We start from the raw sequence: 72,089 nt of genomic DNA, 5'->3' as shown, positions 1-72,089 counted from the left end.
ATAAATTAAATTGCGGGCGAAATCGCGACGCCGGGGAGGGCGATTGAACGAATGAAACTGGCATCATATCGGGTAAACGAAGGAATGAAGAATAATCAGTGCAGGTGTCTTATTTATTGAGATCGGCGATGGCGCCCTGCTAATTACTCGGTCTCAATCAAACACGGGCCTCGCTTGACGATGTAATCTGTTATTGTAGCACTACTGTCGCCCGTCAACACAGCACTCGGGCGCCGGCTGGAAATCATTACTCAAGCTATATTTGAAATGCTGGGAGCATACAAACCTGGATACCAGATAAAGAAATTCCAACGCAGGGAGATATTCAAAAGTGCTGACATCGGGTGTCATTCAAATGCATCTCACGTGATTGTACAACAAACTGGCCCTCCCTATTTTTGCATGTGCAGAGGGAGATGGAGAATACACAGCGATGCTCAAAAAAAAAAAAAAAAGAAAGAGGCAGACAACTGAAGAGTGTGAGGGAGAGCTTCAATACTGCAATGGGAATGCAACACCCTGGTGCTGCAGTGGCTGCTGGGAAATATTAAATCGGACCAAATAGAGGACTTGAACCGGCTGCTGCTGTTGCACATCTACTTCACTGGGACGGTGGGAATCGAACATACTCCCTTCAATGATATGCAATCAGAAGAAATACAAATTTCATCCATACAATGAGTTCAATTTTTGCACTTTACAGAGAATAATACATTGAGTGCTTTTTCTCTTTTTTTGTCACATACAAAAACACTATATGTAAAGAAACTGGAGGGTTTTATTCTCTTGTTGTCAGCATTTTAATGCTATGTAGGTCATGATGGCACACTATCAGAATACTGAGAGACTGCAAGCCTTATTAAAGAAACATCAATCTGAAAATTCACCAACAGCGCACTGGTTTCGCTACTTCCAGGGGTGAGACTAGGAGAGTCTGCCCTGTGGCGATTGGCTGAGACCAACTTCTGGATGCACACCGCTCTCCATAGGAAGTCAAAGATTGCTGACCTGTATACCATTACACTGCCTCCGAGGCGCCAGTTTTACACTCTTCAATGGTCTGATATTCAATATTTTCTTCCTCCTCACCCTGCTGACAGTAAAAAGACAGAACACGTCGCCCGAGCGGCTCCCCGCGTCCTTCCACATCATCGGTCCTCGTCACCCGGCCGGACCTGCGGCTTTCAGCGCTACAGAGGTCGCGTCAACAGAATTGTTGAGGCCGTCAAGCGGCTCCATTGACGAGCGGAGCTGACGCCCAACTCCCCACTGGGCTGTCCAGGGGCCACAAAAGACTCGACCTGAAGCCCTTGTCGGGTTGAGGCTGTTCTGGGAAACCTCCTCCGGGGCTCATATTGCTTTGTGCAATGATCGAAAAAGTGCAACAAAAAAAAATCCGCCCCTTAAGAATCCTGGCAGGTTAAGGCCCCATAAAGGGCAGAAAAGGCATGTTTTTAACTTGGAAAAGACTAAAACTACTCGTGCTAATGTGAGCTGGATGGTACGTAATGATGGCTTATTGAGCAAATCTGTTTGCACGTTGTAGTTAGTGACAGGAGGTCTTTGCTTTGTAATTTGCTTGAAATATGTAACATTTCCCGACTTTGAATATAATGGCTGTGTTTCACAAACGCGGAATCTATAAACGGCGCAGGTATTCACTCAGGGCAATTTTCGCAAGCAGAGAGCACAATGCATTTCGATTTTGTTCTCCCTATGACTGAACTAAGCACATTTCTGTTTGGCTTCTCCCCGCCAGGCTCAGCCCGGCGCACACGGGGAGCGTTGTACTGTTACAATGTCAGGGCCCGCTCCTCAATCTTGCCACTTGGTCTTGACCCAGAAAGTCCAACCAGAGCATGCTGGGCCATGAATGCTAATCTGTAGGTCACAACAGTGTGAAGCGGAGCTGCTCCCAGAGCTGGACCAGCAGGACGGCATCCTGTGGCTAATCGCAGGTGGCTTTAATCTCGGGGCCGACTTTGGCCGGAGAACAGCAGTAAATGTTCAAAAGCAGAAAACCAAGAGCCGTCATGCTTGGACCCTTCGCTTTCCTCAAACGAGGAGCCCGTACGCAGCTAAACAAAGGCCCCCCCGCCATGAATGGCGAGGCTGTTTTTGCACGTCGAATTCTACGGCGCAGAACGCCAACGCCATCGCACACATGCGCACAGTGAGAAGCGGGAATCAGTGTGTGTTATGCACAACACATTAGCCCATGCAGAGAGTCGACAATAGCCATGAGGCGGGTACAGCAGTTGTTCCCTCGGGGACGCTGCTTTCTCCTTTCCAATCAAAATGCGATGGCAGGTATCACACTAAACTATGGGCAAATATTCAGGTTGGAAAATACTATGTAAATCCATCTTTAAGTTAATCGAAAAGCTTATTTATATTCTTAGCTGTGAGTAAAGCTCTTTTCGGCATCCATACTTTTTAATTGAATATGAATTGGGCGAAAGAATACAAATCTGTTGTACAAAGAGATTTCAAAGCGCAATCCTGACTTCAGAGACAGCGTCAGGCAACAAAAACCGTTGGTGTCCACCATGTCTTTTTTCCTCTTATTCTCCCGTTCAGCAATGTACAACGTAGTTAAGGACCACAGTGGTAATGCATCAAGCGCTGTCACCAAATATCCCTACTCTAAGCACATTTCAAGAGCATGCAATGCCCCTTCTCCCAAATCCCAAGGGTGACTTTCAGCGATAATTTGGCAACATGCAGTAAAAACTTTGCCGCAAGTGTCACATCACGGCGACAAAGCCAAATAATCCCCTGACTTAAGGTCATTAATAGCAAATATGCGAGCCTGTCCGCCAACGAAGGTCTCGCCATCCTGAAGTGTGCGTTTCTTTCCGAGTAAAACCACCAACTTCACGACCCTAAACGCATCGTGGCACGCTTTACTTTCACGCCAGCGATCCATCACGGTGTCCGGCTCGTCTCACGGGAGCGAAGGGAAAATGCACAGAGAGAGAAAACAGGTGAAATAGAGTGCAGCAGACAATATAGCCAGGCAGGACCGTGTGCTAATAGTAACAGATTAGAGGGCAGCAATTATGTAAAGTAAATTTGACATGGAACCCATCCGTCGAGCCCAGGGAACTGTGGGTAGTTTGTCAGGCTGCATTAACCTTCACGTGTTTGCTCTGATGTGTTGAAACAGGCGACTCGGCCACGGTGGTCGCCATATCCAATGGTATAATTCATAAGGTCATCCTCTGAGCCCGTGTCGGCGTCAACAAGTAATAAGGTGAGATATTATAGGGGCAAATCTGTGCATGGACTCCCCCCCTCTCCATCCCCTCAGATATGAGGGGATTTTTTTTTTACAGAGGCAGAGAAGTCGTCTTGATTGGCCCCAAACGATCTATAAAACTGTTTGGAGCCAGTATTCAAGCCGGCATTATCCCTAAAGGAGGCAGTTCTCATCACACGGGATATTAAATTCTCCCCAGGAATAATGAAAGGAGAAATTACTTAAGGACAGGGACATGGAGTGACAGTGTTGTGGCACACAGATCTTCCAATAATATTCCTGAAGTCATTTTTTTTTTTGCTAAGCTCCAAACAAGCTCGAGAATCTCCGGCTGAGTCTCGACCGCGTCAGAAATGGTCGTCACCTGCTTTGATCAGAGGGATTAGCGGCATCACGGCCCAGTGTGTCCGTGCACAACTCCAGCCGAGTTATTACGGCCTTTTCCACTGTGGGGATGTGCAAAATGAGACGAGAGCCTCGTGCTCGCAAGAGTACAATCGCCTCACTCCAGGTGTGCTTCGGAAAAGTGTAAACGCGACGCTGTGCATTTATTAGGGCTCTGTGACGGTCTCCAGAACATCGGTGGCATAGATTGCGATGTCTGATTCAGCGAAGTCACTTTAAATGATTATCCGTGCCTTGGAAAGGAAAAAAGAAGGAGCAAAGATGAAGCTGTACCCACGCTCTGAAGCACTACTCCCAAACTACATGTTTAATATCACCCGATGAGCGCCCAGTAATGCCTTTACCGGCCGGCACGGGGAGCGGACCCTGGTTTGGAGACGCTTTTTTAGCTCTTACGTGGCCCCTCGACACAGCCGAAGGATAAAGATTAGGGGAGCATCGATCACTTCAAAACAAATTTTACACAATAGCACTTGCCCGCTTTCCCTCTAACGAATCCCAAGCGCCATTTTGTCAGAGGTGATGGCAGCACGCGTGTTGTGATTGGCCTCAAAACCGCTGCAGTTCCTCAACAGCACTCAGGACCCCGGCCATGAATCAATTCAGCAGGACAGATCAACTCAGATGCACTCGTGCTTCTGAGGTATCGCGTGGCACTCGGCCGTGCGGGCGTTTTTTCGCGGGATCGCGTGTAGCATGATCCGTGGCACGGTGAAAAGCGGATCAAAGCTTCTTTCTCTACCGTGCTCGGAAAAGAGGGAGGGTGCGAACCCGGCGAAACGGCTTGGTTTCATTGACGGCACGTCCACAGCGAGACCCTTTTAAATCCTACTAGGACTGAAACACAAAATCAAACGACACATTGAACGTTGGTTGTCACAGGCAACAGACCCCCGCCCCCTCTCCCCACCTGTCTCCCAATGCAGAGAGTATAACCCGAAAGTTGGGGCTTCTGCAGGTGCACGTCTCACCCGAGAGGCTCCGGGTCCCCGTGGCAAACACAACCTTCCTGCAGGCCTCTTTCAAAATGTGTTCAAAGGCTCTGATGAAATTTTCTCCACCTCCTCTGCACCTGAGGCCGACACCACAGAGTGGGTACAGTTTAGCGCGTGTGTGTGTGTGTGTGTGTGTGTAAGCACTTTGACACTTAAATGATTGGTGGATTGAGCGAGGTCTCTGCAGGTGATTTACACCCCGGAGAGGCTTTCAGGTTTGTTTAGTTATTATTTTATATATAAATATAGCATTTCATGAGGAGTCACATTTTGGAGCAGACCCCCCACCTCCTCCCCCTTCTCCCCCAACGGTGTCAGCTCCCGGTCAGAGGTCTGGAGCAGGACACCTGGGGGGGGGGGGGGGGGGTGATGGAGACTGGGAGGAAGATTGTGTTCTGATGGGAGAAAAAGATATCGACTTGAGTGCAACCTGCAGCAACACAATATTCACTCCCTCCCGTGTGCCATTTTTAACATGACATTTAAAAAAGACCCAAGACCTGCAAAACCCTCGGAAGCACACCATTAAAACAAATGACGCTCTCCAAAGCGCAGTGGGTGACTTTTACCAACTGCATCTTTCCGACTGTTGAACTTTAGGTTATGATGTATTTTTTGCCCAAATTGGACCGGTTCGGAGACGCATACATCTTGCTCAACACCTGCACTCATTAAAGCGGCATTTTTTTTGGTTTAAAATCCACGAGGGTGCGGGTAAAAGTAGGGTCTAATTCATTGCATCAAGGTACTGATGGGGAACCAGGGGGATTGGAGCCCGGCAGCTTTCTGCTTCCACGTCTTGCTAAAGGGGACGCGGGGTATTATTGCAACAGAGCGTGCAGAGCGAATTAAGACACCTTCAGTGAACCGTGGATTCACGTAGTTTCAATTAAATCACGTGACATGCGATTCAGAGCAAAGAGCATCAAATAAATAAAACACTAAAAAAGCACACCGACCTGCATGGAGCGTCCGAGGAGGCGGCGGCGGCACATAAACTTCCAGCGGCGCGCTTTAGTCCAAACTTGCGGGGCAAGCGGAGTACGTCGCGGTGCTTTCCTTCCGCGTGTAATTCGGCACTATATATACGGTTGGGGAAGATTCTTCCTCCTCCTCCTCCTTCTTCTTCTTCTTCTTCTTCTTCTTCCTCCTTCAAATTCCCGCAGCGGTAAGAACCATCCTCGGCTCCGGTTTACACGTCGATGCGGACCGCGCGAGCCAGCAGCAGAAGCCGTGCGGCGGGGTGTCGCGCGCTGCGTCGCGCGGCGTCAGGAGCAGCGGAGGGGAAGAAGGAGAGCTTCGGCTGCCAGCTCTCCGCGGGAAACGTGCCTCTCCGCTCGGAGACCGTTCAGCTCAGCCAATACTTCCAACAATGTCGTTGTTTTTTTTTTCTCTCTCTCTCCCGCTCTCTCTCTCTCTCACTCTCTCTCTCTCTCTCCAGGAGGTAACAGTTTCCTGTCGCCCAGCAGCGGTGCAGGATGTCTTCTTTTTTTTAATTATGAATTCTTTTTTTTTTTTTTTTAAAGAAAACTCACTCGGAAAGGAAACGGAGGCTCACCAGCCGCTCAGCTGCTCTTTTGCCCGATATGCACTTCTCAGCTGATAAACTGCGCATCCCGTCGCTTTCTTCAGCGCCGCCTCTGGTCTGCCTGTCAGCGCCGGTGTGGAGGTGCAGGCCGTTAACATGAGAGTAGGTGTGTGTGTGTGTGTGTGTGAGGAGGGAGGGCGGTGGGGGGGGGGGGGGGGGGGGTCAATTATGACCTCCCGTCCGTCGGTGGGCAACACGCAAACACCTGCACGTCTGAAAAAAAAAAAAGTAGTTCCACTATTTGACGAGAAAAACACTTTTATAGAAGGACCAATTTATGACTCCATCGGTTTGGTGACGCACACCAAATCAAGTTTGCAGTCAATCACAGGCTGAAAGGACATCTTCTTGCATTCAATATGAAACAGAGGTGTTTTTACTCCGAGCTACAGCCTTCTCTACCCATACCTGCTCTGCCCTCCTCTCTTCTGTACCAGGAAGCTGCTCATTAAGCTTACCTATGGCCACACTCTGCCTAATAATTGGCTAACGCTCAAACCTCCAGTTTCTCACCTTCAGTCTGACAAAAGGAAGGAGAGAGGGAGGGAGAGGGAGAAAAGGGGGGGGCTGATGTAAATAAATGTGTTATTTCTCACAGAAGACTAGCAGCTGAGGTTTATCCGAGCTGTTAATTAAACTGTTAGATAAACAAGAAGGCCTAAACGACTTGTTCAAATTAAAATGTTGCATTCTCGGCTCGCTGTCGAGTAAAGCTTGATTCATATTGTTTGTCTCCATCCACCATCTGTAGTGGAATTGATCCGTTGCAGCAGCGTTGGGCATTAAATACGCTCCGTTTGACTTCCATCAACCCGAACCCTTAAGAAATGTTATTCTGATGCATATCATTTTCAGATTTTGTCCCTATGACGTTCACATTAACATGCAACGGCGCGCCTGGAGGGGTGGCGATAGGTTGATTTCACATACGGAGTTTGAATTATTCTGTGTTTTGTGGGTGTGAAAACGTTCCAGTTAGAGAGATAAGTACACTTGCCTCGCGGCCATTTTACGTCTCCGGTCTCTAACCAGAACCACATTAGCTTTGTGATTGAAGCAAACATAGGAGACCCTATCTCTCATAAGGCTTCAATGGCATGCATTTAGAGGATCGACAGCGGAAAGCAGAGTTTCATTAATTACAAAAGCAACAGTCCACTAATCCCACTAGAAAGGCATTTTGAGGCAGTCGTTTTGGCTTCTGAGGGAGAGAGAAGAGAGAAAGACTAACAATACCCATGGTAGATCACAGACCTTCAAGCTATGGTCTGCAGGCCTCACAGCTCAATAGGGGGGCCAACTGCAGCAGCTCTGACTGGGCACTTTTTCTTTTTTTTTTAATCCCCTCCCTGAATTTAGCCCACGCCCGACCACATGCCGTGATGAAGTTATCACTGAGGACAGCTTCTCTCCAAGCAGAATCGGCCCTGGCCTTCGGTGCCCGGCTCTCCTATTATACTCGGTGCACATCAAAAACTTCAACCTCCATCAAATGGCATTATCTACATGAAAGGAAACTGCCCAACAATATATCTACAACTCTGTCATTCAATCTTTAGTCAAGGACGTGCAAAAAAAAAAAAAAAAAAAAATGAGGGGAAAGAGAGAGAGGACATAAAAAAGGAGGAGAATTTGTGTAAAGGCTGCTGAAGCCAATACTCCTCCCTCTTTTCTCTATACTTCAAATCAAACTACTTTTTTTCTCCCCTCCTCTGTAATATTCTTGGGGGCTTTTCAGAGACACTGTAAGTGGAAGTTAGTTACTAAGCAACATATTCACACATTTTATCCAAATGAAGGTTCTTTAACATTCGGTACACCAGAGGGTTTTTTGATGGATTAACGGTCCTTCACTTCCTTGAACCGAAGAAAATAGCCTATTCTGTTTAGAAGAAAAAGGAAGAGGAAAAAAATATGCCCGCGACAAACTCATCGTCTTTGCATCCTTGATACAAATGTTCTTTTTCTCTCAGACCTTCGGCAATGCTTTGGTTTCTCTCAGTCACGCTGTGAGCGTGTCCACGCAGTCAACTGTGCCCTCTATTGGAGGCCAGTCACTTTCAACATGCAAGACTCAAAGCCCGGCGCCCGGTGTGATGGCCGCGCGCAACGGTAAACAACGGTGTGTTTTGAACGATGAAAAGAACATTAAAGGAATTCGAAACCAGCATTTGAGTGAGATGGAGATTTAAGGATTCAAACCCCCCTCTTCCCTCCTCCTCCCAAAAAAAAAAGACACTTTGTATCAAAGAAATGGCCCACAGACACGTTATAGATTGATGATAAAGTTTCCAAACAGAATACCGTTTTATCGGTATGAACATGCAGCGCTTGATTCCTGCATCCTGTAGCGCGGCGTCTACTTATTTTGTGTTTTTTGACTTTCGGGTATAGATTGAAGTCAGGAACAGTCACTAAATCCAATGCAGCCTATTGCCTCCTAGTGTGGCTGAACACATGAACACAAGAAACATGAACCAGAAACTTCACCGCTGAAGCCCAAGAGCATAGCATACATTAAAGAAGAAAAGCCCGTATCTCTCCTCAGCTATATGTTTTACACGTGTTCAGTATCAGCAGAGAAAAACAGATGGGCCACGCCGCGGGGACACAGAGACCTGTGGACATTATATATATATACTTTTTTTTATTTTTAAAAAAAGCAACATTGACAAATTATGCATACACATCCTTACTCTTCCTGTGCCTGCAGGAATTTGTCCCCCAGGGGTCAGACAGCGAGTCTGATGCGCTCGACGCTGTCTCTCGTCTTGTTTGATGTCTGTTAAAAAGCACCAGCGACAATAGATGCACGCTCGGCATATGTGCAGCGCATTGTATTCACACTGTAAAGGCTATTGCCTTTTGTTAGTCTGGCATTGTGTTGGGCAAACTAAACGGACATGTATAAAGGGATTGGACAGAACTTCTCTTTTCATGTGGAAATGAATCTCTTCCAAAGGGACAAAACAGCTTTCACCCTCGGTTATACAGGGAGGATTTTAGGAGAGCACCTTTTTTTTTCTTTTTCTTCGCCTTCCCATTTACATTTGAGGGAAAGGCGAACATTTAATGCCCGAAAAGAAAGTTGGAGCCACTTTTTATTTCTATTCATGTTTTTACAGAATGAGAACATTTGAAGAGAAAACGGAAGCTTTAACTTTTGCTCAGCAGTCAGATGTATTCGGAGGACGGGAATCTTTCACTGTCGTCTCCAGTAAAGGAGGACAGAGATGGATGCCTCTCTGCCGAGCTTTCAAATCTCAGAGGACACTTTGAAATGAGGTGGGAGGGCCTTGGGTTTTCTTCATAGGCTATTCTCTGAACATTTCTATTGATTGTAGCGGGTCGCTATAGCACCACCAAGACGAAAGAGGAGAGCTGGAAAAACGGAGAAACCAGACAGATAGAAAGCAATTTTCAGGCCATTAGAAAGGTAATTAAATAAGTGAATCAACATTTTTACCTTGGATTATTTCAATAGTTTGGGATTAACGTGAACATATGTACGTATGTAAAAAAAAACAAAAAAAAAAGCTTTTTACACTCAATCACACCTTCGCTCACACAAAAAAACATTTTTTAATACAGTAAACTCTTTAAAAATTCCAACAGGACATGAGATGAGTTCAGATTGTTCAATGTGTGGCTAAAAAAAGGACCTAATAGATTTTAGAAATGTCAAGCAGGCTCGCTGTGGTTCAGAATGTTTCAGGCGGACGGACAGCCTCAAAGGGAAGAGGCGTCTCGCTGCGGGAGACCTTGAGCACCGCATTCAGTTCATTTGAAAAGGTTAAGCAATAAGCACAGGGGGCAGCTTCCAGAGATAAAACACACTTCTTCTGACCACGGGTTCACTGACAGAGACTCGGTGGCACAGAGGAAAAGTTTGCCTTCAGGGCTTTCTGCCAGAAACACCTTTAAGTTATGGCAACACACCTTGGTTAGGTTTAAGAAAAGATCAGGCTTTTGGTTAAAATAAACCCTTTTCTGGCAGAAAGCCCTGAAGGCAATCTTTTCCTGTGTGCTGTTTTATTCAGTCATAACCAGACCATCTGGCAAGCGTCTCTCAAATAGAAACATGAAAGTTGCAAAAATGTGAAGATAACGAAGTGGAGTCGGTGCTCGCAGTGAAGCAATCAATGTGTTTTGACCATGTTCGCTAATAGAGCCACAGACATTAAGGTGTGTCGAGTAAATACAGCTACCAGTAAAACTAAATGCAACTCTGGAGAAAATAGTACCCAAAACATGTATCCTTAATGATATTTTGTATCACCAGTGAGATCTGAACCTAAATGTTTTTCTTGAGTAAATGCAATAATTTACTGTTGGGAGAAAAAAAAAGGCAAAGATTTGATTTGTTTTTCTGCTTAATCGCACCAACTGTACATTACATTACTCAGAAATGGCATTTGTTGATCTAGACTGGCTCATTGCTTTGTGCATATAAAGGGGTTTAAAACTATTTGTGCAGGACTCCAACAGTTATATATATTTATTTATAGTATAGTAACCTCCATATTTTTAGACTTCACTTCTCTTTTGTCTCGCCGTGCCCTGCAATCAGTCATCAACGCTTAAAAGTATATTAGAGCGAGCAGCCGCAGGCACGCATGAAAAGAAAAACCTTGAGCTTTGATGAAGAAGAGTTTCGCTTTATATACAATGACACTAGAACACACTAAAGGGAGAGAAAATGAGAGACCAGCATGTCATGAAATCAATAACTTTTGACTGGCTTCCTACGGGTCACCAGTTCACTGGATTGTGTTTAAAGCTTGAGGTGGATAACGTTGGTCATCCGGTCTCAGGACTGAAGTGTTTACCCGGTCAGCTGTCTCAAACATCCGCTGCTGTCAGCTTGTGAGCAACACAGACGTTGATAAGTAGAGCGAAAGACACCGAGCAGGTGCTGTTGTCTGTCAAGGAAGCCATTGCTATTCGCCGCGTCGCGCTATAATCACTGGCGCTCAGGTAATGAAGTTTGACTTCCTGTGTCTGTCCAGGCAGAGTGGCTATATCACTGTCTGCGCTAAACAGCCAATTATCTTTTTCAATTTATTTGCGACAAACTTGTGTTTCCCGCTGTAAAGGGTTTGCAATACAAACACACTGAAATGGGAATGTGAGACGAGGCCTCACCAGCCACTGGAGCCATGAAGAACACAGTATGAATGCACTCACTGGCATGATGGTGACACGTGCACCTATGTCTAGGCCCATATATGGAGCATTATTAGCTTACTGCAGATACATTCAACATGGCAGCTTGGTCAGTGGCTGCACAAGACAAGCGACAACGTGTAAATCTCTGGTGTCTGTCTTGCATGAGCAGGACTGCCTCTAGTGGCCGTAGTGGTTATGACGGCTGAAAAGGAGAAAGTCAGGCGACGTGGAGCATCATCTGTTTGTCAAACGAACACGCGACTCTCAACCAGCAGACCGCTGTACGTGTCTCGAGTGGAACCAGAAGTCAGCGTTATGCACTTTAATTCAATTACTTTGTGTGTGTGTGTTTTATTCATAATGTTAACCATGTGTTTGTCTGTCAGACTACCTGCAAAGGGTCCCGAGTTGTAATTGATTGGTTGACTATGGAAGTGTATTCTGTGTCTTAGTCACACTCATAATACAAAAGATCTGCATCTACAGTTGTTATGTTACGCGTTAAAGTTTGAAATATTCATAATATAAGTTGGGTTTCTTTTTTCTGGCATCCGCCTCAAAAGTCCGGTATTATTCCGGCTATAATACGCAAATCAATACATTTATGAATAAATAGCGAAATTGAGAAATGCTGAAATGAAAACATAAGTCAATGACAATTAAAGAGTCCTGTGTTTTACACTTGTCTTGAAGTTATTGGTGTTCTCTCATCAATCATGTAACGTGATGATGCAGGAACATTGCACATTGATGGATACACGGGGCTTTCACTGCACAAGAGACCGTATTGATGGACAGTAGAATGAAGCCTCACTATTTCCCACATTAAAATATAAACCCACTTTTGTTCCAGACAAGCCTGGAGCGATAGTCTCACACCAAAGTTAACACTGCATGTAGTTGCCACATGTATTTTTTCGCTTCCTACACAAAAACTCCCTTTCCAACTTTCGATATATTGATGTCGGGTCAGTCTCATGCCTTGGTAAACATTGTGTTCTGCTTTTTCCTGCACCGCATGTGAGATCCTGCATGTCCTTCTGTGCACTGTGTGTGTGTGTGTGTGTGTGTGTGTGTGTGTGTGTGCCGAGTATACTTCCACTCTCGCATTGTCGAATTGTACCTGAGGCTGTGTCAAGCCCATCTTAGCTGAGTCCAAGTCAATTTCAAGACTAAAGACCAACACCCGAGTCCTATTCAATACTGAAATAGGCAATAAGTTGTGCGCATGTCTTTTGGATTGCAACATATTGCTTGAAGTCAAACTGGAATTAAATATTACATTTTGGCATTTCTGCCTTCTATACAGCTGTTGGACGAAGGGGCTTGGACAAGTTGATAAGACTTTTTTTTGGATGTATTTGAACATCAAACTCGTTTTACTTTTCCTTAAAATATAAAATCACAGGTGGTGACTTGATTGTAAACCAGTAGACGTACCTAAACATGAACTTCCACCAGTGAGGGCTTTTTTTCTATTCAATATTGTTATTATGATAACAGATACCAGCTGGTTTTTATTTAAAACAATTCATTTTCTCCTTTTAATGATTTGAATTCACACATTACGAGTATCATTTTCAGACTGATAAACAATGAATTTCATGTTCAGGAAAAAACAATAATGTGGTCGGTAAGCTTAATATATTAGATATTACACAACACTGGAATATTTTTCAGGAATGCATACTGATATTATAATACTATGGGTTCCCAAAACACTTGGGGACTGCACGTTTGCTTCCATTTCCATCAAATCAACTTCTCTCTAACTGATATGAAATTGGTTTATGAATTGGAATGACACCATCCACGGTGTTGCGTTTTGTACCGACATCCCGTTTCGATCGGGGGGGCGATATGAGCACACATATCAGCGCTGAGAGTTTGTAGTGTACTATTTACGATGCCATTCGAGTCGTAGACACACCCCTGATGTCCCGCGTTAGGGAGGCAAGGAGCCGTCCAAATAATTGCACATATAAGAGATGTGCAGAATTTCTTGCCGTCTAATTTTTCAATTCTATTTCCTTTTTTTTTTTAATTGGCTCAAAGCTTAAAAAACACACTCCCCCAGAAAAGACACCTCTGCTTTGTTTTCCATCTGGATAGAAACAACTTCCCTTTGTTACATTTGTTATGGTGTTGACCATGTGGATGAAACCTCAAAATGCTGCGGAGAGCTTCCACCGTGTTGAAAGAACGTCAAGCCTGAGCGGCTGTAGCTCAGGGGGATGAGTGCTCGTCCTGTAACCACAAGGAGGTAGCATGTGAACTATGGCTGCCATAGTTCACATGCTACCTCCTTGTGGTTACACGTGTCTGCAAGTTCACATGTCAAAGTGTCCTTGAGCGAGACGCTGAACCCCTTAGCTGCTCCCGGAGCGCCTCACAGGGCAGCACACGGCTCCTTAATGAAGGACGGGTCAAATGCAGAGAATAATTTCCCCAAAGAGATTAATAAAGGGTACATTATTTTATTAAAAGCTTGCTTATAAATATTACTCTTTTCGTTTTTAAATTGAGATAACTTTTTGTCACGGTCCGTCTCCTCATGTTCGAGACTGCCTGAAAATCAGCACTAGGGGTTCTTGTCCCACTGGACCAAAAAAAAAACAGCTAACATTTTGTCTTTTGTGGGAAAGGTTTCTTGAGACAAATGGCTCTGCAGCAGTCCTGGATATGTATGGGCTCCAGCTCCCATCAGCAGTGATGGAAACATCACAGCCACACAACAGATTCAACAGAGTTAGTATAGTAGACGTGACGATTTTTCACTGCCTTCCACGGGGCTTTCTCCAATTTACTATAACTTTGCTTTTTGGCGTGTTCTCGACGTCACCGGAGACACAGTGAGAAAATAAAATATACTCATCTGCTGACAGAGGGAAAGGGAGTCCATGCACTCTTTCTAGCGGGTTGTATTTTCCACGTTGTGGCTCAGTGGTAGAGCCGGGTCGTCCTTCAGTCGCTCGTCCACGTCGATGTGTCCTTGTAACCCTGAATTGCTCCTGCAAGCTGTGCCTGTGGCGTGAATGTTAGTTAGTCCTGATGGGCAGGTGGCTCATTGTATGAATGATGGCATGTTGTGTTAAAGTGTATTGAGTGGTCGGAGGACTTTGAGCATGACATACCATTTACCGTGAAAATAACCCTGCATTTATGTGGAGAAAGGGTATGTGGTTTCATTTTGTAACAAGCTTCTTTGGACACTCTCCTTGACTGAGACAACGCTGCGTCCTCTTGAGCAAGACTTAGCCTGCACACTTTTCAGAAATCCTCAGTAATCCTGATATTTATTAGCCATAAGTTTTACCTTTACTCACCTGTAGTGTCTTGCCAAATCTTTAAATTGAACATCTTTAAAGGCCGTCTGATTTCAAAAGAGCGTTTTTTCCTCAGACTCTGAGCCAGGCCTCTACACTTCAGTAACACTTTACACCAAACAGTTTGGAGGGATTTCATCATTCATAGCCTGAAATATATTGATAATTTATTCAGAGAAAACATGATATATATATATATATATATTTATATATATATATATATATATATATATATATATATATAGCTATTTCAAGAAACTCAAGGGTCATGTATTGTCATCATGCAACACAGGGATGCACAATGAAATGCAGATGTAATGACCGCACAGTAACCAGTCAAGCGCAGCTTGACCCGAGATGCCACGATGGAGCCATGTCTCTGAAGATGTGGACACTGTGGTCACGAACCTCCCGTTCCTGGGTTGGCCATGATGGATTTTTCCTGCGTCCGAACAACAGAGAGCCACGAGTAGGCCTTGTGGTGGAGCGGCCCTCAGGTCCTATATATTTATATATATATAGCCGGGTTCGCTTAGCTTACATCTCAGCTCTCCTCCCTCGGGCACTTGACTCTGCTTTCAGTGGCGTGTGGTCCGGCAGGTCTGGCTGGGCGATCGGCCGTGGGCGGTGATCGTCTCGATGTCCGCTTGCACTTTATCTGATCCCCACGCTTCTTTTTCAGATGTTGATGGATGCATTCTATCATATTATGCCATAAGTGCCGCAGAATTAAACACAAAATGACAACAAACTGAAACAAAACTGAAGTGAAGCCTACACTGTGGACACCATGTTGTGATTTATAGCGAATCTCCCTCTTTTCAGCACCCACCGTGTTGCTGGCGGGACAACAGGTGAGCACCAGCACGCCGCTCCAAGCAGTTTTATTGGTTTGCCGTCTGATAAAAACACAGCTTCTCTGCTGGAGTTGTTTCCAGTCTCCGGGTGTTGGAGCTGGCTTGCGGGTACTTAACATGATATCAAGGATTTTGACAAAGGTGCCTGCTCTGCACGGAATATTTTAACATTCAACACATCCTCCAGCGGCGCCGAGTCAAACTAAATCAGTCGTTTCATTAAGTCCTTTGTATGCTGCTGTACGGCGTGAGAGAAATCAAGGTGGGATGAAAACGGCACAAACAAGACCACCGTGTAAAATAAAACCCTGCTTTGCCGAAACTGGGGCTGCACTGCCAGATTCCTTCCAAGTAAAAAGTGATTTGGATGTAATGTAAGCTAAGTACACCATTACGCTCTTCCTGGCTGGTTATTGCACTTAGTGCAAGAAGCAATAACATTCACTCCGAGAGGACTTGGTTAAACGTAGGCAACTTTTGTGTGCTAAAAGTGCCAGGGTAAGAAAACAGCACTGCGTTTATCAAAGCCTGAGTGAACGCTACTGTACTCCAACACAGAGCTAATGAAGAGATATGTCCTCCATTACGAGGCCATATTCCTGCTGCAGCGATTAGAAAACTCTCCAGAGGGCTTCTATCACAGGCTTTCATTGAGTCTGGACCTTTGCAAATCTTCATATCCTGCACAATTTTCATAAATTGAAGTCTAATGAGCGCGGTTGACATAACTATGATTTATTGTCTCAAGAGGGTTACCAATTTCACCGCTGCACTGCAAATTATGAATGTCAAGGGTTTAATCATATTCACATATATATTCTCAACGAGGGGAATGTGATGCGTCACGTGAGTGAAAAGGGTTTAAATGTCTCTGGCTTTTTGTTGTAGGTGTGTTATGATAATACCTGCGAACACGCGCAGTGCTAACAAGCTCCCCGAGGTGGCCCGACAGTGTTGGAGGTGAGCGCAGAGCGATGTCTTTCCAGGGATCTCTTTGGGACACACTTCAGTGTGTTGTGGCTTGCTGCTATATTATGATTGCTCCATTTTCAAAAAGGCACAATTACCATAACGCCATTGTAAATGCTACGCGAGTAATCTGTTTGCGAAGCATGGGTGTTTTAATTCCGTGAATGAGATGACATTTATTTCTTTATGGTGTAGGTTGGACAGTTTATATAATTAACGGCTAAGCGGGGAGATGCGGTCCCCACTTTTGTTGTGTGAAAAAAGCCCCGAGGCCGCTCTCACGCCGCACTTCCAGTTCACAAATAACCCTGAGACATAATTGCGTTTCCTCCGTGACTTACTAAAGCTCTTTTGATTCTGGATTGGCAGCAGTGAGTTTACGGGAGTGATTGGAAGATTCCTTTTTTAGTGTTTTAATGTTACAAGCTGAAACCAACACGGAGCCCTTCGTTGATAGCGCTTCATCTCCACAACGCTGTGAACGGTCAATTTTTCAATTAGCCTCCCCTCTCTCTTTAGGAACTATCAAGGGGTGGATGGAGAAGGAGAGGGGGCGGGGAGGGGGGGGGGGGGGTCGTCGTTGTTGAGCTCTTCATCGCGATGGATGGCGTACAACGGGCCTACAGGGCTCGGCCATTGTGAGGGGGAAAAAGGCGCGCATTGATAACGGCCCGCGGAACTATTGACATGATAACATTTCAGGCTGCCGGGCCGCGGTGGCAGCGAGCTGCAATAAATTGAGATGAATGATCAGTCGATGACAATTTCCATAATCGTTATACCTTCCGTAATTCATCAAGGTAATGATACCCGTGTCCCTAATGTCACATTTATTCCATTTTGTGCACAGCGGCAGGCGCAGAGTGCCCCCCACCCCCCCACCCCCACCCCTCCACCTCTCCTCCACCTCACTCCCGTTCCAAAAGGATTGATTAAACACCAACTGCTTTTTCGCTCCTGCTTGTGAGTGGAAGAGCAATGTGTTATTTGACCAAAAATAACAATGAAGGGGATGGGAAATGCAATCTAATTCCGGTCATTCAACTTCCTCTCTCTCCTCCAGTGACAGGAAAACAGGAGGCCATTAGAGTTCAGAGCTGGCGTCGTTTGCAAACCAGAGGGAGAGGAAAAGATCTGCGCTTCCCGGCTCTCTGCGACACACACCAGATTCATCATTGCTACGTTTCTGGTATCTTTTTTTCTCCCCCCCCCCCCCCTTCCCGTCTTCATCTCCCTCCCTTTCCTTCACTCATTAATGACATCGTTTCCCCTTTGACAATTATTCGTCATTATTCGGCAGCGTGAACGAGCGCTGTGATTACATTACAGACGCGGCCATTCGAGATTAATTTCCCGTGTTGCATGTCGCCGCAGACATGCGCTAGCACACCTCGGCGAAAACAACGACCTCATTCACAGAGGTGGCATCTGATTTAAAAGTTGAGAAACTCCACCACGACAATACTCCTAACTGTTTGAGTTTCTCATTGAGCAGACAGGCGACTGCAACACGTCAGTCCGCCAGTAACAGGGAGGGAGTCGCTTTCATCCAAATGGCTCTCCGAGACAGTACGAGTGTGAGCGTGGATAATAAACTCAGCAGCACCGCTGCTCAGTTCTCATTAAGGCTGCGTAGACTACAGCCATGTGGAAATCATCAAGGCTGACACAATGAAGTCACCGAATGGCAACGAGGAAGATTCCTCTGGTTGGTCCTGGCATTATGAGTCTAATTGAAATGCATGACTTAATCTGGAATTAATTGAGCTGCCGTGAGATGTAAACATCTTACCCGTTTTTCACGACTTGTGTCGATCTGTACGGGGTCGTGATTTAGCGACGAGAACAAGCAGGGAAGCGGAAGAGGGCGGTTTGTAGCGTGTTTGCAGCTTACTCTGACTTATTTGGAGGCCGACGTCTCCGTGCAGCTCGGTGGAGAGACAGTATATATCTGTTCATAGCAACAGGTTGACTGCTTAGTGAGACATAAAACATAATTACATCTTTTAAATCTGTGATTAAAAGTAGTTGGTGCTAAACAGTTAATTGTATTGAACATCTGTTTGAAACGACTGTGCATTACTTTCCCGTACTGTGTCATTGAGCATCGCCCAATGTGGGATTTTTGAGGCCGATACTGATTTAAAAAGAGAGTTTAAAAAGAAAAAAGAAACAGGCAAACAAAATCTTCTTTAGTCGTGTTATTACAGAATTTCATTAATGTATCAGAAACCTGTTTAATTCAAAATATTTATCATTTTTCTTACAAATATTGCGATACTGATTGTAGCCCAACCTGTAATGATTGTACTGACGTTGTTAATTGCGTTAAAAAAAAATATGGTAATGATATATCGGCCGCCATTTTTCGTTCTTTTTTTATCTTACAAATACATGATGTGACAAACATTTTTGATAAGAATTTCTTCATTAAATACTTCTAATGAGCCGAACATTTGACACCTTTACGTAAACTTGTGAGTGCTCTCTGGTGGACAAACAAAGCAACAACATCACTCGTCATTAAATGAAATCAATCGTTCTCATTTCCATTTTATTGGCCGATTTATATGCATGTATCTGCAAGCAGCTAGCCCCGCCTGGTTCAAAACAGCGGAGCAGATTCATCAGTCAGTGTTAAATATTCATATCAGACATGTTCCCTAAAAAATATTGTGACATTATTTCCAGTCTGAGTTCCCAGGAGCACGTGGAGTGCTTCGACTCAAATAACGCCTTGAATTAGGAATGACCAATGTCTGGCTCGGGCTTGTTTTATACTTCTGTGTATTTATCATCTGCGTCGCGGTTGTGCAGCAATATGTGTGGATCACACACACCACCAGCGCAATTCATCTCCTGAAGATGCAACTCCACATCAAAGCCCACGTAGAGCATTCAAAAAAAAAGAAAAAAAAATGACTGACTGGCTGCCTCTTCAGTAAGATTATTATATTTCATTTTTATTTTTCATCTCTGGCAGACTCTTACTTTGACCGATCGCTTATTCTCTCCTGCGTCTCTGTTTGTATATACTGTGAATCCTCCGTCACTTCCACTGGCTCTCCTTCCAGCAATCTCCTGGAAGCTCGTGGAGACATTTTTGTTTGTTTGTCGTTGCTGCGGCTTCTCCTTCTTGGTATAAATTCAACCCACATATACCTTCATTATCACCACCTCCTGTATCACATCAATTTCCGCAGCCGATGTGTATATATTCCCGACACACCTGAAAAATGCAGGCGGCCCACGGAGGTGTTAAATTATTCTGAACCCTTACATATAAAAGCCTGTTTTTACATGTTTTGTTTGACTTTGCACATGCTATCTCCAGTGATGCAAGCGTGAGTGGGCGTGAGACTCCGGCTTTCACGCGCAGGCATGATTGACATGGTATTGATCCATCTCTCAGACCAACCTTCGATACAACGCGGGCGTCTCGGGGATGGCGAGACAGACGTGGTGGTGATGGACGCGGTTTGAGAGCAAGGCAGCGGACGCAGGGCGCGGGAGCCAATTGAGATCAGCGGCTGAATCAACAGTCCCATTAAAAAAATGTTAAAAATACTGGCGCATCTGCAACTTAAGTTTACTCGTCGGACAAAAAAATAATTATCTTAACGTCTTTTCAAAGATGAGAAGAACTTCCACAGCGGCTTGGTTGAGGACTACAGAGGGCACGAGCAGCGGGGAGTGGATATAATTGAGCCGAAATTGGTCTCCCATGGCAATGCTACTTTGTTCAGTCTAATGCTGTGCCGTGATTGGACGATCGGCTCTCTCATTCCTACTCTTGAAAAGAGGCTCATCTCTTAGGTTGCCTACCATCGAATCTTTGATAGAAGACATAATTATTGCCTTCAGGGATAACAAGAACATTTTTCTTTTTTTTCTTCTTCTTTTTTTTTTTAAATCGACGAGACACAGAGCAGATCATAATGCTTTGAATGTCATCTGATGTAGCCATGTCGACAACACTTTCTTTGCCTGTCTACATGCTGAACTGCTTGAACGTCGGCGTTATGTTTAGAGCGCACACACACACACACACACACACACGTACACGTACACGTACACACACACGTACAGGAAGACATCCTGCATGTTTAAGCTGAAAACGTGGAGGCCTTGTGCTTCTGTTCAGTGATTTGCGGTACACTGAAGCAGCGCTAATGTTCTTATGGGAGGCAGAAAATCAAACTTGTTTATATTTTCTGACCGGAACCAGTGTTTGAATAGAGTAATCGATTTCTCATGCATCTCTTTTGGATCAATATTTACATGTGGGAGAGAAGAGGGAAAAAAAAAAAAGAAAGAAGAGAAAGCTTGCAGGGGTTCCACTGGTGTCTCCTAAGATGCAGAGGCTTTTCAAGGAGAGGGAGATGAGCCTTCTAAATAAAGGTCTTGATTTCTTTGTGGTTTTCTTGTATTAAAGTAATGGCGTAGGCTCGGCCAACAAATGTGACTGTTAAATCCTGAGATAAGCTCCTCGGCAGCGTCTCAACATGCTACATCCTGGCGTTCACGAACGCCGACATGATTTTGACTGAACTGTTTCCAATGCAATGAAAACATGATCAAATTCCAAGGCCACCAGCTATTTCCAGCCATTGTAGTAATGTTATATGTAGCCTAAGTGACATATGCGCCAGTGTTCAGGTTAAATAGTACAACCACCGCTACAATACCTTCTATAATCTGTCTTTGAAAGATGAATAAACCCCCTATAGAAAGGGTCACACTCTATTAGTCCGGTATGATGACATCACTGAGTTATTTATGTTCATGTCACACATGAGGTGTCTCAATATGTGAAAGCGATCGTTTTGGTCTTTCGTGCAGCGGAATCGAGCGCTTGAAGTTGTGTTGAACTCGTATATATTTTAGTGATGGAGAGCGAACTTTGCATCAGATCTGACTCCTCGGCTAAGTTAATATCTGGTCACACAGCATCAACCAGATGTATTGTTGCTATGGTTACCTGCGAGCGAATAGACCTTGCCCCCTGATTTAGACCTGAAGTCGGTGATGAAGCTTTGTTTCAGGTATTCATGCGATTTTAATGCCCACCTGCCGCCAATCAGGAAAACGTGATATTAGGTGAACCCCGCTTAACCCAGAATTATTGAATCTGTGCAGCCGCACACCCTCTGGTCAGATAACTGTGTCTATCAGACAATAATACTGATGACACATTTAATCTCTGCTTTTCTCAAAAGAATCACTCACTTCGAGAGGGAGAACTCGTCAGCAGGATTCTCTCCGGCCATCTTTATTGACCTTAATTAGTGAGCTCCTTTCTTTTAAACACCCATGATCCTGCAACTCTAATACGTATAAGAGCAGATGGATGACTTTATAATACAATAGGGCTGCACAATGAATCCAAATTTGATTGAAATCACATAATGGCCTACTGCAATATGAAATGAAAATGAGAATAAGGATGCACATAATATCTCAGTCAAATATCATCACAGTTAGATATTTTTTGGCCAGAGACATTAGTAGCAAATCATAATCATATTACAGGAAGTTAAGAGGCAAGTTAAGGACTTTTCAGTCATGAGATGCCAATATTTGCAATGTACTGTACTATGAGTTTTTGGATCAAACTCCGGTGACACAAATGTCCAGATAGATGGATAAACATATACTTTATTAATCCCTGAGGGGGAATGTGTTGTCATAGGAGCGCCTAACACTTCACAGACACCACATGGAATAATCTAAACACACAAAATAAAATATAATATAAGAACAGGGACGACAGACATATACAAAATAAAACTTTGGACTTCTGCTAAATGAGCTGCCACTGAGCGGCCAGGATGCAGTGGCACAGAGGCGCACGTGTTTTATGTCGGTGCTCCGGGTGACGCGGTTGCTCTTCTTGCACTCGGAGGAGCAGGTGGTAAAAAACAGTCAGATTTAAAAAACGCGCTGGGGAGTCTGTCGATGGACCGACTGACGTCTCTCATGATGAATTCATGCCGGTGACGAGGCTGAGTGACTCTCGGGGCGTGGGTTAATTTGTCAGGAGGCCTACTGAGCTATGAGTGGTGGCACAATGACAAAGCACAATGTCACCGCTTTCGTGGTGGGAGAGAGAGAGGGAGAGAGGGAGAGAGCGAGAGAGAGAGAAAGAAAGAGAGAGAAAAAGAAATAGGCCATGAAATGGCTGAGTCTTCTGGACCGGCATACATGATACCAGAGATATGCCGCTCTCACAAAGCCACGTCTTCAACCAGCGGGGGTCCAGGTTCATGTAAATCTATTTTCAGCTACACTCATTGTAGCCTCTGATCGATGACCAGGGTTGTGTGTGTCTGCGTGTGTGCCGGTTGTGCGTCTGTGTGTTTCATCAGGGAAGCAAATATTCCTGCTCGGAGGGCTGCTGTTTGCTTAGTCCTACATTTTTTAGTTTTACAGCCATATTGACAATGGAGGACATTTACTGTAGTGCAGCGTTTAAAGACAAACTCACTTCTTCATTGCTCGTGCATGACAATCCACTGACTGTGAACAAAAAAGACGGCCCAGGAATCGTTTCGTGGGCTTCGTGGAGCAGAAAACACGGGATTCAGATTCATGGCTGGCTCATTAAAATATCCCGGCCCCCACATCTGAGTAGCTCTACCTTGGCCCAAACCCAATGTCCCCCCTAAGGCCTTAAGCCCTGAACCACCTGGGACTTCACGAGCGTGGGCTGGTGTATGTTGAGAGCGAGCTGCTGTAAAGGCTTGAATCAGTATAAATGCGAATGGGACAGCGCATATCACGCTACCGACCCAGACAAAGATGTACAATTGTGTTTCCTACCGCGTGAGTTGAGTCTTCCTGGCTCTTGCCTCATCAGACAAGGTAATTGTCATATAATATATTTACTTGTTTTTGTCAAAACACACCCTATAAACCCAATAAAAATAAATGGTTGATGAATAAAACAGGTGTGTAATTTAGCCTGTACTTACATTCCTCTGATTTTATGTGTGTTTTTATGTGCCGTCGTAAATCCTTTGTGTTAATGTTTCCGTGTAAACTTAATATTCCAGGCTGAAACCTTTGTTTGCCTTTTTTTCTTCTTCTTTTTTGCCTCTGGGTTTTACGCCGGTGACCCTGTGTTTAATGATGTAACACTATGAATTGTGGGTAATTCCTGCAGAAAGGCGGCCTTACGGACAGCGTGCACAAAGAGTTTAATACCTGACACACAGACAGACTTTGCAGGAAGCTGCCTTGAAGTTTGTGAACATGTGAGTGTGGAGATTAAGGCGCAGCTAAAGTGCACCATATTTATCTCGCTAGCCAATCAGAGAAGACTCGGCTTTCTCGGAAGGCGGACTTGAATTTGTGCTCCATGTCCCCTCTCAATACATGACATCTTTAATTGAGTATTTCTATTTTCTGCAACTTTAATTCGAATCCCTTAATTTTCAAAAGAGACAAGTAGCCTTACAGATTTTCATAGAAATATATTATGGTAGAAAGTATTACATAGTTATTGATTGAGGTACCACACTGTATAAACAGTATAAAGTATCATTACACAAGGGAAGGGTCATTTTGGCAATCGAGTCCTCGCTTGTGATAATGAAGTCACTTTGCTCCGACCGATTCTGTGCTGAACCTTTCAATGCCTGACTTTCACTTTCATATAGTGATATAACCAATGCGCTCACACATATTCAATTAAGCGTGTACATTTACACTCCAACTGGTGGATATTTCGTTCAATGTACTTCACCTGGGTGGTAATAAAAAGAGCTGGAGGGATCAAACCCACATTAACCCGGGTGAAAGACATTAACTGTGTGCAATCAGCTCTTCCCTCTCCGCTTCAAGCAAAGACAAGCGAAAAGAAAAAAAATACTTTATCTTGCCTATTTTTATTTTCAACACCATTTCCCCCCCCCTCTTCCCCCATTTAGTTGCTTGGCAACCACAAGTGCATCGCTCATACTACATAATGCTCCTTGTATACCTAATGAGCTGTCTCAATTACCATCAGTTCTCATGCATGTGCCTTGCATTTGAGCAGGAGAAACATTGCCTCCTGTTGGATCGCAGCTTCAACCCAAAGTCAGCATTTAATGTTTTACAGCTGCTGCTGTGTTTCGCCCCAGGTGGAGTCGGCTCGTTTCAGCTCCGTCGGGGCAGAGCGGCGACTAAATTGAACATCGAGAGCCGCGTCACAATCCATAAAGCAAAGGTCCAAAGTGTCATGGAGTCGGTTCAATAAGACGGACGACGGGGGCTCAACCTGCTCATCTCGGGCCAGATGAAGGCCGCCGCGTCCTGAGTGGACCTCGTCTCCTCGCCGTCCTCAATTAGCCGAACCCAGCTGGAGACACGGGCGTCAGGTTGCCGCCGGCCCGCGTAAGCTGCCCAGCCCATCGCTTCCCCATTCCCACCAACATATGTCAGGTGGTTGCAACCACTCGCCACACCGGACCCACTGTATCTCCAGCTCCACTCAAGAGCATCCTCCTCGGACAAAGGCTTAATCCAAACTGCTGTCCACATGCGGGATGGCCTCCCAGAGGAATGCAATGGACCGATAACAGGCACTGGTCTTCAAGCCTTTAAGTGCAGATGAATGGAAAACATCCTGACCACACCGTTAACAGAATTTGATTGTTGAACGCCAGTGAACCATGTCATTGGTCAGCCAAGGCACTTGTGCAATTTAACTCGGCTATTGATCGCAATCGCAATCAATTAAAAGAGAAACCCCCCAAATCGTACAGCATGAGCTTATCATATAGTATGTTGTGCATGCTAGGCAACTTTAAAAACTGATAAATGTATTTTTGAAAAGGAAAAAGCTCAACATTTTCCCCCGAAGTGTTGTGGAGTTACAGTGTGGTATGAAGACATACTTTAAAAATGTAAGTAGCAGACCTTTGGCTGCGGGGACTTCAGAGTAAGTTTTACAACCAGCGCTCTTCTTGAGAGACAGTATTTTGTCCAATATAAGGTCGAGTGTGGCATGTAGCCTAGCATTATGGGTGGACGTCAGAATGGCCAGAAATGAAATCAAATGAACGACTTATTTGCAAAAACAGAAATCTGCGGTCAGGCATGTGCATTCCAGAGACTACTCATGCGATTGGTGTTGATTGATTCATTCTACGAATGGCTTTTATCTCTTTTCGAGGTTGGTTTGGGCCTTGAAAGCAACAGTGCCATCAAAGTCCGCTTCAGCGTGGTGGCCCTTCTTAATTACTGCCCATTCACACGGCGCTGCAGAGGGGTCAAGCGCCTTGTTCAGGGGGACCCGCTTGAAGCCCTGGAAGTTGGAATGAATGAAAGCTTAATAAGACAAAAGTTGAAGTCTGTCAGTGACAAAATGAGTCCAATAACCCATTGCATTGTTAGGTTTCCCTGATAAGAATAAATAGGCGCGGGCTCTTTCACAGTATGAGACTTGAGTCAGAGCCCGCCTTGTTACTCCTCATCAAAAGAAGCCGTGAAGGACTGAATCCTACTAATCCATCCTCACAAGAGTTCAGAGGAGTTGTGCAGCAATCATAGGTCACTGTGTCCTCACCGGGGAATTAGAGAGCGGAGTGAATGTGTTGTGATTAGGATGTAAAGGAAACCGCCGAGGTATCAGCCTCCCCATCTGTCTCCATCGTTAGGCTTTCTTCCAAGTCAGGTTTCTGGTCTGGTTGTTTCAGGCTCATAGAGGGAATACATTGAATATGTTTCCTTGACATCCCCGTCCTGAAAGACAAGATTTTTCTTTTCCATTAATTACTTATCAAAAGAAGCCTCGAGGCTGAACGATGTTCATTAGTTCAAAAATTTAAAAAAAAAGGAAACAGAAGAACAATTGGACGTGATAAAATATCTCTACTTTAGATTACACAAGGTTTCGCGCTCCATTAATCATCCGGCGACCCCGAGGAACCCCACAGTCCTCACATCCCCCTCGGGGGTCCCAAAACCTTAAAACTTCACAGCTCCGGCCTTAAATGCTGCCCAGTCTTCTCTCTGTATGCCGTTGTACCAGAAGCCAGCTGTATAATTTGCCACGTGGATGCACGGCGTGAGGAAGGAGGAAACGCTGGTCTCCGACTCAGAGTCGCATCCAAACAGCAGACTTTCATGTGCTTTTAAATCCCCATCATCCTGACATTTACTTCGAAACAGTTTGGCCTTTTTATTACGTCGGCTCCGTCGGCGCCTGCTTTACTTGTTTTTTTCCCCCCCGCCACCTGCGACAATGTTGTAAAAATGAAAAACAGGATGCAAACGCAACACGTGTGTTAATAATAGGACACGGTGGCTCAGTTTAACGCTGCAGCTGCGTCCCCGGAGGAGTCGGATGGTTCATCTATTCGATAAATTTTGTCAATTATCAATCAAGCGAGGTGATTCCCTGCTGCTGTACAGGTGAGGGGTTGTGTGGAGGTTATTAAATAATTTGAGTGAGCGAGATCAGGAGGAAAAAGACAGAAGGCAATTATGGAGACTCTCAGAAGCCACGGAAGTGGAATTAATATACGCCTGAAATTTGACAACGAACTTGCAACCAAACAGCAGGTTTATTTTTTGACGAACGAATATCACCTTTTCTTGAGCTGCACTGAACGCATAAAGGAGAGGCTGCTATTCCAAAAGCCTTCACATTTGGGAGGCACGCCGAACAAACACAGATCTCACATCCACTCTTTCAAGCCTTTAATCGAGTTAGCGCAGACGTAATCACGTTATGCAGCGCTCTCTCTTTCCCGGTAAACTCACTTGCGAGGCTGTTGTTGCATGTCCGTTACATAAATACGCCGCAATTGTTCACTATTAAAAGTCAAAAAGGAGGGGAGGAAAAAAAAGAAAACAAGACTAAATTATGAAAACAGTGTCAATACGGCCGCTACTGTTCTGCCTGCGAATGCAAAGACATTGATTGTGATTATATAGTGATTATGTATTCTGCATGCCAGCCATGCAGAAGAGCGGGAGGGAAGCATTAAGGGGCTTGGCGACCGCGGGACCCCCTGCTGAGATGAGAGGGGAGGTAAGAGCCAAGGAGAGGGGAGCGTGGAGAAGGCTAACCAATCGGCTGAACGCTGGGAACGGGACCAATCATGGCTACTGCTCGGGGCTCTGTTGCTCCCTCGCTCGCTGTAATTTTGTCTTACATCTCCGTCTTATTTACTTCTCGGTTTCTAATCTCTCCCTCTCCGACTCTTACCCCTTATTCTTCGCCGCTGTGTGCCTCGTGGATCACGTGATCAGGCCTCGCCACAACCCTCCCGAGTGCACCCCTCCAAAATTCCCCCTTCAGCCCCCCCCCCCCACCCTCTCAACACTTTCCACCCGCCTGATTTCTTATTCACCGGCCACCCTGCTTTACACAGTCCACTCCCCCTCTTCGTCAGATTATTATTCGGGCTGCAGTCACTAAGGAGATGCACAGACCATCCATCACAATGTACAAATTCTCACTGCGCAGATTCGGTCCGGCCCTAATTAAAAAGCCCTTTCCACTCGTTTTCTTGAGAGATAATTAGACTTTCATCTCACCAGGATGCCACATCCATAGATCCATTCTCTTCTTCCAGGAAGCCCTATAGGAGACCACATACATCCAAGGGTCTTTAACCACTCTCCTTCAGGGCACCAGTCAATAATTAAAGATATCTTTTGTAACCACCTCCCTTTCCCCCCGCCCCCTTCCCAAAAAAAAAGTCTGCGTCGAGTGAAAAAAAGAGACTAATACCTTCCATTCCTTGATAAAATGTGTTAAACTGAACAGGGAGTAGGAGAAACTTTCTTTTCAAAAAAAGGTTGAGGTTATGCCGAGCAGTGATGAGGCTTCGTATTGCAGAGTTTAAGATTGATTTTCTTGTAACAACATCGGTTCAAGGGTCCACTTATAGCCGGTCCACTGCAGCGGCTGGCGATAACTCGGATGTGAGCTTGGAGGCCGTGGAGCTTTGGGCCTGATATGAGACAGCTGGAAGGGTTGAATTATTGAAGAGCACGGACCAGCTCTGAAACACGGGCCATGTCCTCCCAGCTGCTCCGTGTGCTGAAGCCGACACTTCAGCAGTCGTCAGACGTGTGCAGTTAACAGGGTCCATCTGTTATTGCGGCGTAATGAACACAGTCGGAGCGGTGGAGAGAAATGAATCACCGCCACTTTATTAATGCACGACAATGGCAATGATTGTGCCATCCGTACAGTCGCGATGGTAATAATTATGATATCTCTGATTATAATGATGATTGGGATGCAGATGATGGCAGCGGAGATGATGATGATGATAATGAATGTGATGTGTGGCTGCTATGATGATGACGGTGCACAAAAACACGGGTGGGTTGAAAGAAGAAAAAAAAAAGAACACGGGAAAAGTAAGAACATCGACGCGGTGACAACATTGACATTGGTGCTCATTATGCATGCATGGAGCACAAATGATTTGCATATCCGAACCGGACGGCAGGACCTGCAGGACCGGGGGAAAAACAACAAAACATTAAAGTCATTGTTGCTGTAATTGTTGACAGTTTCATATAAACACCTGCCAAACGGAGAAGCCATCATTCTAATGTAGAACAGGCCAGCGATGAAAAGGCATGCAGAGTGTAACCTCCAAAATCAATAACCAGCCGGCCTTTCATTACATAAGTGAAATTTGTATTCATCTCATAGATATATATTTATCCCCACTTATACCCTTGGCTCAGGAGCAAATTCATTTAGTAATGATTACCTGACTCAGGTAAACCCAATTTCCATTCACTTGTTACCGGGAGTCGGTGACAAGGGCGCGGCCAGGGTCACTTTTCAGCAGTTTTTTTGGTCGCGGGCGCACCATCAGCACTTGATGTCATCGGCCTCGGTGTGAGTAAGGGACGTGCGCTCGCATGTGTGTGAGGATGGAAGGGTGGAGGAGGGTGGGTGGGGATGGAGGAGGGGTGAGGGGGGGGGGGGCATCCGTGTGCCATTTGTCACAGCAGGTGCGTCGCCGTGACACAAAGCGGGGAAGTGAACGTCGGCGTCAGCGGCGTGCTGTTTGCCGAGTTGTGAAGGCTGTCAGCGCGGCAGCGTGGGCGTTCGGCAGTCTCACTCCCCTCGAGAACCGCATCCAGATAAAAATACTCCGGCACGCGAAGATGCCGAAGGGGTTGTGGATAGACGACACGGGTCGGACGTGGAACTCTGATAACTTGTGGGAAAGTATCTTTCAAAAGGTGAAACGAGGGCTTGATTTCAGGGAGCACGGTGATGGAACAAGCCAGGAAACGCTGGAGGTTTTTTTTTCTGTCAACACGGGATATCCAGCCCAAAGGTAGACGCCATTGCTCAATGTCATTTCGAAGGTACTTCTCCTCCTTTGTGTTACGCTCTGCCAGCACCAGTTTGATCAAACCAGTCAAAAAACAGCAGAACAGGTGATACATTTGTTTTGCGAATTCAATCAAAGCATAATTATGGGTCGACTCAGCAAAGTTGGTTTTATTTGATGCTTTTTACACTAAAAGATTCCAAATAACCTTCAATATCCACTCGCCATCAATAAGCTGTCGCATGTTAAGTCTGATGAGTCTTCTTTAGCCGATGAACATGGGATCAATACTCCAGTCACTTTGGTTGTTTTTTTTTTTGTTTTAATGCTCAATGACTCATTTCCAAGACACGTGCACATCTCTGGTAAATACAATATTTCAATTGCCGCTTTCACGTGATTCTTTGTGGAGAAAACTGTCGATAAATAGAATTTCTTTGGTCAAGGACTCCCAGTTCTTACATATAAAGCTGATAAGAAAGTTAACGAGTGGAATATGTACATCGTTTTCTGATCTCCACACTGCACACAAGTGGCTCAACGCAGGAAATCTAGCCTGAAAATGTGTAAAACCTTAATTGGGGCTTTCTGCTTAACAGTTTGTTAAGATTACGTTACACAAAATGTATCCAACTATTGTGACATAGAATATGGATGTATGATTTTCCGTGAATAACTTTGAGTAACTTAATGACACCGCAACCTGCTCATGTCACGTTCTACCAATAACGTAGCGCGCGGTGTTAAGAATTCAACAAACCTGATGAGAAATGTAAGGTACACTCACAAATGACCTCATTGGATATTCATTCATGTACGAGACAATGGACTGTACACGCGGATTTGTTTGAGTGAAACAATACAAACCGAAACAAAAAGACAAAACCCCAGAAGACCGTGGCCGCCAGGCTCAGCGCCAACTGCAAGAAATTGGAGGAAGGCTATTCTAATCTCATTTTATCGAAACATATTATCAAGCCATCCAAACAGAACTGAAATAGGCCACGGGGAAAACACATTTTAATACAGATTCTGGTGTGTTTTATTTGAACTAAAGCAGTGATTTTAAAGTGTGCTGGGAGTAACTTTCAGCTGTATTCAGCTCTTGTCGAAGTAAAAAAGGCTTAATGAAGTTTATTTAACTCCTCAGGCCCATCCAGATAAAAACTGTTACCAGCTGCACGCCACCAGGCTACATTTGGAATTTCACAGATCATAAGGTTTGCTCGCAGTTTCATTTACACAGCCATTCAATTTGTTTCTCTCCATTACAGACTGCGGAGATAATTGTAGCTGACGCCATCAGCAGTCATTCTGTCCATCGAGAGGCGTCGTCTTTGTATCGGGAGAACGGGAGAACACAAGTTTGGTCTCGTGTTCATGTAATTACCAACTAAATTAACGGTTCCTTCGCCGGCGCTCGTTCGCCGAGCTCCCCGCGGCGTCAAAATTAAACACGTTGCACTCTAGCAGCGAGGCCAGATGTATGCTCCTCCGCGGCACCGCGCTCCCGTACAATTACCTGGGATCTAGTGTCTGATCGGGCACTTGGGCGTGTGTAAACCAAACTTTCATCCTCCGAGATGTTGCCCCAACCATGGGAGTTCTCATTAGTGTTGATATCAGGTAGGAGTCATATGCTTGATCTCTATCAATTTACTTTACCTGCGTGAGGGGTTCTGTCACACACACTTTTGCTCACACGCCACTTTTCTTTGGTTTGCATGCGAGGAAAGTCTTTGAAGTGCATATTGTTCACAAGTTTACTGGAAGCGGACAATTTTTTCCCCCCCGTTTGACTACCAATGGTAATGGTATTGGTTCTCGTGGATCTTCGTCTCTCTCTAATTAGCTGCTGTGAGCATCTGACAAGAACAACAACATCTTTGTTGCTCTGCGGGGGGGGGGGGGGGGGGGTTGCAGAGGGTCAGAGAGAGCCGAGCTGCAAACAGCACAACAGAAACACACTTTCAGCTTAACGGCTAAATTTAGATTCGCCGCAAAATTCATGCAGAAAAAAACAAAACCCGTTTGTATAATGACATACCTGTGTGATAATCTAACTGTGAACATCTTCCAAGAAGTCAAAAAACAAAAAAAACAAGAAACATGACTGTTGCCGTGCCAGACAGGCACCTAACCTAACAAGGATTTGTTAGGAATAACGAACAATTCGAGACAATTTTGGATATGGAACACTGTGGCGTGTAAGGCGCATTAGCCTTTGCTTTTGATTCCTGTGCCGCTTTAGGGGGAGATGTTCAAAGCTCTTCCACGGCAAAATGCCGCCCGCTTTCAAAGACCCCCTGCTGCTCGTGTCAGAGAATCAGTTCTCTCTGTACTCCATAAATTAAAGTTATCCCAAATGACTTGTGGCATAAATGGAAGCTTCAATCCTCTGCACACATTAATTAGGACTATAACACAACCGCGCCGAATCCTCATAAACACCACGTGGCTTTGTAACAACTTGTGTCCTTGCCGCCTCAGAAAAAGTGTTAACTTCAGTTGATCCATATTGCAATGCGTCTAATTAGTCTGCTGGTTATTAACCAGTTGTTAAAAACATTAGATTACATGTCACTACCTGTTGTTTGTCGACATTGTTTTTCTGCTCTCAATTAAGAGGAATCAGGTGTAATCCAGGTAAACAAGTGGGAGACTTTTCACAAGTTTTTTTAAATCAAATTTCAGGTTTAGTGTAGTGTAAAATTGTTGAAACCTTGCCACCGATATGTGTGATTACAAAAGAAAGAGGCTTTGTCAAATAGAATATTGATGGAAATGCTGTCCCCCTGGAATATACATTATCGCATATTCCCACCACAGAAACCCCCGAGGTGAGAGGATTGATTACATTTTCCTGTCTTCTCATGCCCTAATTAAAGATCTAAGGGATAGCCCCTCAAGGGAGGACTAACTCAACCGTTTCATCTGCACGCCACATCATCCTGGTCCATACAACAATGGCACACCTCCGCTTTTACCTTGTATACTTAAGCTCATTAGTGCAACAGAATTGATTATGATTTGACCAATGACATTTTCTATATGTGGCGGATTGATGGAGATGTACTCTCGATGTATGCAACTGGAAAAAAGCACACCCGGCATTTTAAACAATTGGTTTTCTGCGCTCCCTCCTTTATGACATTATGCATTACTTCATCCCCACACTGCAAAATATGCACATTGAAACTCCATGATACCGTCTGGGGGAAAGAAAAAAAAAGTTAAACTGAATTATCATAGCTTCTTCCCCCTCATTCATGCTACACGGCCATAAAACAGATGGCGATGCACAAATGCTACTCGATTCCATTGATTTGGCGACAGGTGCCAATCAAAGAAGTGCCGTCGCTGACGACTGTGATGGCGGCGGAACGCAGACTTTAGCGGGCTTCATTATGCTTCCTCGTTATCCGGAGTGAGGCACGCCAGAGCGTGTCGACAAACGGACTCCTCGCCTTCACAACAGCTTCAATTGAATCCAAATCAATAATTCTCTCTCCAACCTGAAAGAGAACAATGATCAAAAACGGCGACTCGCAGCACTCCGGAGGACCTTTTCTTTAGCTCGGAAAGAAATTGGCCTTAAATGGAATTTGGAAATCAGCGTGGCTGAAAAAAAAAAAAAGAAGAAGAAAAAAATCTTTACTAAGCAAATGAGCGAACATTGTCTTTTGGTATCTGAAGTCAGTGGGGAGAGGAGAGGTGTCCAACCCTTATTGGTAGCTCTATTGCCAACAAAACAGTTCAATTGAAGTACACAGATTGGTTATTTGTCTCAATCGTCCAAATGACTCCTGCTACATTCATTCTAATTAACTTCAATTGAACTGGTTGTGTTCTCGGAAGCAGTGGCAATGGTGGTCAGCGCTCAGAAGGAACTGATTTCATTACTCTGTTGTTAATTTTGTTGGATTTTCCATTCCAAGTGTGGATAAAACACTCCGCGGAGTGAAAGATTACTTTCGAATGTTTGAGCCAGTTTGTTATCTGTGAAGATCAGAAAGATATTCCTTAAAGGCTGCATTCAAGAGGCTGGTGCAAAACACAGCAGAGGACATGTTTTCCCTTCTCTTTCATGTCATAAATATGTCACGGTCAATGACGCCGGCAAACACATACTTCCAGAGTCTGGCAGCCACAGCTCTGATGGTGATGGGCTGCAAGAGAAAAATGCACAGACTGTAGTGGACAATAACCAATCAAGTCAGGAAACCATTTAAATGAACCACTTCTGAAAAGAAGACAATGACGTAGAACGGCCGGCCTTGAGGAGCCGTCGTCACAAAAATAGCATTCTTTACAAGTTATGAACATAATTCATAACTTGTTTTTCAAATGAAGTTTTCTTCAGTCAACAATATGTCCACAATATAATATGTACACATTTTTTTTTTTCTTGTCAGACACGTCTTTGCGCAGAGTTAAATGAGAAGACTCATATCTGGAGGCTAAATATGAAACTTAAAATTTAGCACAACATTTAGACAGTGACGAGTCTCTAGGCACATAACACATATTTTTTGGGGAATTAAGGAATGAGATGCCTTGTGTTAATATAATATCTTATCTCTGGAGGTGGACTTTGGACTGAGTGGCACGTTTAAAGGTCTGTGTCTTTCAACTATTGCCGTAGTTTCATGTTTAATATTTACCTCGGAGCAGGAAAGCAATTATTATCTTCTCATCTAACTGTCAGCAGAGAAAGTATTACCCAAAATGTCAAACTTTTCCCGTAAATTGTAGTTTTTGTTTGACAAATTATATATATTTATTAGTTATGATTGGATTCTTTGTTAAATGAAACAAAAACGGTGCAAACAAAAAAGTCCTCACACTTAAGAAGGTGGAATAAGAGTGGGTTCAGATGGTTTGCCTTGTAATTTCATCTACTCAATATTCAATTAAACTGCTAAAGTTTAGACTCATTACTTCAGCACTAAACACACACTAAAATGTTTCTGCCGTACCAGCAATTCATTTCCCAAAAGAGAAATCTTCCAACACGCCCATCACTCTTGTGTTTTAGCCCGGACAAAGAAAACATTTTGACATCCCCAGGACCCGGTCCTTCAGGATGGGTCAGAAATTCATTCATTGCCGCCTGTCGACTTCACAAAGCGTGGACTGACACTTACGTTCCCCTACTGCTGAATTTCTCGTGGAAGTTGTCATGAGTTTTGACAAATTGCCTCATAAGCAGCCAGTCAAAACGCAGCTGTTGTCATAGCTGTTGGGCATCAGCGAGATCGGCAGTGAAAGAGCATTTTGTAATGTTCAGAACTGTCCACACACACACACACACACACTGCAGCTTTACAAACCGACGCATTAAAAACACTGTACCCGCACATATGTCATATGTTCACACAAGGCTCAGAATGGTCAATGTGTTTGTACGCGTGTGTGTGTGTGTGTGTACGCGTGTATAGACGCGTGTATAGACGCGTGCTGGGTCATAGTTTAAAATGATACATGGCTGATAGAAATCAATCACTTTCTGACCTTTTTTTTTTCATCAATAAGAAGAGAAGATATGCGTCTGGAGGTGGAGTGGGCTTCCAATATGGGTCATCTTTAGGGCGCCTGCCTCCTGAACGGTTGGCCAGGCTTGTTACTCAAACCACGTTCCCACACTCTCATTTAGGCTAACATTGTCTGAAATGGGTGGAGTAAGAAAGGGATTGATTTCTGACTCAATGCCCCAGGACCTATCACTCCATAGCTTTGAATTGACTTTTCATGAAGGCAAATCATGTTTAAATGACAATTTAATTGACAATCCAATTACTACATATAGTTATATAATTATATTTAATATATTTAGATGCAATATGGTGGTTTAGGGTAGTAACCTCTCTCCTATATTTGCCCATTTATCAAACCACAAAAAAAAGAAGAAACAAAACAGATTAATGTTTCATTCAAAAAGAACATGTTTTCCCTTTTCTCATAATTTAAACATCTGAATTACATCCAGAAGGAAATGAAGGGGAGCGGACGCATGTTCTGTTACACGTTCTGTTGCTGCGTGGTATAAACGGGCCGGCGTGTTTCAGTTTGCTCTATTTCATGATGGACTCGTGAACCTAGAGGGCCTTACAGCGTGAACATCGGCATGTGGACTTTCGGCATCAGTAGTTAAAACACAATACTAAAGAATGATTCCCTTCCCATTATGTGATGAATACAAGGGTATTTTAACAGAATATTTAATGTGGACCCCCACACCTTGCATTGAACTTTAGAGGGCAGGGATTAGATGCCTCTGCACTGCCAGTGCAAGCATTGTTCTTGCTAATTAGAGGACATTATGCTGGAAAATGTGCTAAGTAGGTTATTTACAAAGCCATTGACTGTCATTGCTTCACCAGCTAGATGAAGTGCAGATTGTCGAAGGCGACTCAAACAGATTCACTACGGATAACTTTCAGGCCTTTAATACATTTTAGAAATAAAGAAATGTGTTATTGAGCAAGTCCACCAATCAGTTCCCAGATAATAGTGTCTACGTGCGATGTTATGCTGGCCTGTGGCCCATACTCGGGTTTCCCGCTCGAAGCCTCCCTTTGGGCCAGTACTTGGACGCGCCCCAGGTCACAGTGAAACCTTTCCCTGGTGAATTCTTCACCAGAGGAACTACACAGTTTGAGATACAGTCTTCTGACTGCTCTCTACAACAACATGCTTTTTCTCATGGAATCTTCTGAAAGGTCGTCTGCTTCACAAACTCTGAGGTCTGGCTTCTGCCAAACATATATACGCTGAATAAAGGAACATTAGGAAAGTGTGTGTGCTGAAGTGTTGTTGCAGCCGTTGATGGTGTTGCTGTTTATATGAGATGAACAACTACTCATTGGATTTGATATTAACTCATGTGGATAAAACATTCTCTTATATGTATATATATATATATATATGGCCGTGACAACTTGATTCTCTGAAACGTTTTCCTTCCACAGTCGGTCATGTCATCAGCATTGTTGAGTATAAACTTAACATCAGTAAAGGAGGCATATTTGACTTCCTTATTAACTTCTATTTTTTACTTGTAAGGTAACATTTGTAACATTTCAAGATGTTATATTAACCCTCACCCCTTTTGTTTGCTGTTGCCTTTAATTGAACCAGACTCAATTCCTGCATCTCACTACTGCATTTTATTTCTTAAACTGCACTGCAACTTTTATTCATTTTATTTGGCTTTTTGCTTTTTTTTGTGTGTGGGACTGTTTTAATGTTTTTTTAACTGTTTTTAAATCTGCATTACGTTTTTGCTTTTAATGGTTTTATGTGAAGCACTTTGAATCGCCTTGTTGTTGAAATGTGAAATAAACTTGCCTTGCCTATATTCTACACAAAAGCTTATTAATAAAAAATAATACATTCTGTACATGCATGTTTTCTCTCCTACACACTTGGCAAGTGGGAGAACTTTCAGTCGGTGGCAGTCTGTAACCGTACCGCTAGATGGCGCTAAATCCTTCACACTGCGCCTTTAAGAACTTAAACTGCTGACGTATGCATTGTCACACTTAAGTACACATCTGCCAACAAAATGTCCCCAAACTGTCAATAGTGCAATCTGATCCTTTTTTTTTTTTAGATGACATTAAGTAATACGTTAACACCTAGATACTTTAAAACATATTTTAGTACAACCTCCCACACTAAACCTATATATTGAAAGCCAAGCCAATGATTACCAATCTTCTAAGAGGGGAACTCAGTTAGTGACAACACAATCGACTTCAAGGACATTACACATCCATTTATTGAAATGGATGACTTCAGAGGAGCACAGTTCAACGCTGACACAATGAATGGATGACATCACATCGGTGCAGTGTCACAAAGATATCAACTTCTTAAAAACCCTCATTGATTTGTAACATAATCAGTCACAAGTTGGCTATAGACCACCAAAGACAAGGTATTGATTTGCAGTAGAAAGAGGGATGGCTATTACTCGCTTCGCAAAGAGCCACTGAGTCCTTAGAGAAATGCTCAAAGTTAATTCAACATGTAAAATGATACGAGTTACTAGAATTACCCGTTTTTCTCCGCTGCCCCTGATAGTTTGACCCTGGGGACTGATAATGTATCTCCTCATCGCTGTGCATGTGACACACTGTACTCTGTATGGACATTGTTATTCCTATGAATATAATGGAATTAATCTGTTTTCAGTAACGCTAATGGATGATTAGTCTCAGTGGTGTGCAAGTTTGAAAGTGAAAACAAGGAAAGCTAAAAGCAACAGTGGGACATCTGAAAGGGAGCCAAATGTTGCATTTATCTGTTTGTGCAAGTTCTAGAAAGATATTTAAATTGGATGTACTTTTCCAATTATTTGATAACAATCCCTTGTCAAAAAGTCTTTCGACAATTTCTTAAAATCCTTCAGGAATCAAATAGGAATTTATCTTATTTTGGAACCAATCCTGTAAGATTCATGGCCCAAAGAAAGATCTTTGGGCCAAATTCTCCTCTGCTCCAAATTCGTTTTGGCACTCCGAGGGTTCAAGAGTAATTTTGAGATAACTTCCCATATTAATAAAAGACATGATGACATAAGACCTAAGAAGCAATTATTTACTCATTAAATGGGTTAGCAGGTTGGCCTAAAGCTGCAAAGGCTAATTAATAAGGTAGTTGGCTCAATCCCTAATGGGAGGCTGTATTCCCTCCAGTGACTGAGGGTTTCCACAAGTTACTTCTTCAGGAGAGAAAAAACACTGATACAAAGTCAGACGAAGGCCCTTGACCCCAAACTCAGAGAGTAATAATGTTTTAAGTTTCCCGAACACAAAAGGATTACACAGGAGGACGACAGAGAGGTAAAGGCTGATGTCAGACCAACATGTTGGAAGGTAATACTATACTGAGAATGGTCAACGAGCATATATATGGATGTCCCTTCAACTCATGAAGAACTCTTCCATCTTCCTTCATCACAAGTCCATCACAATTAAACCAATCACACAGCAAACACTCTAACCTTTTGGAAACCATCCTATTTTTAGACCCTTTCCTCCAAAATGTCATACCCAAACTAAAAAGGGTGAATCTCTGCAACCACTAGCTCTATTTTGATAACTTTGGTTACAAGGTAGATTTTGTTCAAAAGTGTAAATATCAGTCCATATGTTCCTGGTTAAGAGTAAATGAAGATGACATATAGAAAAAATTAAAAGGTTTCAGCTCCGCCTAAAAAATAATCACTTTCAGGATGATTATTTGTTTAAAATGATGCAGCTGTACGGTTTAACTTTAACCCAGATCATAACACAATATGTGAACATTCTCTCTGCAAAGGTTGGCTTTGATGTGAAGCAGACCAAAGTTACAGAGAGTTTAGTAGAGAGAACATTCAGGCGAGGACTCCAACATTTGCATTAAAGCACATCTGTGACATTTAAAGTTTTTCATGTGAACTATATATTTCGCTTATATATTACTTATGGTGTTCAATGCATCCAGAAACAGCAGTTTTTAGGGCTTTTTTTCATGAAACAAGCTATGATTTACAGATTTATACAGTAATCGCTCAGTCCCCCCCCTCCCCACCCACCACTCCCCCTTCCTCTAGGGGGGATTGGGTTTTAAAAGACTAATAAACCGTAATGTTTGGTCCTCAAACGATGACAGCTGCTTTTTCTTCATCAATGTTGTCATAAAAATGCAGAGCATTGTATTTTCAAGCGCTGTACGACTGTATGGCTTATCATATACATAAATAAAACCATGGATAGCCTACATTCCCTTAATGTCAACAAATTCCATGAAAAGACAAAAACAATGACCGATGGAGCCGACACAATGACGTCTGCGTATCCAGACTGTATCTGAAGCCTTTTCCTCTGTGACAGAAACACATCGCCAAGCCAGGCTGCGTGGACCGGTTGATGAATTGGGTGACGGGTTTCTTCAATAGCGTGACCACTTTATGTTCAGACAATCCCACAAACACTGGCCTCCGGCCTTAAATGCTACCTTCTGCCGCAAACGGCCCCAACGAATGTCCTATTTACAGCTGTTTGAGTGACGTTGGTTAGACAGTACAATGCCCAGATGTTTCACAAAATCATTTAGCTTTCTGTATAAAAAAAAAATGAAGTGGATATTTGTAACCTGTTTTAATGGGCTTCGGGCTGAAGTTGGAAAGTATCACGAGACAGACCAAGAATATCAGCGGACTTTTTGTTTAATTTTGATAGAAATGAATGTGTAAATTCACAAATGTACATACATTTTCTGCAACTGAAAGAACAGCTTCTCTACGTAGCTCTGCCGCCAGAATGGCCCTTCAGTAGCAGTGCTTGAGAGCAAATTACATGTCTGCCAGTACTACGATGTCAGAAATAATTTAATCCCCACCATCAATCATAGTGGCTTGGCAGACAAAACGGGAATGGTCCCATCACTATGTTGCTCTGCAACATCAGGGAGTTAAAAGAATGAAATAAATAAAAATAAAACAGTTAATCAGTCACTCCATCAAACAATCTGAATCCCACCTCAGCAGGCCGGGGTTATACTCCTCCCCAGACACTCGTGTGTCTTATCAGGACTTCTCAGGCAGCAGGGAATAGAGAGCGGAAAAAAAAAAAAAGACAGACGAGCCACTGCCAATGCTGGAAAAAGTGCCTCTTCTTGCTCTCTTATGCGTGAAGAGGAATGTAAATCTCCGGAGTAATACCTGTGGTTTTTGTGATACATTTACCAAGACATTTTCTCCTCTAAAGACATCTCGAACCCCCCAAAAAACACATTTCCAAGATGTTTAGGGATCAGGTTTTTGCCGTAGTAGGAGCTAGTGTACTGGAAGAATCCTGGAGTTTCCCATGTGGGCAGCATTGAATTTTCAGGAGACTAGTCCAACATGCATTCCTCTTTTATTTGAATGCTGTTACGCTGCCATTACAATTATTCAAACGCCCCAGACACATCAATCAGTAGGCCGCCACCTTAGCCACTCGGAAATCCGATTGAAAGACTCGAGTGTTGCTTCGACGTGAGGCGCAATTCAATTTACAATCATGCGAGAGTCATGCGAGTGCAGGACTGCAGCTTTATCGTTGGACACACTGTGTCATAAATAGAATAGCCGAACAGCACTGTGTACTTAATGCTTCAGCCCCATCCCCTGGATCAGAGGCACAATTACATTGTGATTGACTGAGCCGGATCACTAAAGCTACTGATGAGCACTGTTCTGTCACTTCTCTTTGTCCTAACAGCGCCTTCCCCCTCCCAGCAGAGTGACTTTAATGGAGCCGCAGTGTGTGGAGTGCATCTAAATCCTTTACTGGGGTGTTTAAATTTATCAGTTGTGACAACAAAAGCAGGGCGGTGAAGAGCGATTCCGATAAATGGAAAGAGGAAAGGCACGTAATAGAATTAAGGAGTCTTGTCCCAAGCGTAACTTCTCAAGGAACCTTTAATGCATTTCTTTAAATGAGTCCCGGAGACCAACATTTCACTGGTGTGTGAGGGCCTCTTTTGTTCAACTTTATTTCAATTGATTCCTCGGGAGATGAATGTCCTTTAAGTGAAACAAAATAAGAGTAATACTTAATTTCCTGTTGCCATTTTTTTATATATTGGGCCGACAAGCTACAATTTATTGCATCATTCATCATAAAACTGCAGCATACATGAGAGTACATTATAGTACTAGAAAGTACAGTGAAAGACTGTACACACTGGCCAGTCAGGATTATACAGTTCCCTGTATCGTCTCCAGATTAACGTGACTTGCATGATAAAGGAAAATACATCATCAGTGGGCAATATTGGCACAAAAATACAACATCAGAGAAAAATATGTTTGGTGTTTGCGCCGTCGGGTAAAATATCGATACACTTGAGAATCGCGATTTTATGTTGTGTGATATTCTCCAAAAAAGTGTCATTGCGTTTGAATTAATTGTGTACATGCAAAGATTTGCTGCCGACTTAAATCACGAACAATACTAAACAAACAACAACAATATAATGTACGTACTTCACGTACATTATGGCAATATATTGAATAGTATATATTGAATGGTAACCCCTGTATCGCTGGATTCTCGCCAACACACAACCCAAACGCTACCAATTATAGAGGAGAAATGTGAACAAAAAAAAGATACTGGCAAAAGGAATATTGTATAGTGTAGAAAAATAAAGAGCTCCAAGGTTTTCAGCCTTGGAAATATTGGCAGCGCATGAAAGCTTTAAAACATTTTCTATGCTACCAATACTGTAAAACTAAACTTGAAAGCAGGGCACACTGTGCCCCGCTGCTTGCTCTTTATTCATTAAAATTTGGTTCCGAGAAAATGTACAGCAAGTTGTAAATTTCTCCCAAGAATTCATCAACCCACAGACAGAGTTATATCATTACAACAAGCCGTTTTGTGATCCACATTGCAGAAGTATACTCTGGTAAACGTGCCCTGGAGCCGCACGCCGCAGTGTCGATGGCGTCTCACTGGCCAGCGTCTCCCTGTTAGTTAGAAGCCTGACTGTTAGTTAGAAGTGCATGCATGGATTTAGCTTTAATCCGGCATGTCTGACAGTCTGTTCAGCACGCCTCAACTAAATGAAAAAGCAAACACTGGATGGCCTCAAATCCTAGTTTGCAGACGACTCGAACATTCCATCACAAATAATACAGCTGTATCTAAGCTCCTGAAGCCTCTGTAGATGGCTGACTGACTATGCAGATTTGCCAACATGATCTCGGGAGCTGACATTGTATGGTTTATACAATGGATTGGGCTCAAATGAGGAATTGTTATTGAATGACTGACATTTTTAACATGATGTGCATACAAAACTCTGTATAGGGCAGTGTTGACAAGAGTGATTTTACATACAGTAATATGCAGTGTAGGCGTTTGTGTGACTTATTCCAAAGCTGCGTTAAACCATGAGCATAATAAAAGGACTAAAACAAGCCGAGGGGCGCTTTTATTTCTTCCCCTCAACATTTATGAGCTAAAGAGCTTTGGGATTCAAAATGACTGAGAGATAAAAACTAAAATGAATAAATAAAGTTAATCACTTCCTTCTAAGTTAACCAATGTTGTGAACAATGAACAATGGGAATATGTTATTTACCAGATGAATGTATATGACTGTATGTAACACTGTGTACATACACAATGTACACAGTCAGTAACAAAAGGAACACGAAAACAACAGATGCCGTCGTCCCACCTAAAGCATGGCCATTCGGGTGAAATACCAAGCCCTGCAATCATGAATATGAATATATCATAATACCTTAATTATCACCTTACCTTAAAACTAAAAAAGGGAAAGTTTGGAACACAAGTCTTTTAAAATAAGCTTCTAATCAAGTTTGACTTTCAACACTTTATGTGATTTTGAAGGTACACCTCATTATTATCAGGTTAATATCATGATTTTGACATATTTTTTTAATCATATGGATATAGGCACTAACAGATATGATATAACAGTTGTTTCCCACATTGTTACCAAAGTATTACTAGCAGTTTTGTCTAGTTATAATCTTGTAATGCAGTATTCCCTTTAGTACCTTGCTACATACGTTTCAGTCCAATATTACCTAGATACACCTATTGTTAATACCAATACATTTCCTGGTTATTACTTTAGTAATTTAATGATATTCCTAAATTTTAATCTTTTTAAAATGTAACTAAGAGCCTACTATTACATTATCACTGAGCTGCAACACAAAGTGGGACAAAATGGATTAAATGTTGATACGCTTATATAAACACGGTTCTCATTGACAAAAAAACAAAACAAACAAAGCACAGTTGGCCAATAAACGTGAGAGAAAAGGTGTGTAAAATAAAACAGCAATTAGCTAGGGAAGTGGGATTTCTTGGCTATGCTTTAAAAAGGGAAATGTATTCTTCCAGATTTTTTGTGTGACTTCATGACAAAAACTTTTCAGTTGGGAGTACTTTATAAACTGATGTTGTTTGATAGATGCAGGTTTTGTATTCTCTGAGGACAGATCAACTCTGCAGAATAATTTGTCCAGTGCCAGCTATCAACTGAGATCTTTTTTTTTCTTGTTCTTGTGGCTGACAGCTGGTATCGCAGCTTACCTAGTTGGCATTTTACCTCCTGCGTTGCCTTTGAAAGTCGACTGATCGTTCAACAGACCGGTCAATGGTGCCATCTGAACTTCTCCGTTTGCAACTTTGTTACAAAGACAGGTCTCTGGACAAACTGTCGCGCCATCTGTTTTGGACACCTTGGAAAAACGTACAAAAAGAGCTGATTGACTTTGCTGGCATTCAAGATAAAGTAGAAAAGGTCTCGGGGTGACAGTATCTTCCTTTTCTGAGCTCATAGGATATTCATAAATAAACTAACCGGGATGGAATCCCCTCAACTTAACGCATTCATTAACTGTTTGTCAATGTTCGTTAACAAGTAAAGAAAGAATTGTTGGGAAATAATCTTATATTATACAACTGCGGTATTTCTAAAAATGACATTTTCTTTCATTTAAATTAATAAACAACTAAACTTCGATGTATACATAGACACCATTTGTTTTGAGAAACTAAATTATCAACAATATCTCTCTGGGCTTAAACATGGCCACATTGTCTTAGAAAGAAACAACATCCGTACAGTATGATGAAGGCAAGGTGAAGCAACTGGAAACACTGAGGGTCCATGTTGGATCTGGTTAGCTGATTATGCTATAACAGTGATTTTCCACCAGTGTGCCGTGAGAGATAGTCAGGTGTGCCATGGGAAAATGTTCAATTTCACTTAATCGGTCCAAAAATAATATGATTTAGTTCCCACAATTAATGTGCCATTGTTGAGTGTGTGAGCCTGCAATATTGTGGCTGGCCTGGTAATTATGAACTCTTTCATGCCAGTAGGTAGCGCAAACATTACCTACCACATATGCTGTATTATGCTACAATGTGACATTTTGTAACTTTTTTTGTTGTTGGTGTGACTTGAGATTTTTTTATTGTAGAAATTGTGCCACGGCTCAAAAAAGGTTGAAAAACACTGTGCTATACAACCCTTTGCCACCATAACCTATACCTCCAAATGCATTGTCTCTAAAACCACATGGCAACAGCTCCTTCTACCTATTTTTGGTTGTAGAAAAAAAAAAAATGCAAATCTTTTGACATAATTACATGAAGGTCACCTCAAGTGGTGACCTTCATGTGGCCCTGCTGATGCCCGTGCTCTCGATCTCTTCCGCTGACAAGGACTGTGGCTATTTGGATCGTGGTCCTTGCCGACTACTCATTATATGAATAAATTCTGTCATATTCATGTAATGTGCTGTAGCTCTGTTACGTTGTTCATTCTGGTCACATCCAGAGAGAGGGATCCTCCTCTGTTGCTCTCCTGAAGGTTTCTTCCCTTCTTTCCCTGTAAAAGGGTTTTTACTGTCTTTATTTGGGGAGTTTTTGCTGATCTGATGTGAGGTCCTGGGACAGGGATGTCGAGTGTGTATAGATTTTAAAGCCCTCCAAGGCAAATCTTGTATTTGTGATTTTGGGCTGAACAAAATAAACTGAATTGAATAAAAGGTCTGTCGCTTCAAATTGTTAGCAGCTTCATTTCGGTGCAATGCTGCCAATACATGTGTTGAATAGTATTCAGAGAAATAAAGTAGATGGAACAAAACATATTGTCCAATTTTGGCTTCTTACAGCGTATTGGTGCGAGTGTTGAAGTCGACTGCTAGCAAACGAAAAACTGCAGTACAGAAATATCAGCTGATATTTAATCATGGGACTCTCAAATTGGTAACGACCTTGAAATCCATTATCACCTAAAGTGCAATTGAAATCCCCGACTGTGGAACGCAAAGACGTCCTGTCAGCGGCCACCAGGTACGATACACAGTGGTGTTGCGGTTTGGATATCCACACATCTTTTAAGACGCCATTGCGCTCACCTGCACTGACATTGTGTACACCCTCTGAGACTGTTATGAAGGACATTGTGAAACAACTTGAAAAGGACATCGGTGACTGATGAAATTATTATTAAAAAGCTACTCTTTTAACAGCTGTTCTTTAATTTTGATCAATAACACTGGTGAGAGTCATAATACTCTCTCTCTTTCTCTCTCTCTTACATTTTCTCTCCATCAGACACCCCTGTCAAATCCACACTAGGACTTCCCATTGTTTAAGGAAAAAAACCAATGAATAAAATATAAGTGAAAATTGTATTTTCATATGAATAATGTAAAAGAGGGCACGCTGTTGGCGTCCACGTCTCAAGGTTAGACTATATTGTTAGTTCCCGCCGCCTGGCCTATACGCTTTGTTCTTGTTTGGCAAGAAATGAGAGGATCCAATTCTATCAAGTTTTCTGTTCTGAGGGACACTTTGTCTCCTCCGCCGGGATATGTTATTCCAGGGAACTTGAAAAGAAAATTCCAAACCCAGCAGGCGGTATGTAGTGTCAAGGCAGTGCCATATGGGATGACTTGGAGAGTACCTGAGTACGCCAAAACTTTTCACCACAACCTGCTTCCCTCACTCTGTCACCATCAACTGCTTCTTACCAGGAGGTAAATTGAAGGAGATGAAGAAAGGACTGCTGCAACACGATTTATATGCACACATTATTAAACGATGACACTTGACTGATGACTGTGTGCTAAAACCGCTCTCCAAGGAAATTTTAGTTTGTAATCAAAAATCCGAACCATTAAATCTCAAGGTTTGCATTCATCATTGATTCACTCGTTGATAGGCCAATAAGATGTACATTGAGAAGCAGGTATGAGTGAACTCTGCTAGACAGTCATGCAATTTATTTTTATGAACAGAACCCAGCAGGGAAAGCAAGGAGTGGAGCACACTTTTGCACAGGACTCACACTTAACTGCCACTGTATGCCACATGCACCGTGGAAAGAAATAACATTGGTGAGCCTGTTAGACTTTTCTGGGCTTCTGTATTGATTGTCTGCTCCTTATTTATAGCATACAGAGAAATAGAGCAATCAATCATGATACATTTGGGCTACGGTATATTCCGATACAAAAAAATGGGTTATCTTCTGTTTCCTGCATTCCTTTATAGGAAATAAAACCGTTCCTTCTTCTTCCACAACTGACATTTCATGCTTTGATACTTTAGATCTGTGTGAGGCTAATCAAAAACTTTGACTGAGTCACAGTAAAGTTACTTTTTGGACTATGAAAGAGTAGTATTGAGGTTATTCTTGTCATACATATTTTTGCATTTTATGTCCTTACGCATTTAAAAAAAAAATCTCATTGACTTCCTCTATTTCTTAATCATTATTATCATCATTATCCCGATTAACCAAATGCACACTCTCTGTTCATTTGCGAGCAACTGCCTGGTAATCAACTCAGAGTTTTACTTTCCGAGTTGATGAGGACCGCTTTCTGAATGTCCAATTAGTTTTGGTCGCTTGTTCTCATTGGGAAGAGGAGCAGGCTCAGAGTACACTTTTAATCTTCTGAGGGACCAACCTTTGTGGAGCACATCCTTTGGAAGATCCAGCTTCTGAATCGAGACACAGCAACAGTATTTGGACTTTCCGCTTTTTATCAGTTTTTGATGTACTCTGGTGTAACATAAGATCAGTCCTACGCATCAAGCAGTTGCTTGATTATTCTGGCTGTACAGTAATGTTCTACTCTTTATGAAAACTTCACATAATCTAAGCAACATAGATCCTCTCTTTTGCGATGTGGCTCGGTGATCATGCAGACTACTTTCAAATTAACATGGAGCAAGAATTTTTTTTTTTTTATGCATGGGCGTCATTAAATGTTGTTGCGTGCTGCTACAAGAGTCAATCAAGGTGCTCTCACTTACCTGAAAATGAGTAAAATGAAAAATTTGGAGCCCACAAAGAATCAAATTAATACTTGAGTAAACATATGTTGTATTGCGTATAGCTGAGTATAAAGTAGGTGGACAAAAAATGTGATTATAACTAGTTAAAGCATGCCAATAGTCATATTTTAGCCAAAATGACAGTGTATTAATGCAAGCCCTAAACCAAACCTGAAAAGGGTCATACACGTGACTATGTCATAGGCCTGGACCAAATTAGCACATACATACCAAAAACATGAAGTATGTGAGAATATTCAAATGGGATTATGAATGTTTCACTCGTGACATCAATAGCATGGAGGCAGAACTCGTGTTCCAAACAGAAAGCAAATAAATTTGGTTGGACCTGTCGATGCAGCAGCTTGATTGAGAAGCAGACAGACGGCGCTATGACATCTACGACAAACACATCTGCAGGACATAAAGACCCCACAACAAATGCATGCCTCTCACAAACTGAATTGTTGGAAAAGCACACTGAAAGTGGACAGAGCAACAGTCAGCAGCAAGGGCAGCTTAGTCAGCTTGCTGACATTTGCCAAGCACAAAACAGACCGTCCCGAGCCAAGACCTCTACGAAAGGCACAAGCTGTAACATCAGCGAGCTGCAAATGCTTACCTTGGTTTCCGGGCATCCCCGCAGTGAATGAATCCCTTGAGAAAAGTCACCACTATCCCAAGCTGCCAACAGCACAGTCAGGTGGTTTCAGCTCAAGTAATCTGAGCAGTCTGGTGTGAATGAGGGCGAAAGGCGAACGATGAACTCGACCAGGTTGCAAAGGCCATCCGACAGACCTGTAGGAATGATTGGATGTTAGTGCTGCCCAGTCAACCCACTCAGTTTAGGTGCAATGCTCATTAAAATTCTTCACTGGAAGACTATGAATTTGAAAGCACAAACTCACCTAGGGGGGAAGTGAACTTCTCAGTAATCTAACAGGAGAGAAAATGTGAATGTCAATCACATGAAGCAGAACTCACTCTAATAAGGGGAAAGGTGATTTTTATTCATGTCAGCATGTCCTTTCTGACAGCAGACATTTTAACCTGAAAGTTTTGTTCATGGCGGCTGAACTCCTTTAAGGAAAAGGAAGAAGACAACATGCACAAAAGCAGGGCCATGCAAGTGGCACAACTGGAAGGAGTGTACGCCTTGTTGATATTACTTTACTTACCACATCTTCTTTCTGCTGTGACAGCCAAAATGGCTGCTGTCAAGCTACAAGATGGTACATGATTTCCCCATGACCTGCTTATTTACTGCTCAGTATTACCACTAGTGGCAGGAGACCATACTGCAACCGCCTATGGCCATGCAATCAGCAAAACAGCTGTTATACTAACATGCGGACATTTATCAAGTGTTTTGGGAGTAATGTTCCCAACACATGATTCCAACACATTTTTATTGTCAGCACTTGGAAACATTATTTCCTTTAATTGTATATGTCATACAGAATGATTGACTACCTTCTAGTAACTTATTTAGAATGAGGTCCTTTATTATCCCACTTTTTTATTCTTCAAAATGTCGAAAGGAACTGCTGCTTGTGTTACATATATAAAGCATGTTATACAGGTTATGTTATTAAGCTTCCTGGTTGTGTTGTTCCTTCCTTTATATCACTGGTGGACGACAGAATCCCCCTGCTCCGAATTATTTGTACTGCCCCTTTAAGAGAGAACGCGCCCACTAAGCACGTGACAAAACAAGGAAGCAGAGACGGCAGCTTTCAAAGTTAAAATGTAACATTACATTGTTTAAACCAAGTGCAGAGACCTCTCTTTCAAGACATATCACACCAGCGTGCTGTGGTACCTCTTACTTCCTGTAACGCTCGTGTTCGTGCAGCTTTTGTATCAGGCAACATGTTGGCGTCGCTCCTGATTTCTACTTTAACCGTCCTGATTCCACCCGGACATTCGGCGCTTCCTCTCGTTATCAATACTTGGCCTTTCAAGGATGCGACGGCTGCAGGTAAAGTTAGTTAGGCCGGATAGTTTCATCACGTGTTCATACGGAACTGTTTCAGGAGTTTCTTTCAGCGCAGAGTTGCAGTCATGAGGAGCAGTGTTGTCCAAATTTGCTGCTTAGAAACCTTCATAATGCCACCCAACATATTTATAATATCGAAGGCTTGTGCATATATATATATATATATATATATATATATATATATATATATATATATATATATATATATTGTATGTTATATATGTATGATATATAAATGTATATATGTGTATATATATATATACGTATATATACACATATATGTATATATACATATATATACATATCTGTATATGTGTGTATATATATACATATATGTATATGTGTGTATATATATACATATATGTATATGTGTATATATATGTATATGTATATGTGTATATATATATGTATATGTGTATATATATATGTATATGTATATGTGTATATATATGTATATGTATATGTGTATATATATGTATATGTATATATATGTATATATATATGTGTATGTGTATATATGTATATATATATATATATGTATATATATATGTATATATATGTATATGTATATATATGTATATATATATGTATGTATGTATGTATGTGTGTGTATAGATAGATAGATATAAGTTTAAGAAAATTCTGTAAAAACTCTTACATTTGACTATATTGATTGCAGCACTTGCCTGCTATATATATATATATATAAAATGCATATTAAATTTCATTATGAAGATGAAAACAGTCGTTTGGTCACCAGATGAGTTGTTAAATCCCTGCAAAGTAATTAAAATCGTATTCATTTTAGTGTTCTATAAAGATACATAAATAAGATTTTTGCATTCTCATAATGCTGGTTATCGAGCCTCGCAGTCTGAAAATGAATACATTGTTGAAGCCGGTTCAGATGGTTGTGAACGTGACATTTGAAAGAGGATATCATGCGCCATCCTGTTGACAGTCTCATATGATTTGTTGTTATTCCTCCCCTTTGTGTGTTTGTGACACACATCTACGTTGTATTGTGGCGTAACATCTAAGGTCTCGTCGTGTTGCCGAGCAGGAGCTGCAGTTTTATGAATTAATTTAATAGCTGATGGTCATGGCTGTGTGTCATTTTTCTATTAGATGACTCACCATCGCCCAGTGAATGAAGCGATGAAGGACTCTATAATTATCTTGGCAATTATGTTTACTTTTTCCTTTCTCTAGTATTCATGATTCTTTTGTTCAATATTTTTTCCCATTTCATTTCTGATTAAAGTTCTGATTAAATATTCACAGCTGAAACCATTAGGCGATGGGGAGGAAATGAATCAGCAACTATGCTGATCCACTGATTCATTGTTTCAGTCATTCCATACATCAGCCATTCGTGCTTGTTGCTGTCTTATCTCTTAGCTTTTGGACCTTTGGTCGGAAAAAACACACACACAAAATGTAAGGCATCTCCTTGGGTTTTAGTGAATTGGGAAAGGCATTTTTCATTATTTTTCTGTCATTTTATAGTCCAAGAAGACAAGAAGTGAGATTTAAAAACCCTAGCAGGCACCATAACCAATATTTTCAAGATTTGCACCTCACAATATTATAAAGTGCTTTTTTTTCCTCTACTAAAACAGCTTAAACCCACAAATATGTAAGACCATCAGAGTAGGGGACGGTTGATAGGAAATGTTCAGAAACCCACTCGGCTTCTGAACTGCAGGTCTGCCCTAACTTTTTGAGTTCCTACAGGATGATACGTCCCTGCATGTTCACATTGAAACTATTGAAAATATTGTGGACTTATTTGTTAAGTGGACTTCCACCAGCCGCGCAGCTCAACGCGTAAAAAACAAAAAGAAATGATAGAAAGAGAGCTCAAACATCTCAAGCGGCATCGTCACAACCTGCAGGTGTTTAAAGTTACTTTAAAAAATCTCCCCATTTGATAGACGGATAGCCTTTAATTTATCACATGAGCATCGCCCATGTTCCCCGAGGTGGGTGTGAAAAATGAAAAATGCTATCTGTTCAGTGGGTAGATATTTAAAAGTGTAGTCTGTGAGCCCCCATTGATCCGCCCATGCAGATCTCTTTTCCTTTGGGGGCTTACGGAAGAGGCTGAGAATAGCAGGCTAATCTCCTCTTCCATTCGGCTGCATTTTCTGACTGTAAAGGACTGCTTGATACGTCAAAGAAATAAATAAAGAATTATTATATCCTGAGACAAGAGCACTTACCGGAGATGGTACACGGACATAATTTATAGACGGGTGAATCATAAATGATGAGAGGAGGAATGGGTGGTGGCATCCCGCTGAACACAGTGTGATGGTCTGAGAATTTAGTGGCAAGCTGGTGACAGGGCTGCCAGTTGGTATTTTGATCCCCCATGAGCACTTGGGGGATCAGTGACCAAATGCTTCTCAGCCGCTCACGTCCCATTTATTAGCAATCCATCGTGCCGGTCGCCGCATGCATCATCTTTTATATACATTTATTTATACACACAAGTTAGTACATGCTTGTGAACATTCAGCCTATTTATTAGTTGTTGTTGTTGTTAGTTGTTTTCTGCATATTTCAGCTTCAAGCTTTCAGCATTTCAATGTATTTCCTGCAGGAAATGTACTTTGTAGTTTGTAATAACTGCATTAATTTATGTTTTTTTTTAACCTCTGTGTTTTCCTTTAATTAGCGTTGTTGAAGGGAACTTGACAGCCAATACTTTCATTGACAACGACTGCCTCTGTAATTGTCGGGCATTTGATCATAAATCACTTGAAGCATCTGAACCTTTAACTCATCTGTGTTAGATATGTAAAATGGACATGTAGATTCTTTGAATTTCATTATTTTCCTTGCATATTGAACATGCTTTAAACATGATCACTGTCTCCAGGAAAGCACGGCTGAGTATAAATAGGATGAGAAACCCTTGCTTGTCTATAACATGTTACACTCAACTGTATCAGCTCTGATCATTTTACTGTCAGCTGTCAAAACTAAAGCTATAAAACAAAACGTTAAAGAGTTCGGTAAAGAGTCAGAACGGGACGCAAACTTTCTTTCTCAGCGTGGTTGTTCATAACCCGCCATGTCTTTCCTCTCCCGAGAAGAAGCCGAGCGGCAACACTGCTTTGTGCAATACAACAGCGGGGCCGAAGGTCACTGTAAGGTCGCGTGACCGGCGTTTACTTCCTATCCTGGGTGTGATATCCGTCTCAAAGGTTCACTGTGCGCTGACTCTTCCACTGCGCCGTCTCTTCCTCTGCAGCATGGAGCGCCCTGCAGGCCGGCGGCTCCGTGTTGGATGCAGTGGAGAAGGGCTGTGCCCGTTGCGAAACCGACCAATGTGATGGCAGCGTGGGCTACGGAGGGAGCCCAGATGAGTCCGGAGAGACCACGCTGGATGCCATGATCATGAACGGGTAAGCCGCGGTCATAAACCATAGCTTTTAGTTGGAATTAAAAAAAAAATAGGACATGAGATGGTTAGGAATATTTGCCATGCAGCACGAGGACGCGGTTGATCAAAAAGATGGGTAACGTGTGAAAATGTGCATGTGGCTATTTATTGGAACAGCTGTATTGTTTTCTATCCAGCTGCCATTTGTCGGCCACCTGAAAGCAGCTGTGTACAAGTCTTCTGTTTTTGCAATGCTGCTGTTCCCAATTCCATAAAAGGAGAGCCCATAAAATCGATTAAACATAAATGACCTATATCTCATTAAGAAAGACAACTCCAATGATGCACCAGCAGCTGTCAGCATATTGTGTTACTGTCACCGTTTGTGCGGGTGCTATCTATCCGGTTTTTGTTTTGAACATTTACAGCTGTAACTGATTGACCTTTCCAGCCAGCCGCTTTTTAATAAAGCACTAATTAAGATTCTCATTAGGATCTGAAAGCTCGCCAGTTAGTAAATCCTCAACTCCAAACATTTACGCATTCGGAAAGTTTTCACGGGAGGCAAGAATGTCGGCTCGCGAAGGAAGGCAAGCAGTTTGTCATTACCATCAGGAATGTTCCTTCTTCCATTGCCTAGTCATGAATACATTGCGGGAAGGGGATAGTCTCCCACACACTATCCAATAAAGCTGCATAGGAATCACCAGCGGACATGTTGTACACTCTGAGCAGAGGAAACGAAACACACCTGTACAGTTAAATGCAATCCAGCGGAACACCCCTGCAATAAAAATGAGCTCTGTAATAAATTCAAAGTGTAACGTTCAATTTTTGATCTCGTGTCTGGGAGACACTCAACTCTGTGGCAACTTGGAGACTTTAGTTTGTTGTGGTGAATAAATATTAGAAACACCTCGATGATGCAATTCATTTCATCAGCACAACAAGCTGCAGCCTCAGAGGTTTAACAGATGTAGTATTTATCGCCAGGCATTTCTGGAGAATTGCATCACGTCGTAAAGAGGGTTTCTATTTTTTTTTTCTTCTTTATAATTATCCAATTCATAAACATCAGATATCGGGCTGACGTGATGTCGGGCTCGACTCATTGTGCTAATTAGCTCATCTCAAGCACAGCGTGTAAGAGTCGCAGATAATATCTAGAACATTAAATCCTTGCAAACACGAAAAAAAAAAAAATTTGGTTTACACTTAGTGTTTCCAAAATGTATCCTTGAGGTCTTAACAAATGTTATGTGGTTTTCTTCTCCAGCAAACATTGGCAAAAGCGCATTTCTTTATCTAAAAACGGCCCTGTAACGCCTCCCGGAGTCGAACATCTGCGGCTCTGGGGCGGCTGTAGCTCATGGGGAGAGCGCTCGTCCTCAATACCGCCAGGTAGCCGGCTCCATCCCCGGTCTCCCTGTAGTTTCCATGTCAAAGTGTCCTTGAGCAAGAACCGAGGCTGCCCACTGCTCCTTAATTACTAAGGATGGGTTCAAATGCAGAGAATACATTTCCCCCTTGTGGGACTAATCAGGGATTTTAAAATAAATACACTCGTGTGCAGTGACGTCTGTTCTTCTGTGTCCTCTCTGTCACCAGGGACACGATGGAGGCGGGTGCGGTTGCCGACCTGAGGAGAATCAAGAATGCCATTGGAGTAGCGAGAGCTGTGATGGAGCACACTGACCACACACTGCTGGTGGGGGAGTCTGGTATGTGAGCGAGGATCAATACGGGTAAAAAAAAGAAAAAAAGAAATGTGGTGAATGTTGGAAGGGATAATCTTGACATTTAGAAATCCGGTCACATATTTAAACGCGTATGTGTATAAAATGAACTGCCCAACAGAGATCTGACGCATATGTTAATAAGAGACACCTTGATATTTGAATTTGCATAAGTTTTTTGAAGCACTTGAATGAGCTTTGATCCATAGATCACAAACATCAGCAGGTAGCGATGAATGCACGGCCTTCACTTTTTTCTTTTTTTCTTCAGTAAAAGAATAGTCTCATCTCTCAGCAAGTTATTTCAACGAAACTGAAGGCCAGTGGAGAAACACTTCATTCCACTACGATGAGTGACTTGTAAACCAAACAAACTCCTCCATTTTTCCGCAGTGAGATTCAGTTCATTAAATCTGAACTGCAGCATCATTCTGAAGGGAACGGCGAGGTCACCGCTGTTGGGAACAGTGGCGATGTCGGACTTGTCCTCACTCACAAGCTAAAGCCAGGAGCCTAAAATGAGATTAGATGTCCTCCAGCACCTCCTGTGTGTTTGTGACCCATTGTTTTCCTGAAGCCCAGAGTCAGTAACCTGAAAGTATTGCTTCTCTCTTTACAGCGTCTGTGTTTGCTGAACATATGGGCTTCATCGCAGAAGACCTGACTACCAACAAATCTGTGAATATTTTCTCAGAGTGGCTGAAGGGCAACTGCCAACCTAATTATCGAAAGGTGTGTGCACGCGCGTGTGTGTGTGTGTGTTTGTGCGTGTGTATTAGAGTGTGTTTTTCCTCACTTGTATTGGCTACGGGCGTGGTGTTTCTGAAAGATTGATAATAAGAAGTTCATATAAAAAAAATGGAAAAAAAAGTCTGCTTTTGTGGAGGAGGTGGTGCCTTACAGCGCCGGGTTGTTGCAACGCTTGAAAATGAACCTGTTCACTTCCTCAGTAATGCCCCAAAAAGCTCCAGCATCGGATTTCTTTTTTTTAAGAGGCTGTTATTGAGAGAGAGAGAGAGAGAGAGAGAGAGAGAGAGAGAGAGAGAGAGAGAGAGAGAGAGAGAGAGAGAGAGAGAGAGAGAGAGAGAGAGAGAGAGAGAGAGAGAGAGAGAGAGAGAGAGAGAGAGAGAGAGAGAGAGAGAGAGAGAGAGAGAGAGAGAGAGAGAGAGAGAGAGAGAGAGAGAGAGAGAGCTCCAGGGTTGATCAAATTTACACGATTTTTCCCACCTGGGGGGCTGTCCAGTTCAGTGGCCGCTGAGTTAAACGCTTTGTTGGAAGTCATCTCGCCAATGGGTGACACTTCCACCACCCAACTGTTGGCGCCGATGAACCGTTTTATTTAGCGAGCACACTGAAATAACCAAAATGTGTGATGGATTTGGTCAAGAGGTTTGCAAAAACACATGCAGCAGTAATATACTGACCAATAGGACTGAGTTTTGCTCTGCATCCCTTTTTTTTTTTGTCTTGGGGGAGGGATTGGGATTGTTTCCGAGGTCACAGGAGAACAACTGAACCTCTGTTCTTTAAAGCCAAAGAGAATGTTTTCAAGGGTTTTACCTTCACCATCATGAAATGGAATATTTTAGCCTTCATGAATTATGCACAGGCTTGTTCATTAAGCAGACTAGTTGCGCCCAACTTTGGTTTATTAACGGCACGATGGCAGCCTCGCGTAAAGGTAATGCTGACGCAGATACATGCGATATGAAAAGACCTTTGCTTTAGCATTTGGGCTTACCTTTTTATGGCCCCGCGTTTTGTTCACTTAAACTCAAAATTTGACATTTTGGAGCAGACTTCCGCTCGCATGCAACATCAAAGGAGCGGAGTGAACTTCTTCACACCTCCCTGCAGGTCAAGCCGGCGCATCAGTCACTGGTGAGAGCGGAGAAGACACCTTCAGGGAGGGAGACAGGGAAACCTTTTCTCAAATTACACTACCCCCAGGTACACTGGGTTGTCGGTCTCAATAAAACATGACTGCAGCAGGGATTTAAACGAAGGGGTTTTGTTCATTTAATGGTTTCAGTCACTGGGAATGAGATGCTCGAGAGAGTCCAAATGAAGCAAGACTCCCGACTGTTTATTATCAGGTGCCAAACCGCTCGTGAGAATTGCGCTGATAGATTTATTTCCTCACACGACAGCAAATCAAAGCAAATGTCTGCATTTTTATCGCACGCCTCGATTATGAAATTATGCAAACGCCGCTGATGTTTCCTCTCCTGTCAAAAGAATGTGCTTCCAGATCCCTCCTTGTCCTGTGGACCCTACAAGCCGAAGGCGACAGTGAGACAGAACAAGAGGGCACGGCGTGCCAACGCGCGCTCCCACGACACCATAGGTAGGTTTTTATCTGTTGACGCGGAATAGGAAGTGAAGCCAGCTTTCCTCAGGCCTTTTTTAGTAAGTACTTCATTGAACGGAGGCATGGATGAGAGAGCGAAACTGCACAATGTGCCAAAAAACACAGACAGACCGAGTGAAGTACATTAGTAAAGGTTAGCAGGGAACACATTCTGGAGGTCTTACATTTTAGTTTTGGTCTAAAAGGTCATGTTTTTTAAAGGGGGGCATACCAAGCTCATTTCCAGGGACATACTGGTATTGTTGGTTTACTACTGGAGCATGTGCACATGCTTTAATGTATTAAAAAAATACTTTTTCGCATACCGTGTGTCTGAATAGACGCGCGTTCGCCGCGCGTCTGGAACGCGAGTGAAACGCGGCGCTGGTCTGCAAGCCGTGGGCGGTGTATTCTGAAAGAGCGGCATGAGGAGACGAAGCCAAATCTGAACGGCTTGTTGAATCATGTCTTCTATACCAGGCAGCCTACAACAAAAACATAATAATACTGGGCTGTCTTATTTCACAGTTTGTGGCTTGTATGTGAACAAGCAGTGAAAAAAAAAGCAGGTTTTTCAGGATATATACCCAGAATTCTCTCTCTTTTCTTTTTTTTTCATCCTGACCCATTTTAACGTGGTGAGCTCAAACATCGAGGCACCTGGAATTCAATATTATGCTGTCAAAGACTGTATTAGCAGTATAAGCGCTACCTCACACAAGGGCTTTAAATGACTTTCTCTTTAGCTAAAAGGATCTCCTGGGGATGGCTGACATTTCAAAACCTCTTCTTTTGTTTTGTTTTTTTGCACCAGGGATGTTGGCTCTGGATCGAGACGGTCACATGGCTGCTGGTACATCGACCAATGGGCTCACTCACAAAGTTCCAGGGTATGTAGAACAGTGTCCTAATCTACAGAATATCATGTGTTAGCATACTTTTTGTTTCAGTTGAATAACATCAATAAGTGCATGAGAGCCTTTGCTCCGCAAGCAGGAGGGAGAAGCCCTTCTGGAGGCCGGAGTGAGGTCTGTTCAAGGAGTCCTATCAGCCCCAAACGAAGTCTGACACTTGTGTCATTTCATATCATTTTTATTACATATTTGGTCATATTTATGAACATCTAGCATGATCTGAGCATGATTCAGGCAAGAGATGCATGCTTCAAGGGCTAAACAGCAACCTGCAGAGTTGTAAGACTCCTCTTCGTAAAGATAATGACCCAAAGAATCTGGAAAATCACAAGAAAACAAATCATTGACATGTTAGCAATGAGTTTCAGTCCAAAAACTGTGTTGTTCGGATCAAAAATGGAAAAGCTATAACCTTTATGCCTAAACATGGTCTGCTTGTGGCATGCTGGGTACCCAACTGCATACAGTTCTGCTTCATTGAGCTGTTTAATAGAACAATATCTCTTGTAAGTGTTTTAGTTTGGTTGAGAGGGTTCCATAATGCATTGCAATACTAAAACAATAAGATGCCGCATATCCGAGTGTTACGGTGCAGTTAAATGGTGGCCATTTAATATAAATATACATATGTGATACACTTTTTTTTTTGGCGTACGTTTTAAAACGCCCGCTCCCGTCCCTGCCCTGCAGCCGCGTAGGAGACTCTCCCATCGTTGGATCGGGCGCCTACGCAGACAGCTCAGCTGGAGCAGCCGCCGCTACCGGAGACGGAGACCTCATGATGCGCTTTCTGCCCAGGTACACGTCGTTTGTCTCTTCCTCGCTTCCGAATGCACTCGGCAATACCTTCCTGTCATGAATACCCAGCGTTTGCATTTTAAATTTCATGAGAAGAGTTGACTGGAACTCCTCTTTGGCACACTAACCAGGATTTATTGGTACGTTTCTCTCTTTTTCTTTTAATAATAGGAATTTTAGAGTGCTTTTTTTTTATTTTATTTTTCTCGCCAGAAGAACTGTCTTTCAGTGACTATTGGAATCTGTGTCACATGCAGTTTTTCCAAGAGCCAATTTGTGGTGTGAACCTCTTGCTGAAAGTGCAACAACATTATTATAAAGAGTGGAGGTGTGACTACGTTGCCCCAAAACTGTCATATGTACATTGCACAGAAAGAAGTGATATTTTTTTGGGAGACTAAAGCTGCTGTTTGCTTCCGGGCTGTAAGAGTTTGGCAGTCTTCAACGGTTTATTTTTTTGAGATTTATTTATCTGGGATAGTTTGGGGAGTACACACACTGTTTTCTTTAAAGTTGCACGGAGCTTTACATTCATAGTCACACACAACCACACCAGAGGGGCCGCCTATTTCAATCATAGCTTTCTGATTCACTTCCTGGAAGGATTGGGGGTTACGTTTTTTTTCCAAGAAAGACCTCGCTACTGGTGTGGACCGAGTGTTTATCATTCATTCCCCATGCCAAACACATTTTTTGTTGGTATGATTGCAAGCCTTCCCTCGGGACTTCACTGTCAAAATGTACCAGTAACACATCACCGACTGGAGGCCGTGTTAAAATCTGTCGCGACGGTCCAAAAATCCTGAACTTTCCCTTTTAACAAGTGTTATTCATAAATAAGTCTAAATATATCTCTCTCCAGAATGTTACTCCAGCTAATTAGCTTGCCAGATTGGTGTGGAAAATAACACGGAACAGTACTCGCTTGGGAATAAGTTTACTACACATTTAACACTTTGAAATCCAAAACTTTTACAAGGCAATTTTAGGAAATTGCAAAGTTTGACTGCAGATGGAGTTAATGACACGCTTATTGTCTCTGCAGAGCAAGTCTTTTGCATGTCAATTAAAAAAGGAGTGTGGCGACTCTCTGTCTTTTTTTTTCTTTCCAAAAATCGTAGCTTTTCTTGACATCGATTTGTTTGCATCGGATTCATCTCCCACCATAATTGCGTGTCCCATCCCCATCATCATCATCATCATCATCCCCATCATCATCATCATCCTGGTTGGTGGCCCTGACAGCACTTGTTAGCTCGCCTCATGTGTACGGCATGTAATCCTGCCAACAGTTACTTGGCCGTGGAGCTGATGAGGGCCGGGGCAGATCCCTCGGCAGCCTGCAAGACGGCCATTTCCAGAATCAAGAGGCATTACTCCGACTTCTTTGGAGCCATCATCTGCGCGAACACAACAGGCCATTATGGTGAGTGTTAAGGTTCACAGACACGGAGCGTTCGGCCGCTGCCAAAAGGTGTTAAGACACACATGCTCGCTTCTACAGAGATGGAGACAGACAGGTGCGTGAACACATTGATGGGGAAGGCTTTTCTTATTTTTAATTGTGCTTGCTGGTGTAAATCATTTGTAAAACATGTTAAACTTCCATATTTCAGTTCTGGAATAAAAAATAAAAAAAAGAGTGCTGTAAATGTACAGTTCAACAGATATATTATCTGTTGAAAAAATATTTACTAAAGATAGTTTACTGTTTCTTTTTAATTAATCATGAAAATATTACTGACACTGAGTTTATAATATTGGCATCTTGAGGCTTTGAAACAAAGCTTAGTCTAAAATGGTTACAAAAAGTTTCAGTACACAACTTATTTAAATATATTTCTCATACACAATTAATACTTGCCTCTATCATGGCCTTGCTCCAGTGATTTCATCAACAAAATGTTCCAAATTGAAATTAGCAATTTAACACGGACTCTGGACAATGAGCATGAGCGCCTGTTTGCTGATGAAAGGATAAATCAAACGTGATATTTAATTTTGCTTCCACAGATGTTTTCAGAGGTCTGTAATAAACGGGATGTGATAAGACTTATTAGCTCTTGTACGGGCGATCATGATGCCTTTTAATATTATTTTTTAATTTGTCTGGCTGTCAACATGTCTGACCTGCAGTGTTTCTCTCTGCTCTCCTCAGGTGCCGCCTGTAACAAAGTCCCCGGCTTGTCCCAGTTTCACTTCATGGTGTCAAACTCAGAGTCCGAATCCCCAGTCCTGCAATCTGTGGACTGCTTCTGAATGCTGCATGATTGTATGCATCTCTTTTTATATAATCCAATAAATTAACATTCTCCAAACTGTATTTTTTAGGCTTGTTTTAATTCAAACATTAAAAAAAAACAATCAAAATGTCACAGGGCATTTAAATTATTTCAGATTTGACTGTTTTTAATATTTATTCATCATTCTTGTGATAACTTTGAAACATCAAGGGACATGATACAGACATAATGCAGATTGTTGGTTCGATAGATCATACAGTCAATAAACATTCTCCATTCATTACCAGTTCAGTGCAAATCGGTGTATTTCACAATGTTAAATGTGAGTTAAAGAGTTCCTTTCTATCTCCTATCTTTGTCCATGTTCTTCATTTAAATAAATGAACACAGACAATCAGAGTTTCATGCAGCAGTAAAACACTGCTTGCTAAACCACACTAACAACCGGGGAGCATTGAAACCCCCGGTCCCTTCTCTGCCCACTGGAAAAAGTCACACTGTTTACCCTTTTGAAAGCTGCAGATGTAGAAATTCCGGCCGTTGTTGGGTCCCAGTTTCAGAACTGTCCTCATTAAACTGCGTTTCCCATGGTGACAAAAGGGGAAGTGCAAGTCAGCCCACTGCAACAGAGGAAATGAGTTTTTTTATTATTAACTATGTTGTTATCTTTTAGTTCTGCCATTTAAATGTGATGCCAACACATCGCAACGATTGTGTGCGAAGCGGAAACCAAACTACTTTATTCAAAAGTTCTTCATCTTCCCGGCGACGTCGCGCAAATTCACCTCGAAGAAGTTACACTTGGCTTCTCGGGGAAGCGAGCAGGCGTAGAACTGCCGTCCCTTATTCTCGCCGTCCTTGTGGACCGTTCTGAGGGCGGCTGGACGGCGATGGGACGCACAACAAGGGCCGCCGGGCCCGCAGGAGCCGGAGGGGCCGCGGCTTGACGCTTCTGTTTTGCGCACGCTGACGGGAGTGAAGAAAACAGTCCTATTAGTTTTGAGACCGACTGAAAATAAAGCAGCAGTGCACCTGTCACGTCAGGCCTTATTAGTGAACAAACAGTCGTCTGTGACAGTGTGTGCTGATATGCGTGCTGGTGATAATTTGCACTGCATCCTACGATGGCTATTCATCAATCTGAACTTTTTTCTTTTTAACAATGTTGCTTTACAGTTCCACAGTCCGATGCTTTTTTTTTTTTCTTTTTCTTTTTCCATCCCACTTATCTCCCTGAGGTTGCAAAAAAAAAAACGAAAAAAAAAAAAAACTTCTCTTATTATAAACTTATTCATGAAAAGCCAAGCGAGAGATTCACTCACCCGGAGTTGGGGGCTCCATTTTGAGCATTGTTACTGGGAAAGGGGCTGTGATCAATTCTCATTTTCTTGGATGGGTGACTGTAGGAGGCCAGCGATTCCCCGTTGGAGACCTCGGCACTTTGCCTCCGCGAGCCACCAGAGGCATAATTGGGGCTTGTTGTCCCTTGGCAGACGCTGTATTTATATAAACCTCGCTCTGCCGCCAAGGAATTCAAATGACTGCCGGCCGAGGAGAGCGGGGAGTTTACGGGCTCTGGCTTCTTGCTCATGTCGGAGAAAACAAGGGTGGAAGTCCCGAACGCAGACCTCCAGTTGACTTTGAGCTCCTCCTGTGGCTTCTTGAAGGCAGTGCACGGGTATTTGATCAAGCCAGCGGCGAAGGGTGATGCCTCAGTGTTAATGTCATCTTTGTGGACTGTGGAGATGGAGCCAGAGAGAGAAACTCATTTCACGTTCAGCAGCTGCAGCTTATTCTGATGCACTGGCTGCTCCCATAAAATGCAGGTTGTTGTCGGCTTTAAGTGGTTATCTCGCTATAAAATTTACCAGTAAGCAGCAGACTGCCGCGCCGTGTCGTCAAATTAAGTGTCACACAATCTGTTGTGTTGAAAAGGTGCTTATGCAAAATTTGGTGAAATGATCCCTCGCCATTATAAAAAATAAGTAGGCGATGTTTTCAGTAATGGTGAACTACGGTGCTTGACATCAGAGTCATCAACACAGAACTGGGGTTAAGTGTTACTCTCCCCCGTCCCTCAACAACCATCAGCGTGCCCTTGAGCAAGGCACTTAACCCTCAGCTGTTTTAATGAAGCAGCTCGGTGGTCAACAGGAGAACATGTACTATACATGTCTAAATATTTGAGTTAACTCTCTCTGTGAGCATCTAGCTACAAAAGGTTGAGACACCCTGTCTTAGTGGGTTTGTTGCGGCTTTTTTTTTGTGTAGTTAAAAGACCCTTTAGGGCAAAGTAATCCAAACTAATTTCATAAATGCCGCCATGTGCCTGTCCAAAGTGCGCGTTGTCTGTGTCGTCTGAACCAAACTGCAGGAGTCAAAGTGCAACGCCGACATGTTGGCGATGAGCTCAGCGCGACACAATCAGCATCGGGCCAACTTGTGGTCTTGAGTGATTCTCCTGCAGCTGCACAATCAGCTATCATTAAAGAAAATCAAAAATGTGGCTTTATGATCCTAAAAAAAACTAAACAAACACAAAGTAAACCATTCAGCTGTGCACCAGAGAGACAGCAGGGACGCTTCCTTCAAAACACTGCTTTGCTGTAGTCAGAGAAAAATGGCCAACTGACAGACACGCTCATTGCGCCACAATATACTGCACACACACACACATTTACACACTACTCAGTTTCACTTGAACAGCTTGTATTGGTGTCTGGTGCCTTGCTCAGAAGTACTTACGCGTCAATGGCACACAGTATCATTCATGGGTCATTCAGCGAAACAGAAAAACTACAGCGACTATCATTTTATCTCTCGCTAACAAGGACCTTCTGCCACCCCATTAAACCCAGCGACTGTACAAACAGAGCCTTTTCACTCACCCTCGGGCCTTGGAGTGAGGCAGGCGTCGCAGGCTCTCGCTCCTGGCGGGTTGATGAGCGTGCAGAGTTGACAGGCCCAGTCCTCTTCCTCCCTCTTCGCCACGTTGTCATTGGTCCTCTCATTGTAGGCCCAGCTAATCAAACTGTTCCTCACTGGGAGCTTACTGGATCAAAGAAGAAACACAGTAAAAAAAACAACAACAACATGGAAACCAGACACACACACTTGCACCCATCAATGAGGGTGGACACAATGTTTTTGCCCACTCTTATTTCTATCAGCGATGGTCAGCTAAACATTAGAAACACCGAACAGTATGACAACTTAATTACCCTGCAGCCACAAAATACTGTCTCCAAAAATGACCATGCAGCTGAATCAACAACAAAAGCAGAAAACATGATGACCTTGATGAAAGGAGGGTGTCTAGGGGAGGTGTGTATTACACTGCATTGGCTTTTAACTAGGTGTACCTAATAAACTGGCAACTGAGTGTATGTTCATTTCACGAGTCTTCTATTCTGGGAAATGTGACATCAATTATTTACACTGTGTGCCTATGTAAACATACATTTCCTGGATTACTTTTAGTCCAGGCATTACTCCAAAGCAGCTGCATAATGAGCAAAACAAAAGTACACATTTCGACAACATGTATTGTCGTAAGACTATAGGAAACGCAGGCAGAGAGAGGAGGCAACTTTAACTTGACAAACATTTGCAGTTCAAGCAGAGGATGAAGATATGCGACGAGACAAACGGGCTTCACGTAATTGCTCCGAGCATACATGTTGGTGCTCTGACACGAAGCTCGACTATGTTTGACAAGAAGGCAAATCTGCAATGCCAACAGTCACGGAGGAGGAAAGTAACAGCGGCTTTGGGGAAACTTTCCTCACAGATTGCTTTATCAGCTGTGTAATGCGTTGTAAGGGCTTTAGGCTCTAACCCCTCGCAAAGCTTTGCTCAAATACAACCCAGGAGGTGTTGAGCCTGTGCCCTGTCTGGCAAACACAGCCGTATATGCGCATTAATTTCCCCCCCATAACACTTCCCACTCCCTGCCAAGCCCATCTGCCTGCAAAGATGGCCTCGCTAAATTTGAGCGTATTATCTAAAAGGCTTTAGAACTTTCTGCAAAGACTAGGTTCAAAATAAATAAATAAATAAAGAACGACACCATGTCGCTTCTTGGTATTGAATCAAAAACCCCTACAAAACATATTGGGTACAATCGAATGCGAAAGGTGTTATCCTTTATTGGATAAAGATTAAGCATCATCTAGATCAGTGGCTCTCAAATGAGGTATTAGTCCAAGTACCCCCTGGGGTACCTGAAGGCACCCCAGGGGGTACTTGAGATTTAAAAAATATATATTTTAAATGAGCATAAATTAAAAAATCCTTTAAAAAAAAAAAAAGTAATTTAATCAATATTCAAGAATATAAGTTTAAGTTATTAAACTGAATTGTACATATTCTATATTAAATCAAACACTACAGTGCATTACATTGTTTTTTCAACCAAAGACGCTTTGAGCCGCTTAGAAGGTACATCACTAAAAAAAGGTTAAGAACCACCGGCATGGATCATTCACCACACAAAAAAAAAAGAAATACACAAAATAATGTCAGCCAAACAACAATCATATTAAAAGGGATCGTCTTGTTGTCAAACCCCGATGAAGCAAACATCCTGACAGGAATGCACGGCCATATTCAGCCAGAGTGCCAAGTGTCTGTGTGCATTTTGTACCTGACGTGGACCCCGCTGGGATCTCCCTTCTGACAGCTCCCGCAGAAGTAAGTCATCCTGCCATTGTCTCCGAGACGACAGAGCGTGATGACGTGAGAGCACTGGCCGCACCGGGGACGCTTGTAGACTTTGTAATGTTTGGAGAGAGGGGAGCCAGATTTGCGACACTGATGGAGATGAGGAAGGCAGATGAGAGTGAATAAAAAAAAGATGAGGAGCAAAAGAAGAAGAAGAAAAAAAACACATTCACCTTCCCGTACTTATCTATTATGCATAGAAGGAATATTTGTTTTATCTCTTCTCTAGGCGGTGGGGCTTTAGCTTCTTCTCTCCTGCCTCCGCAATGCAGGATTTTAAGTTAATCTGCTACTGCGAGTCAGTCTAAATGACGTGTCAGCTAAATACCTGCAAGTAAACGTGCCAGCCCCGTTTTAGATACACATGTTTTTGCCGTCGATGGAGAGACTTTCTAACCTTGTAGAAGAGAAGCGTGAAATCGCGCGTCATCTTCACCACGTGGCGGATCTGCTCGTCTGTCAGCTGTTGGACCTGAAGAATGAAGCGGCGCGGTGAGCTTTGGTGAGCGGGAGCAAACCTCATTTGTATAGCTCTTCATTTCAAGACAGAGTTGAAAGGCGCTTCACAGTCAGCAAATCAATAATACAAGCCTATGAACAATGAAAAAAAAAGCACCAGACACGAACGAGAACTGGATTTAAAATGATGCAACGGAGGAAAATGAAAGTCAATGCATTTCCAAGACTTAAAGCCCAGGCAGGAAGAACCTGACTCACACTACGTGTCGCTTTTTGCTTCTTTTTTTTAGGACATCTAGGGGCTTGATGAAGGGAGGGGGAGCTCGTAGAGATTCACAGCTCCGAGAAGAAGAGGCCAAAAGTCCTAGATTTATGTTTGGTCCAGCATGTTTATTATATAAACCCCATCTCATACTTTGTAAAGGTGAGCGGAGCCAAACCAAACCCCTGGTGATAGTTACGTAATAGCAGTATTCATGCCGCAAAGTGTCTCGTAAAAGATGATGGAGAGGTCACACACACACAAAAAAAAGAAATCACACTTTTCTTCTATGGTTCGCTTAATAAACATATGTCCAAAGAGAATTGTGAAGCATTGGATCTTTCATATTTCACGTGATATAACTTCCAGAACATGACTAATAAACATTCATGTAATGTTTTTATCACAATGCATTAAGAGAACGAGAGTTAAAAAAACAACCATTTTAAGTCTGGGTGTTCATTCGTGAAGAAGAGAAGAAAAACAGGCATATCTGTGTCGCAATGCGCTTGTTTGTCTTATTCCCTGTTTCACCCTCCTCGGTCAATCATACAAGAGCTTAAACTTTTTATTCTTTCTGCGAGAGTTGTCTTGCATTTTTATGCTTTTGTGTGTGTGTGTGTATATATGTTCCTCTGCTGAACACAATCCATCATCTTTTCCATACCTTCACGGCTGGATGGAGGCCCGAGTCAAACAGGGCTTCGTTTTTAATGATGTTGCCGACTCCTGGCATGACGGCCTGGTCTAGGAGAACGTCGCACAGCATCCTGCAGCTCTGGCTCCTCACTGCCTCCACAGAGCGGGAGAAGCTGAACTCGGAGGAGCACACATCAAGACTCTCCAAGGCCCTCACCCTTTGCTCACAGTCCTCTGTCAACCTGCAAGCACGACGGCGTTACAACACTGGAGGCATTTAGAAAAGATAAAAATAAAAATAAAACACGTACGGCTGCCGCGGTTGAACGCGTGCCACGAGGTCAACCGGTGCATTTCTCGAAGGTTAGGTTTTCAAAAAAATATCCTTCCACATATTCCGCTGTTTGTTATGAGGTAGGACGGCGTAGGTTAAACTTTCGAGCGGCAGGAAAATGAATGTCTTCACACCGGGACCTGACAGTGAATCAACAGGACAAATGTCGATGTGTTTCATGCAACAACAGCCGCCGTCTTCAGACACAGCCTTAATGTAGGACATGCCCACTGAATGAGACTCACACTCCAAGGTGAACCTCTGTCACCTCAATCTATCTCGGCTGCGCCCGTGTCCCCGTTACCTTATTTCCACAGTGCTGTCAAAGAAGCACACGGTGTCGTTAGTCAGGTGTATTTGCAGCACCGGTGCGGAGCCGGTTCTATCCTTCCTCTCAGCAGGGTTTATACGCATTGATCCATTCATCCCAAAATGGACTCTGAAGGCAAAAAAAAAAACAACAACAGAGAAGCAAGTCTCAATTTGCATGGAAGACTTGGTAACAAAACGACGGAGAGTTGGCCCCGGTGGTCGGAGACATCCGGTGTGACAGAAACGTCACAGCTGTGAAAAGCCACGAAATATGCGGAAGTGTTCTCCCGCAAAAGCAGTAACACTTCAACCTGCTCGCTCGCTTCAATGCAGCTGTGCATCCTCCAGAGACGAGTGGTTGATTATAATTTGATGATTGAAATAAGTATAGGCTCACTGAATACATTTTTGCAATTAGAGCTGGGTTATATGAAGACGTACAGAGGATATCCTGTGAGAAAAAGTGTATCAGCTGTTCAAGATTATACAATATTGGTTTTACAGTTAAATTACCCCTGTGATACTTCTGCCTGCATACATACTCTGTTGCTGAAATTCCTCATCAGGTCACATAGACTGAGTGTGTAACAGAATTTGGATGAAACCCAACACCCCAGGAAGCATCGACTGAGCTCGAAGGGAGGGGAGACTGTCACTGCTTTCCAAAAAGCACAGTTTGTATTGTTAGTACATGCTGCAGCTGCCCTCACACAATATGAACTGCTGCATGCAATATGCATTCAATGAGGAGATATGCCACTGTACTTTGACCCTGTTGCTTGTATACCTGCTGTGCAGAGAATTGTGGGTTCTTGCTTGCACACCGCAAAAGGCGACCAGATGCGGGAGGACATCCTGGTATTTTTGGCACACTGGATTTGTGATTTGTATTGGGACACACTTAATCTCTTTCTGGCATAGTAAATATATGGTAATACGGGTATTGGAACGCGCAGCAAACAGGCTCATTCGAGATGAGCCAGGTCTGCGCAGATCTGATCACCAGCCATCGCCGCACAATGCATGCCGGCTAGATCTGTGTCCGACTTGATCCAGACTTGCTCTGACGCCATGCACACATGGGCAACAATAACCTCTACATGTCGAGGCCACTGCAGTTTTAATGGCAGTTACAGAGTAATTGTAATGGCAGTGTCTCTCATCCGACTGTGACACCCGGGGCATGATGGGAAACGCCTGGCTGCCGCCTGATCAAACCCGACATGTCTTAAATCCAATTTGTTGGGGGTGTGATTTAACGTATGATTGTAGGTTATTAGACTTATGTTGCGCAATGGCGGTCTAATCTGTTCTTGATATACAATAAATGTTGTTTATATAACACTTCAATCAAATCAAGTGGTACATACAAAAGTAAATCATGTGTATCCATCATATAGATAGAAAGATAGATAGATAGATATATCTCAGGGCCTGCTAAGCCTTCTCTGCTGGCCTAAACAGAATCAAAGTTATAGCTATTTTATTTATTTTTCCCCACAAATACACTAATTATAATAATAATTTAACTAATAATTATGTCTCCCTATTAGCTTATTTCCTCATTGCACAGCTTCCTCTGTTGCCTGCTGTGCGGCCGCTGAAGAACTGTAAAGAGCGTCCGATCACATTTCACCTGTTTCTCTGGTGGATTAGCGGCTTAAACTACATGGAGAGGCCTCCTAGCCGCCTCCTGAAGAAAAACTAACAGTAGGACTCAAGATTGTGGTTTTAATATTTCTGATACAGCAGGAGACGCACGTAGCTGCACACAGAAAAACAGTGTTAGACTGACAGGTCTAATGGAGGCATCCTGCCACACACAAGCTTAGTGTGCGGGCTGTTTGCAGATGACATATTTTTTGTTTGTTGTTAATCAGTGTTAGATTATTAAAAAACAATTTTTATTTTATTTTGAAAAATGCAAATTTAGAGTCCACAGATTTGGTCTTTTTTTGTTTATTCTGTTGGCGGAAGTAGCTGAGCATAAGCATCTTTACAATTTTTTTTCTCATAGTTGAAAACCAGTTTGTGCACATGTTTAGCATTTAGCAGGTACATACAGTCAGCTGTCCTTGACATCTTCATCTCATTCAACCAGACTTCAGTGCACTTGAACTGAAGGAAAAAAAGAAGAAGAAAAAAACTGAACTGGAAAACATCAAAAGCACTTTTGCGCTTTGTATAAAGTGAATCATTTGCTGGTCTTTAACATCTTCAAGGTAAGCAACAGACTGAACATGGATAAAAAGGAGTGGCTTGTCCCTAACAGGGACCCTTACTTCTGAGCAGATTGTTTATGTTGTTCCCTGATAAAACACAAATGTGTCTTCTGGTACCTGTTCATAAAAAAAATAAAATAAAAAAAATATTGACATACTGTTGTTAACTTGCTGTTGCTCCAGAGTGCCTGTTATATTGTCCTGATAACATTACTAGAGTGCAATTCGATAGTTTTTCATTCATTAATGAATTTGGCGCATAATGCGATTAATTGTAGAAAAATCATGCGATTATTTTTCAACTTCGCCATATATACACATAGATACAATTTAAAATACATTGTATTCTGTCTGTAGATATATTTCTATTGTGGATTCTTTACTGTTTTTATTACTATTTTACTGTTTATTTACAGTTACATTTATAACTTGTTTTTTATTTTACTGTGTCTCTTGTGTGCACTTTACCTGTCTGTTGCAATATTTCCCTACAACTAATAAAGGAATATATATATATATATATATATATATATATATATATATATATATATATATATACATACATATAGATATATGTATATATATATATATAATATATATATATATAAATATATATATATATATATATATATGTATATATATATATACATATATATATATATATATATATATATATATATCTATATATATAAATATATATAGATATATATAGATATATAGACACACACACGCGCGCGCGCATTTCAATAAATCAGAATGTGGCCTACAAACTACAGACAGCCTACAGATTATTCTAGTCGGATGTAACTAACAATGTGACTTCCTGTTTAATCTCTGAAGGCTGCCGGAAGTTGTCCCACTTGACTGCAGCGTTTTGGCTCCGCCCCCTGCAGCTACGACTCATCTCGAACCAGCCTAATCTTTTTTTTTTTCTGGCAAACTAAAAAAGTATGGTATTATAGGTACTGGAATACTCACATAGTACACGAAAAAAAGTACAGGTCCTCTACATTACCTCAACGCTCTCGGACCAAAGTACATGAAGAGCTCCTTGCCCAGAGTTTCCACTCCGGTGTACGGACAACCAACTAAAGCGTGGAAGGCATGTCCCGCAGGGTTGTTTTTCTGTGAGGAGACATGAGATGGATGTAGTCCAGCAGCACGTTAACGAGAGCTGGATAATTGTGTCATAACAAAACTTACAGTGGATGTTACCAGACTGCCTCTGGTTTCCTTCAGCTTCTGTCCTTTCTGGACTTTAGAGCGGATTTTCTCTCCATTCAACGTGCAGCCCGGACCTTCAACCATCTTGCAGTTCAGACTTTAAATTGCATTAAACGGTAAAACTGTCCTGCACCAGGTGGATGAATAGAAACTAAAGTCTGTTGACGTCCCGATTCCCCGCCACGGAATTCAACTTTGCGCATGCGTTGTTCCGTTTGTATCCGGAAGTAGGCGTTACACGACGCTCAGAGTGCAGGCGGTTCATTGACCTAAAACAAACCTCAACAACTCTTAACATGATGTCACTGGTAGTTACATTGACACAGCACGGACAGGAATCATTACATTTCAATCTATTAAAAAAAAATACACATACATTCACGCACACACTTATATACACTTATATACACTGGGCTGTGTTACATGTCGGGGTGGGAGTACTTGTACTGGCTGTCCACTTGAGGGCGCTGGTGTACCATTCTTGGGACTAAAGCCCACATGAAGACATGCTCTATGCTATAACCTGTAATTAATAGATAGATAGAATAGATAGATAGATATGACACACATGAAGATACTTATATTGTGAATATGCATTCAAATATATTGACTTTTTCTGCATGTTTTGATACATAATGGCATGATAGAGGCATTGATCCATACACAGAGTCATAGCTCATAATGTTGAAATATATAGAGCAAGTAATGTACCAATTAAATACACCAT

General features: G+C 42.7%; 2 protein-coding genes across 3 annotated transcripts; one reads left to right on the top strand and one right to left on the bottom strand.

Annotated features, from left to right (window-relative positions):
- Window positions 1-49,470: 49,470 nt before the first annotated feature.
- Window positions 49,471-61,263, top strand: aga (aspartylglucosaminidase). Its single transcript, XM_068595617.1, has 9 exons — window positions 49,471-49,735; window positions 53,016-53,169; window positions 54,756-54,868; window positions 55,503-55,615; window positions 57,122-57,230; window positions 58,048-58,123; window positions 58,838-58,945; window positions 60,238-60,371; window positions 61,104-61,263. The coding sequence occupies exons 1-9, from the start codon at window positions 49,627-49,629 to the stop codon at window positions 61,202-61,204; spliced, it is 1,017 nt and encodes a 338-aa protein (XP_068451718.1). The 5' UTR covers window positions 49,471-49,626; the 3' UTR covers window positions 61,205-61,263.
- On the bottom strand, window positions 61,223-71,536 carry neil3 (nei-like DNA glycosylase 3). Of its 2 annotated transcripts, XM_068595604.1 has the most exons (12): window positions 71,342-71,362; window positions 71,154-71,263; window positions 70,199-70,255; window positions 69,980-70,034; window positions 67,909-68,043; window positions 67,299-67,512; window positions 66,308-66,382; window positions 65,834-66,000; window positions 64,077-64,240; window positions 62,511-62,925; window positions 61,974-62,154; window positions 61,223-61,808 (listed from the first exon to the last, which is right to left on the bottom strand). In XM_068595604.1, exons 5-12 carry the CDS (start codon window positions 68,028-68,030, stop codon window positions 61,626-61,628), a joined length of 1,521 nt encoding a protein of 506 aa, XP_068451705.1. In that variant the 5' UTR covers window positions 68,031-68,043; window positions 69,980-70,034; window positions 70,199-70,255; window positions 71,154-71,263; window positions 71,342-71,362; the 3' UTR covers window positions 61,223-61,625. The 2 variants fall into 2 exon arrangements, with proteins under 2 accessions (XP_068451705.1, XP_068451697.1); XM_068595596.1 differs by lacking the exons at window positions 69,980-70,034; window positions 70,199-70,255 and having other exon boundaries at window positions 71,342-71,536.
- Window positions 71,537-72,089: the final 553 nt, after the last annotated feature.

Source organism: Clinocottus analis, unplaced genomic scaffold, assembly GCF_023055335.1.
Source record: "Clinocottus analis isolate CAN_PGR_092001 unplaced genomic scaffold, fCliAna1.0.p SCAF_10, whole genome shotgun sequence".
Classification (NCBI taxonomy): domain Eukaryota; kingdom Metazoa; phylum Chordata; class Actinopteri; order Perciformes; family Cottidae; genus Clinocottus; species Clinocottus analis.
Note: the sequence above shows the minus strand (reverse complement) of the source record. Positions and strands in the feature narration are given on the sequence as shown.

What these genes read in the sequence shown, in the direction of transcription:
- neil3 (XM_068595596.1), bottom strand. Translation starts at nt 71,446, where the DNA reads ATGGTTGAAGGTCCGGGCTGCACGTTGAATGGAGAGAAAATCCGCTCT. An exon ending in GACAGCACTGTGGAAATAAG is followed by an intron (nt 67,513 to 67,908) that starts GTAACGGGGACA and finishes TCGTGCTTGCAG; the next exon opens with GTTGACAGAGGACTGTGAGC. An exon ending in CCAAGTGTAACTTCTTCGAG is followed by an intron (nt 61,809 to 61,973) that starts GTGAATTTGCGC and finishes CCTCTGTTGCAG; the next exon opens with TGGGCTGACTTGCACTTCCC.
- aga (XM_068595617.1), top strand. Translation starts at nt 49,627, where the DNA reads ATGTTGGCGTCGCTCCTGATTTCTACTTTAACCGTCCTGATTCCACCC. An exon ending in GATGCCATGATCATGAACGG is followed by an intron (nt 53,170 to 54,755) that starts GTAAGCCGCGGT and finishes CTCTGTCACCAG; the next exon opens with GGACACGATGGAGGCGGGTG. An exon ending in ACTGCTGGTGGGGGAGTCTG is followed by an intron (nt 54,869 to 55,502) that starts GTATGTGAGCGA and finishes CTCTCTTTACAG; the next exon opens with CGTCTGTGTTTGCTGAACAT.